This window comes from Henckelia pumila, chromosome 4, assembly GCF_033568475.1.
Source record: "Henckelia pumila isolate YLH828 chromosome 4, ASM3356847v2, whole genome shotgun sequence".
NCBI lineage: Eukaryota > Viridiplantae > Streptophyta > Magnoliopsida > Lamiales > Gesneriaceae > Henckelia > Henckelia pumila.
In genome coordinates, this window is record NC_133123.1 from 12,823,873 (window position 1) to 12,895,961 (window position 72,089).

The window sequence follows — 72,089 nt, forward strand, 5'->3', positions numbered from 1 at the left end:
AAAAATGAATACTCAGCTGGATATCTCAGTCAATACTTACATATCTCTAAAAAACTGATTTAGTATCACATAGTCTACAAAGTCCTAGCTTAAAGATAAGTGAATATCATATACCTATTTTTTAAAAATCTAAAAGTCTATATTAATTCAATAGATACTCCCAATAAATATTAAGTATATATCCAGGACTATCTTTCATCTGTAGTTAGTCCGTAGAAGTCGGACAGCCCCGCAACTGAGCACAGTTTCGTTACGACCTCAGTAGCACACTACTCCTTGCTAGCCCTCGATAATATGGCTAGAAACACTAAAATATAGACTGAATAACTCAGGAAACTCTGTCATGTACTTAAGCATGAAATCTCACGTTTATTTTAACTTATGTGTTTAAATTTAAATTTTTTGCGACCAACATTTTGTTGTGATTTTTATTTATAAATTATGTAAATAAAACACAATAAAATATCATTTTGATATGATTTTTTTAGAGTTTTAAATTTTATAATTTGTAATCATTTTTTTCAACCAATATTTTTTGTGATTTATATTTATAAATTACTTTAATAAAATATGGTAAACGATCATTACGATAAGAATATGACAAAAAAAATTAATACGATAAAAACAGATATTTGAAAGAATTTAGTAATTCAAATATTTTTTAAAAAAAATTTAAACACATATTTTTTCAAATTGGTTAATATGAGTAATTAACATGAATTATTGAAATTTAATACCATTGTTGATATTTTTTGTTGATTTAATTAATTTTAACGTAGGTTTTTTGTGATATAATACCTTTGACATAAAAATTAATAATTTTTCATGAATGACCTAATAAAAAATTAATTTCACAATTCTTGAGATTGTCTTACTGAAATTTTTGTTTTGTTTCGAATTTTAATTACTTTATCATATGTTTCTCACGTCCAATGTACGTGCACGTTTTTTGGTGTATATATATCTATTCTATATCTATTCTATATTATAATGCATGAGGGTGCTAGAATAACCATTTTTGGTCATTTTAATGGTTGTACCAAATTACCCCAACAAACATATAACTATCTCACTTTCTCACATTCTTCTCCATGTTATTTTTTTAACCACTTATTTTTTAATGGTGAGAAATAAATCACGATAATATATATATATATATATGTAAATACATAGGATTATATATTATATCACACGCGAAACGTGTGCATGGATACTAGTATATATATATATATATGTAAATACATAGAATTATATATATCACACGCAAAGCGTGTGCATGAATACTAGTATATATATTCCAAGACTAGATTAGAAAATATTTATAAAACGAACAATTTTCCATCCATCACGATCATAACTTGACAATAAAAAAAACCTAATTATTCCACGTGCGAGCATTAAAATAATGTCGCACATGTGAAAATTGGTAGGTGTGTGTCTCCCCGCTCGCCTTTGTGGATATATTTTCCAGCGTTTCCGCACAAAATTCGTTAACAAGTTTGGCATGGACTCCGAGTTGGGTATACGCATTTATTTCATAGCCTTCGAATTTCTAGTGGGCAAATTGTGCTTTTTCGAGTAAAATCTTGATTTGTGTCGAATTGGCAGTGATCGAGTTCTTGGGTGGTGTGCCGTTGCTGCAGAGGCTCCCGAGTTCTTCGCTCAAGAAGATCGCTCAAGTAGTTTCTTTCAAACGATACGGTAAATCAATTGCACCACTTTTTGTGGATATTTGGTGTTTGAATTGAGTGGAAAATACTGGTTAGGCCGTCCGTGTTCGATTTGGGAATTCTAGTGTGCTTGTTGACGTTTAGTTTGGTTTTCATTTCCTATCGACCTTCTTTGATGTTTTGATCATTGAACTTTCAATCCCGAACGATCACTGATTAACCCAATCATTTTGAGTTTCTTGATGTACTTATGAGCTTATTGATTTGGGAACGGTCAAAGTTTCAAGCTTTATTTGCTATGATATCAAATCAATGTCTTAATCTAGATCAAGGCGATTATGTAGCTCGTGAAGGTGAAGTTGCAGATGGCATATATTTCATATGGAATGGAGAGGTATTTTATTTATTTTCATCCATGTTCCAAGTAATGTTGCGCTTGTATGACTATTTTCTGTTTTTATAGCTATGGATCTTACTTTTTTTATTTTCAGGCTGAAGTATGTGGATCATTTCATGCTGATGATGTTAACAGCCCTGAGTTTCAGTTAAAGCAATACGATTACTTTGGTCGAGGTTAGATGCTACTTTTGAGAGGTTCCAATTTTTCACACTCACTTTATCTTTTTGTTCACGGGATGATGTTCATCATGACTTTTGTTCAGACAGTCTTTAATGAATTTGATGTGATTCATCGTGACTATGATATGCAGGTTAAGTGCCCATATTAGTTATGTTCTGCTTTATTTTTGCATAAGTTGTATCTGAGAGTGTAGCATTGTCTATTGTCATGCCAATATTCTCGAGGTTTTGTTAGCACAGTATTCATTGCTACTTTACGAGTACTATTACAGGAGTATGATGCTGTTGCAGGTATGACAACACCTACTCATCAGGCGGATGTGGTTGCTTTGTCAGAGGTTGGTTTTTTTGCTTTGTAGTTTCAACGCATTCTGTTGCACCTCTTCACTGTTGTTACCCAAGTATGTTTCTGAGACCACTGTCTGTGATGGCAGTTGACTTGCTTAATTCTGCCCGCTGAGCACATAAATTTACTGAAACCCAAATCAATCTGGAGTTCGGATGAGGCTATGGAGAAAGACTCACTTATGGAGCAAATATTACATCTGGATCCTGTAGATGTATGTTCAATATGTTGTGTATTGTTGTTATGTGGCATATTTGATATTTTTAGTTCTCTGCATTTTCGAGCCACATTTAATATTCTCTTCTATTTGAAATGTAAGTAGATTTTGTACTTACGAAAGAAATTACTGAATGGTAACATATGAAAAACACTGTTCATTTATTCACTCAAACTAATTTGAAAGGAGTTTATAAGCCTGGTTTATGTCAGTTGATACTGTTGATGGGATTTTAGTGTGTCCTCCACATTTTGGGAAGGACCTTAAGATTGCATTTGGATGGAGGCTGTTGACTTGGGTGGATAGATTTAATTTGAGGAGGCATTTGGAGTAAAAATTTCTTATGACACCAATGTTGGTTGCATTTCAAATTTATTGTAATTGTTACTACAATAGTGTGAACTGAGAGACGGTGAATTTGAAATTTCCCTTGGTCAAATGCCTTCATCCAAAAGCATGTTAAAGGCATGACAATCACAACTTTGGTTATTTCATTAATAAGAACTGTCGGTGGTCTGAACCCTTTTTCCCCCACAACATTGTAGGTGCACTTTGAGGACAAAACGGTGAACCCCCTTATATGGTGGATTCACTACTTTTTAATGAATTGTGATTTTATAACATAAGGCACCGAGTTTTTCTTTTGATTGTTATAGCCTGGAAGCAGATTTCTTTAAACATCAAAAGTATCTTGGTGTCTCCATTTTGGTTGGATTGGTTATAAATCACGATGAAGAAAAGTACAATATTCTGGGCTTTCTTGTTTTCCTGCGGCAAACAAAGTCACGGAACTAAAATGTCTTTCAAGTGATAGTTAATGTAGACGTGATTGTGATTTTCCCTTATTTCAAATCATCATTCTCACGGGAGATATGGTGTTTTGTGTTTGGATGAATTATGAGTTGAGACTTGAAAACTTTATTTAATAATCCACTTAATTCATGGACTCATGCTTATTGACACTCTAATTCTCTTGTGTTGTCTATATGTGCAGGATTTGTTATTCATTTGCATGTTTTCTGTCCACAGGTTAACATTTTTCAAGGAATCACTTTACCAGATGCTCCCAAATTCGGCAAAGTATTTGGAGGGCAGTTTGTTGGACAGGTATGATTGGTATTCCTTTTAGTTAATTTGTCCCGGCAAACTTTATCAAGTGCTCGGTTCAGTCTTCTTCAAATTGACATCTTGAAGGATTTGTTTTAAATTTGGGGACAGTTGTGTTTTCAATGTTCAATTGACCTTCATGTGGCTTGATCTCATTATTGCAGGCACTGGCTGCAGCATCAAAGACAGTCGATTGTCTTAAGGTTGTTCACAGTTTGCATGCATACTTCCTGCTTGTTGGGGATTTTGACAGTAAGTTTGTGAAAATTTACTTTGTTTGACTGTCCAAACTTTATTCGACTTATCGACTTTCTAAACTTTGTTGAGTCCATTTATGTGATGCTATTTGTGGATCTATATTTCACTTAATTGATTGTCATTGGAAAAACTTTCCTCAATGCAGAATGAAATCAACTAATACAAGGCATCTGCTACTTATTTGACTTTATCGATATAGAATGGCTATTATCTCAACATCCCTCATAATACCCTACGGTAGATTCAATATGTTCTGTGGTATATAGATAGGAAAATACCATCGGCCTCTGCAATATCTTTATGTCTCCTTGTTGAACAAGATACTTTTTCCTCTCTTGATGTGATCTTAAATTGATTCCCTCTTCTTATGAGCTGTGTAAGACGGACCAAGTATTTGCTATAGCCATTTTCAGTGTTGGAACAAATTTTTTCTTATTTTTTCGATATCTGTTTTAGTTAGTGGTTTAGAGCACCCAGCTATGGTTCTGTCCTGTAATTTTCTAATTTCTTAACATTTACTCCAATTTTCACGGAAGTCCCGTTTTAGTTGTACCACAATCTATCAACAACTATTATGATAATTTTTATTCGGAATGCACTTGGTAGTTGATGCCTGACTTTAAATGAGAAATTTCAATGATTTCAGTGCCGATTATCTATCAAGTGCACCGTGTGCGTGATGGAAAAAGCTTTACAACGCGAAGGGTAGAAGCAATTCAAAAAGGGAAGGTTGTATTTACATTGCTTGCTTCTTTTCAGGTATGCCCGTTGTCATTAGGAATAATTATATTGTTCATGTTCGCGAGCAACCATTATTTGGTCGACACCTCGGTGTGCTAATTTTGTATCAAAGGAGCTGTATAAATTACACCGGTTGCAGGTTTCCAGTTTGCGGAAGTATTTCTGCGAAGAATTAGATAACTAAACTCTTGTATTTTTCAATAGTATGATGTGTATTTATACACTTATTATAAGGCAGAATCTCCAAAAAATAAGAATAGAATCTAAAAGATTGGGATTCCTAACTGAACAATTCCTTGATATATGGTAATGGTAATTGAAGATACACCCCATCAATTTAAGACCATCGCTAGCAATCTAAACACATAAAATCAATCTAGTATCTATAGATGATCTTATCATAATCTCTTAATAATTTCACATTCTCACATTTTCATGTATCAGTATTTTTTGTGTAGCAAATGTTAATTCCATCATTCATATATTTAATGATGTTACCTCCCATAGTCTTTTAAAGTAAACAAATAATTCATGTTCATTAATGAATCAATCATGGGACTTGGGAGACAATTATATTAACGAAGAGTAATTGAAACAGGTAGTCAGCCCTTTCAAAATTTATTCTTGAACTTAATCCACTACCAATGCTTTGAAGAATGGAATTCTGGACCAAAAAAAGATATATAATATGTTTACAACTCTTCAGATTCTCAAATGGGATCTCCCCTGCATCGAAAACCCTATGTTGACTGAGTTAAAAAAAATTGTGGAAGCATTGCCCAACTCTTAATCTGAATCTTCATGCTTCCTCTGGTTTCCTACTCTGCAGTGGACATATGGCATTCAACTCTAGCCATGAGGTCAAAAGATCTAGCTTCAGTAATATATAAATGCTGAAATTCATTTCCTGTTTTCTGGCACATTAATCTTTAGCTCGCTTGCCAACTTAAAAAAACATTGATTCCTTCTCATATTTTCTTGTATGGGTTCTTACTGCCACCATTTTCCAAACTACTAGAATTATATACTGCTTAATGCATCTTAATATGTACCGCTTGTACTATACTTGTGGTTTGCTACAGTTTCATATTTTTGGACTGAAATGATTACCTTCATGGAGACAATTGTTCTTTAATGATATCAAAAGTTGAAGGTTACCAAGATACAGAAGCCAAGATATCTGATTAATTTTTGAATTTTCATTTGTGTTAATGCCAATTCGTTACGCAAACAAATTTGCAGAAAGAGGAAGAAGGATTCAATCACCTGTTGGCAACAATTCCTTCAGTGCCTTATCCTGACGAGGTTTTCAAACTGTTCCATCAGTGTTAATAATTTGTTTGTTTCTTGACTTTCTTCAGAAGAAGTTGAAAATTGTGTTTATTTATCAGCTCTTATCAATGGAAGATTTGCGGGATCGGCGTATTTTTGATCCCCGCCTTCCCAGGTCAGACTTCTTATCCTTTAGTTTTAATAGGTGGCACTTTGTCTAGGTTTGAAGGATATTAGATTAAGGGAGAGTCCATGGGATTTACTCTGCCACATGAACAGGGAGATATGTTTCGATACATCCTTGATGTGTATGTTAATGTAAGGACTCTCAAGAACAAGTGTTTGAAGAACTTTGTTTTTATAGAATGCGTAAAGTTTTGATTGTTCTTGGGTACTCTTGCAATAACACTTAATTGTCCCTACCTGTACCTTTGTTCGACCGTAATTGTATTGGTGAGCAAGTGCCCAGATGTAGGCAACCATACCATGGCCGTAGACTGATAATCTTAAGCAAGTGGGTGATGGAGGTGGGTAGACACTACTTAGAATTGAATAACCTTGTGAGTTTGTCAGTAGTTTGGCAAAGTAAACAAAGATGCCCTAAAAGACTCGCAGAAATTGGGTCAAAACTGTCCTACTTCGTGAGCTTCTCTTGGCTTGGAATTGAAGGCCCACAATGACATAACAGGCTGATAATATCTTCTGATTTTTTTCTTTTATAAGATGGTAAGAGATGAAAGATGTCTTGGATTGAGCTTTGGTCTTTTCAATCCTTGTCCTGCAGATTGATAGATTATTTCCCTGTCTATTCTGTGATGATGAATTCTTTAAAAGAGTTGTCATTGTTACGAGTTTTCATTTGGGTTATGTGACGTACTTGCTATGTTTATGATTGTTGATTATAATATTTTACTTTTAACAGGACATATAGGAACAAGGTTGCAACAGCTGAGTTTGTTCCCTGGCCCATAGAGATTAGGTTCTGCCATCCGAATACTTCCACTAGTTACACAAAGTCGCCTCCAAGGTTTCTTATAATTTACTTTATTATTAATTTGTTTTGACAATGAAAGACTTGAAAATATTTTCCGTTCTTATTGTTTTTATGTATTTGCAACACTCTACAGTTTAAGGTACTGGTTTAGAGCAAGAGATCCACTCTCTGATGATCAGGCTTTGCATAGGTAAAAGTGTGTTTTAGCAGTTCTTTATTATTGTATGGTTGATGTTGATTGAGTGCAGAGGTGAAACTAAAGTTGCTCATTTTTAAGATTGATCTGCTTCTGAATTGTATTTGATTGGTGCCGTCATTTTCCTTATTGCAATGTTTCCCTGAAATGTGCTATTGTATGTAGGGTGTTTTAACTTTCTATTCGCTGCCTTGACATATGTTGCCATCACTATTAAGTCCACAAGATTTCAGGCATAAGATCAATAAAGGAAGTGAATCAAATCAGCAACAATTTCGACAAAGTAATGTTTTATTATAATTAGTAAATCCTCAATGTATATAAATGAAATTCAGTAAAATAAACTGTCCCAAGACTCTTACTCAAGAACGAATTCCCCTTGCTCTAGCCAAGAATGCACTCACGTAACGAAATCTATCCTGTCTCACTATATTTTCCCCCTCCCTTTTATTCCCCTTCCCATGCATAACTAACTACCCTCTCTTTCCCACGTGGCACCTGTATCTTCTCTGATGGGCTTTAAATTGGTGGCCTTTTCCATGGGCTGTTGACACTGGCCCAATATCTTCTGGGCTGGGGCTTGGTAATATTGTTCCCATAACGACATACAACTTGTCCTCTTTGATACACTTATCATGTATTAGTTGCAAGTTTATCTGTACATCTAAACTTCTACTGTTATTTATTTTCTGTGGTAGTCTAGGATATTTTATTTTCCCATCATGTGTACTGTAAATTTTGGAATTCAACCAGCAGTGTTGAAACTTGGATCGCTGTCATGAAGTTTCAGAAAATTAGGAACAGAACTGAGTCGCTTATTTTAATTTGACGCCATTCAGAAATGTCGAATGTTATTGTTTCTCTGATTACAATTTTATATGCAGTTAAATGTTTTTGCACATTTCCAATGATTGACATCTCTGGGTAATATGTTTTTTTTTTCCAGATGTGTTGTGGCATATGCCTCTGATCTCATTTTTCTCCAAGTTAGTTTGAATCCTCATCGTGAGAAGGGTTTGAAGTCGTCTAGCGTCAGCCTAGATCACTCGTGAGTATTTTACATCTCTCACCACTCGTGAGTATTTTACATCTCTCACCTCCCGCAGATTCTCCGTAGTTTAATTAAACTAGTTCTTGATTTTTCATCATCAACAAGATGTTTCAAATGCTTGAAAAGACTAAAACTGTAGCATCTGGGCCGACGGATACAGAAATGTCCATGCCTCAGTGTGATAGCCACGAAAATCACCACCGAGGATATGATTTCTCTGTCATTCTATTAATTCTATCAATTGTGCAATGTTACTATTTTTCCGGTCAAATGTGTAGCGCCAATCCTATCGAATAACTTCTGCATAGGTTTATTGTCCTTTCTCTGAATGAAATCTTTTTTTGATTGTGTTGTGGAGCAATCATGAAATAGCAGTCTGACCCTGTTATGTGGCTGTCCTTTCTTAGTTGTGAGGTAACCATCATTTTAATCAATCTCTTAAGAGAGTTGTCGTGAAGTACAGCTTCCAACCTAGATAAATCACTTGCAAGTAATCCCATATTTTGAAATTTTTGTTATGTTTCTTCTGCTTGTGATGTTAAAAGAAGGAACTATGTTTGACTACTGTTCTTAGCGTCTGGAGATACTAGCCAAGTGAATGTACTAAACTTGGCCCAAATTACAAGAAACCAGAACCTGCCATTGATAGAAATATTGTTATTGTTTTTGCCTTGTATTTTGCGAACCCCTTATCTTTACTCCCATTGTTCAGCGTGCATTCATACACACATCAAAGTGATGAAACACATTAACTTGTGAGAAACTTCAAAAATCTCCATAGCTCTCTTTTGTATCTATTGTGAATTTGCGATTGTACATTTGTAAACCATCTTTTGGTTGATCTCTAGCCTTGATCATCTTTTAGCTTTCTACCATTAAAAGTGATTTGGTAAATCAACTTAATAGGCAGCATGACCATGGTAGTTATCCTTCAATAACAAAAATTCCCACATATACATCATATATTAGTAGACGTTTCTTTTTTAAATTTTAAAAAAATTGGGCTTCTTTATTTCTTTCGCTCAAGATACACCTAATATGTAGGAGCGAGTGATTGCCGTTTTACTAAAAAGTTATAGTTGGTGGTAACGGCGTAATTCAAACTTTTAAACCATATTAGCATCTGAAACTCTACATTTCGATTGTTATACCCAGCCGGGACAAGTAGTGTACCCCGACAATTTCTCTCTCACTTGGCACTCTATGTAGTCAACGGGAATTGAACCCGTGGACCGTGACTTTAGGATCGAGCACTTGTTACTTTACCAAAAACTATAACTGGTTTAACCATGCAACTCAAATCTTTTTAGATCGTACAACAGCTGAAATACCATGTTTCTATTATTCTAGTAAGTAGAAACAATTATTGTACCTCAACTTAAATAACATAATACTTGCACAATCTCCACTCTTTTCCCAGGATGTGGTTCCACAGGACCTTGAGGGCCGATGATTGGCTATTATTTGCGGTAAGTAGCTATATAATGGGTAATCAACCCATTTTGACTTTAAGTTCTAATGTGGAATTGTTTCATACCTCCTAGATTGACAGCCCGAATGCTCATGCTGCTCGTGGATATGTAATGGGACAAATTTTCAATAAAAAAGGAGAGGTAAGTAAATGATCTTTTTTAATTTCATATAGTACATGTCTTGAGTAAAAGGCTCTTTAACAACTTGTAAAATGCAGCTTGTTGTTACAGCGACTCAAGAAGGGTTATTAAGGAGGGCCAGAGCACCAACTCCTTCAGCAGCATCAAAATTGTAATCGGCCACTTGGTGAGTAATATTTCGAATTTTTAAAACTTAATCACGGGCCATATATCGATGGCATATTAATTAATAGCTGCAGAGGTGTAGAAATAAAGGTCTTGATGTCTTTTATGTCTTCTAGCGTGTGCCTGCTAGTGTTTCCGGTAGTTTTCTAAAATGAGTGTACCATTAGTGTTCATTTTCTTGTAACTTCAATCTCTCTACTTTCTGCTGTGAGTAACTTATATGGATATTGATTCAAATAAAGAGTGATTGTATCTTCTCGGCGATGACATTGTTATTACCATGCTAAGATTGTTATTACCATGCTAAGATTAGTCATTGTGTGCAGTACTGCTTGCACAAATTCAAGAATCATTCCTCCAAGTGTTGCTTCTGTAATTTAAGAGAACCAAACACGTGCCTTTGTCTTGATATGTATTAGTGTGTTCAATGTTTGCTATGTGATAAAAATTATATACGAGTGTAGCAGATGCAATTAAAAAGTTTGAAACTAAATATTGTCATAAACATCATATTTCGATTACTCTGTGATATTGGCATCTGCATAGTTGAGGTGATTGATACTCATGCAGGGAACATGCTTAATACAAGATTCTACTATGTTGAGGAACTAGTTCAAGAAAAAGATGTTAGAAACTTTAGTATTATGATGGTGATAATTTTGTGTATTTATAGATAGTTACTAATTTTGGGCCACAGTGAGAAGAGATTGTTATGTTTCGAGAGCTTTCTGTTAGGAAAGAAGGGAAAGAGTTCCAAAATTAGAAGATGTTGTGAAACCATGAGAACGGGTGGACTTGATCTATATATGCAATTAAATTGACCCGTGAGCGGTATCATAAGAGTTTTTTTAGTCAAATTAATGAGTAAATTTGTTTCAAATCCCCAAATTTAAACTTAACTTTGCTGGCAGTCCATATCAGAAAAATTATATGTTTGTAGTCTCTGATTAACAAAAAAAATGTTTTTCACTCTTTTGGCCAACATGTTTTTTGTCGATTGAAAATCGGTGCAAAACATTGAAAACATGATACTAATATAGTATATAGGATATTTGAATAAAATTGTTTTAAATATGATATTAATATACGATTTTTAAGTACACAATATGTATGACAAACATTAACATTAATGATACATTTGTCTTTTCTCAGATGTAAATTAGTACAAAATATTAAAAATATGGTACTAATATATCATATTTGAGTGTCAATTGTTTTGGATCTGATATAAATATATGTTTTTTGAGTATCTAAACATGTGTTGCAAATGTCGATATTAATAAAAAGTTTTAAATTTTTTACTTAAAATCTTGTATTTTATATCAGATCTATATCAATTGATAATCAAATATTATATATTAATATCATATTTTAAATTTTTTGTACTGATGTACACAGGGTGAAAAAACGCAGATCAGAGCAGAAACATTTTTTGTGAATTAGATAGTGTAAACATATTTTTCATCTGACATGAATTGAGTGCAAATTGAAGTTTGGGTTTGAGGATTTAAATCAAACAAACCCGTTAAACTTTTTTGTATTTTTCGAAAAGGTGTGACCTGTTTTGGGTTTTTTTTGCATTGGGCTGCTTCTTTCGTCTAAAGAACATGTTTCTTGGATATCAGTAATATAAATAAATTGATTATGAATGCAGAAATATAAAAAAAATGCTAATATAATATATATAAATAAATTGATTATGAATGCAGAAATATAAAAAAAATGCTAATATAATATATATCACGTAAAAATTTGATAAGATGATACAATAGTATAAAATGTTCTTATATTACTATAATAAAAAAATAATAAAATATTATTTTATTAAATTTATAATTTAATCATTACAATGTAATTATATCAAAATAACCACCTTATTGAAAGTAAAAATTGAAATTTGTTTGATCATAAAAAAGATTATTTTAAATTTTGTTTAAACGCAATTATATTTTTTTTTGTAATTAAATTAAATAGTCTATCACTTGTAATATTGTCTTTTTTGAATCTGTGCTAGCAAAACAACGCACCTATTAAAAGTCACAAAAAAAATTATTTTTACTTTTTTTAAAATTCAATCATATTTTTATCTATATTTTAAAATATTTATATAAAATAGTCTTATCACTAATAATATCATCTATTTTTTAAAATATCTGCTACGTAGATCTATATATCAAAACAACCTGTTGGGATCGGTTCAGAGGGTAGAGGGGGGGTGAATACACTCTGAAACTTTTCTTCTTCTTTCTTTAAAATGATCAAGTGAGGTTTAGTTCACTTAATCTGTTTTCTCAACTTCTAAAACGGTTTGAACAACTTAAATAGTGCGGAAATAGTTCAGAGGTTTTAGTGATGCAAAGTTTATAATGCAATGTATGAGCAGAATGTAAGATAAATAGCAGTAAAGACTAATGCACGATTTATGGAAGTTCGAAGGCTTAATCCTTCTACGTCTCCCCTTCTTCCACTTAGGAAGGAATTCACTAGAAGACTTTGGTTATTACAACGTCTTGTAATACACCCACTTCAGACTTAGGACTTATCCAATGCCTAATCCGAAACTCCTAGATTTACATAGATAAGATTCTCAGTTCTTATCAGACTGGTGGAAGCTTTCAGAGTAGCTTCAATTCTCTTCAACAATGAGTATAGTTGAGTTGAGCTTCTCAAACTGCAGAGCGGTCGAGAGGCTTGAAAACCCTAGGATGATCCTTGACGATCAGATATGTGAACTGTAGGCGAGGGTTTATTTTAGCAGCAAATGAATGATCTTGTAAGTGTGCTCAAGTATATCAGATGAGGACTTCTGATATTATTCAAGTGATTGAGTTGATTGAGATTTTTCTGAATTGCTTGTCTCTCTTTTTTGTCTTCTACCCTTTTTTTTTGAGCAATCTTCCCTTTATATAGGTCAATCATCAACGTCTTTATTTTGAACGTTCTGATGCTGCATTGAATGCACATTTAATGCTCATAAATGCATTGATGATTCTGCATGAAGATCGTACACTGCAGACAACTTCCAGGGTCCAAAACTGGAATAAACGGTCGAATGCTTTATCTGTAGTCATTCTGTGTTTTTGCCATTTTGGTGCAACCTGTTGTCTCGATTGCAGGAGTCAACATATCTTCTGACACGCCGGTTCTGCTTTTAATAAAAGATCTTGCAAAGAACATCTTGTCACAGGTACTTGTCTTGAGATATCCTGATAGGCAGTTGGCATTCTACCTGTAGAGATATTTGTCCTCTGCTGGTTTGAATAACCAGTCGATAAGCTTGTGACTTCAACCGGTCGAGAGACAAAGGCGGTTGACAAGCTTCCGGTAGATAGATTTATCCTCTGCTGGTTTTGATAGCCAGTCGATAGGCTTGTGACTTCAGCCGGTCGAGAGCAAAGGCGGTTGACAAGCTTCCGGTAGAAGTTGTAGTAGATTCCTGAAATACAATGGTTGGCAGCACATTCCTATACAATGAGTTGTTGTTTGTTATCACCAAAATATCGGATTCAACAATTTCCCCCTTTTTGGTGATGACAAAACTTAAGTGTTCCAAGAACAATATGAAAGCATTAAAATGAACTTCATTGAGAGAATGAATTTCATTAAGTACAATAAGCATTTTTATTACACCTACAGAAAAAAATAAGATGCAGCTGCGATAAGTAAAGAAGAGATAAGTTGTTCATCTTTTGAACCAACTGGCTCCTCCTGACCTATCGCCTTCTCTTCTTCTTCTGTCGGCTTCTTCTTTTCTTCTGGACTCTTCTTCACGTCTTCTTGCCTCTGCTGCTTTACGTTGCTCTTCTTCCCCCTTTTTGGCATCACCTTGGTTGAGTCGAAGGATGACCTCAGTGAGTTGAGTGCCAAGGCAGGCTTGCATAGTGTCTATTTTTGCATCGATTTGAGCAAGTAGAGTGGCTTGCATAGTGTCCATCCGATCATTCAACTGCTTATGAAGGCGGTTTTCGGATCGGATAACTTGTTCGGAGACGGTAGAGAGCGTGTTGATTTGAGTGCGATGATGATTAGTGATCTCTGTGGACAGACGAGCAAGGTCTCGAGACACGGTCTCGAAATGCCGAATCATCGTCTGGCGTGAATTATCGACCGATAAGGATGAGTTTGTTATGTCTTGAGAGAAGGACCTAACCGTTTGCATGAGCTCATGAAGCCGATTTATCAAGGTATGATCTAGAGCTGCGGCCATGGCTTCAATTAAAGAATCATCAGTCTGAAGCATTTGCCCTTCTGGGTCATTTCTTGGTGAAACCGGGCTAGACTCACGATGATGTGGTGCGGGTGAACTGGCTGGAGAGCTACCCGATGGACCTTCCAATAATGGTACAGTTGGAGATGTAATAGTTTCGACTGCAGCCAATATGGTTGGTGGAGTACCAGGATCAGCACTTGGTTCATCCATAATGAGATCTTCCATAAACTTTTCAGTAGATGGAGACGGTTGAAGTGCTGGAACAGCATCAGTCACTTGCTGTTCTGGAGATGCAGGTGATACAATAGTGCTTGATATCTCCGTTGGGGGCACTGTTGCTTCACTACTGCAAGGAGCCTCTGTCACAGAGGTGACAGGTATCTCTTGTGCAACCACTTCTAAAACATCTTGTGAATGACCGGGAGAAGTGTGAGCGGTCGTCACTGGAGAGGAGTGAGCAATCACAACTGCTTCCGGTTGAGTAACTGCTTGGACTGCGGTTGAGGAGGGGTCGACCGATGAAGATGCTGCCACATTCGATCTTAGAGCAGATGATTGAAAGAGGTCAGCAGTGATGAGATCGGTCAGAATCCCATCTGAAGAAGGGAGAGCATAGACGTCTTCTTCACCCTGATCTTGAGTGAGAAAGGTTTTCATCATCACTTGTGCTTCCAGCACATAAGCTTGTAAACAGGCTGCTGAAGCTGGTGTTTTGACATTGTTGAGAGCTTGGAAGTGCTGAAGTAGTTGAGTGATTTGACGTAGACTATCCTGTAGTCCAGTCAAAATCACAAAGTCATCGGCAGCGGTAGGACTCTTGGATTTGAAATTCTTGACACGCTCATTAATTAGCAGAGATAGCAGGCTTCCTCGAAGCTTCAAGTCTATGAGATGTCTTCTTCCCAGAGCCTCCACGATGTCTTCAGTATCAGCAAATAGAAGCATCTTCTGCTCAATGACGTTTAGAGATTTCCATTTAGGAAATATTTGAGCGAGTGTCAAGTGAGTGCGGGAGTGATGCCATCTGTCAAAACGTTGTAGATGACGCTTGACAGTACGGAGCACGTGAGAGATGATCATATTGAGTTCTATCGTAGCTGCTGGTTGAGCCTTGGGTGTGTAGATCATCACACCTTTCCCTTTGTCTTTGGGATCAGCTAGAGTGACCTCAGGAGCTGATGAGGCACCTTCCCGGATTATCACACCCTTTGTAGGACGAGGAGCAGTAGAAGCAACAACGGTAGTAGTCTCGACCGTTGGCAGGGTAGGAGCAAGTCCAGAAAGAGACTTTAGCTTCTTGTGCTGCCTCTTCTTCTCGCCTGCAGGCGTGGATGACACAGCTGCTTTGGAGACCGAAGGGGATGACTTGCTGAAAGCTTGAATCAGTGGAACATTCTCACGTGATTCATCTTCAGAGTCAGATTCGATGATCAGTTGACGCTTGGCAGACTTTTTGGTATGGACTGGTTTGGCCACGACCGGAACCGTTGAAAGCGGTTGAGGGATAGCAATAACCTTTGCGGTTGAGGGCAAGGTGTCGACCGCAGTCTCTTTCTTGTTCAGGAATTTGAGAATCGTAGACTTGTTGAGCCATTTGGTGGGATGCAGAGGCTCAGTCTTGGAAAAGTCCACTCCAAGGACGCCCAAGATGTGGCAGATTTGCAAAGCAAATCCCTCGAATTGCCCTTTGCCCCTGATCATTTCACATAGAATATTGAACAGAATGTCTGACCAGTTTATGTTGATCTTGGAGGCAATACAAGCCATGTATTGAAATTTCTCCAGCGTCACCTTGTCGTAAGATCCAGCCTTGGCCAGAAGATTCTTGGCCACGATATTAGTCAGTAGCCTGAATGGAGCTTTGAGAGATGTCTTCTGGGCCGGCAGTTTGATCGGAGCATCAGTAGTTGAGAACTCCTTCAACCAATAAGAGCAGTTACCATCTGGAAGATCCGTGCATTTTGTCAAACCCCTGGAGGGCAGATCAAATGTGCTGGCGAAGAACTTCTGATTGAAGGAGTAGACCTCTGTCTTGATCAAGCATTTGATAGTCCCATGCTCGATTTGAGCGGTTGCGAAGAACTCCTTCAAAACAGGCAAATCGCAGATGGCGCTGCATTCCAGAAATTTCTTCAGTCCAGAGGCTTCAAGCATGGTGAATACCTCAGATATTCCTGCGTTGTTTGCCTTAACAACGGAATCAAAGTTGATTGCGAGGCAAGTCTTCTGGATCGACATGATAGCTGTAGATAAGAACTCGAGCAGAGAGTAAGCAAAATCTAGAGAGTAATTCGATGATGTGTTTAATACAATATGAAAGCTTTTAGCAAAGGTGAAAGATTGATATACGAATGTAAAGAAGTATATATAGGAACCTATGGGCCATAGGGTGATGTCATGAAAAGTATTTTTGAAATTCAAAAAGTTTTGAAGAGCATAATCATGACGCCCAATTAATGTCATTTGGTTCAAAGCACCAAGCTGCTAGTACGAAGCCTGTCAGAGACTAGTTAAAGGCGGATGATATGCCAATATTTATGGCAACGTAACAGCTAATCTATTAATGTCATATTGACAATCATTCCCCCTAAACACATGCATACTAGCTTAAATCTACTAAGCCAAGAATATTTCGAAAATATGAAAACTTAGCGTCCGGTAGAGGCTTGGTGAATATGTCTGCTGCTTGCTGATCGGTAGAGATGTATTCCAGCCTGATTTCCTTCTTTAAGACATGATCTCGGATAAAGTGATGCCTGACATCAATGTGCTTTGTCCTAGAGTGCATCACTGGATTGTGAGTGATGGCTATGGCACTTGTATTGTCACAGTAGATTGGAGCTTCACTCGACCGGATTCCATAATCATTAAGCTGCTGTTGAATCCAGAGTATTTGAGCACAACAGCTGCCAGCAGCGAGGTATTCTGCTTCGGCGGTCGAGGTAGCAATTGATGTCTGCTTCTTACTTGACCACGAAATTAGTCTATCTCCAAGGAATTGACATGTGCCACTTGTACTTTTGCGATCAATTCTACAACCTGCATAATCTGCATCTGAATAGCCAATAAGATTGAGATTTGAATCTTTGGGATACCAAAGACCCACATTAGTAGTTCCTTTAATATATTTAAGTATTCGTTTGGTAGCAATGAAATGAGATTGCTTAGGTGCAGCTTGAAATCTAGCACATAAACAAACTGAATACATGATATCCGGTCGACTGGCAGTCAAATAGAGCAGTGAACCAATAAGGCCTCGATACATGGTTACCTCGACCGGAATTCCCCCTTCATCTTTATCAAGCTTAATTGATGTACTCATGGGGGTAGATACAGTTGAGCATTGTTCCATTCCAAACTTCTTTACCAATTCCTTGGCATACTTGGACTGATTGATGAATATTCCAGTTTCAAGTTGCTTCACTTGAAGTCCAAGAAAGAAGTTTAGCTCGCCCATCATGCTCATTTCAAACTTCTCCTTCATCAGTTTAGAGAACTTTGAGCACAACTTGGGGTTAGTTGACCCAAATATAATGTCATCAACATAAATTTGTACTAGTAACACATGATCACCTTTTACAAATTTAAACAGGGTCTTATCGACCGTTCCAATTTGGAAATCATGTTCCAGTAAAAATTTTAGTAATGTGTCATACCAAGCACGCGGTGCTTGTTTTAATCCATAGAGAGCTTTGTCAAGTTTATAGATATATTGAGGATGAGTAGGATTGACAAAACCTGGTGGTTGTTCAACGTACACCTCTTCTTGAAGTAGACCATTGAGGAATGCAGACTTCACATCCATTTGATAAACTTTAAAATTCTTGAAGGCTGCATAAGCAAGAAAGATGCGGATTGCTTCTAGTCTTGCAACTGGCGCGAAGGATTCCTCAAAGTCTATGCCTTCTTCTTGTCTGAATCCTTGGGCAACAAGTCGAGCTTTGTTACGCACAACAGTGCCATGTTCATCGAGCTTGTTACGAAACACCCATCTAGTTCCAATCACATTTTGATTTTCCGGTCGAGGAACTAGATGCCAAACATTGTTGCGGGTGAATTGATTCAACTCTTCTTGCATAGCTTCAATCCAGCTGGCATCTGATAGAGCTTCATCTATCTTTTTGGGCTCTACCTGAGATATGAAAGCTGCATGCAAGAATTCATTAATCATTTGACCACGTGTTTTTCGAGGAGCAGAAGGGTCACCTATGACCAACCCAGGTGGATGATCTTTGTTCCACCTAAAATAATTCCCTAAAGGGTTGTCATCAATTGGTTGACGAACGTCCTCGTTTACTGGATCATTATTGGCAGGAGGATCGTTATCAACCGGTGGATCCTCTTCTGGCCTTGTTTGATCACACATGATAGAGGGAACTGGATCATCCTTCTTTTGAGGATATGGATCACTGTCACTCTCTTCCTGTAGATTTGTGTTTTCCAGTCTATGACTCAGATCATTTATGCTCCCTTGAGTTTGTTCTGTACAAAGAGTAGATTCATCAAAAACAACATGAATGGTTTCCTCGACCGTTAGTGATCTTTGATTGAACACTCGATAAGCTCTGCTAACGGCTGAGTAACCAATAAAAGTTCCTTCGTCTGCTTTGGCATCGAAGGCTGTCAAATGGTTTTTGCCATTGTTGTGGATAAAGCATTTGCACCCAAAAATTTTGAAGTATGAAATATCAGGTTTTGTGTCATTCCAGATCTCATATGGAGTTTTGTTAAATCGTTTATTAATCATAGATCTGTTTTGAGTATAGCAAGCTGTGTTAACTGCTTCTGCCCAAAGCCTTTGAGAAACATTTGAATCAGCAATCATAGTTCTGGCTGCTTCTTTTAAAGTACGGTTCCTTCTTTCAGCCACCCCATTTTGCTGTGGGGATCTAGCAGCTGACAACTCATGCTTGATTCCCTGATCATTTAGATAAGTCATAAGAGTGGTGTTTAAAAATTCAGTCCCTCTATCACTCCTGATTCTATCTATCACAGTAGATTGTTCATTTTGCAAGCGTTTAAAAAGCTTAATCAGGTGAGGTGCAGTTTGATCTTTTGAAGAGAGAAAGATGACCCAAGTAAATCGAGAGAAGTCATCAATAACAACAAGAGCATATCTCATTCCCCCTATGCTTCTTACTGGTATAGGACCAAATAGGTCCATGTGAAGTAAGTCTAAACATTTGGAAGAAGACATATACCCTTTATTTTTAAAGGTTGCTCTCACCTGCTTTCCTAGTTGACAAGCAGGACAAACTTTGTCTTTTATAAAATCTCCTTCGGGCAGACCAGAAACCAAATCATGCTTCCTCAAGTTAAAAATGGACTTAAAATTTAGATGATTTAACCGCTTATGCCACAATCAATGTTTATCATGATGAACAGTAAGACAAGTAGGTGAAGAAATATGTGAGCAAGACCAGTTTACCTTGTAGGTGTTTAGGTCTCGTACACCGGTCATAAGAGTCTCACCTTTGTCATTTTTTATGAGGCAAGAGTGTTTGTGAAACTCGACCGAATGATCATTGTCACATAGTTGACTAATACTTATCAAATTATAGCATAGTTTGTCAACAAGTAACACATCTTTAATAATGATGTTACCATGGATAATCTTACCCTTACCCACGGTTTTACCTTTGGAGTTGTCTCCAAAGCTGATCTTTGGTCCTTTGCACAACACCACTTCTGTTAGAAGTTCTGGATTCCCTGTCATGTGTCGTGAGCAACCGCTATCTAAATACCAGGTAGTGTCCTTGATAGAAGTGGTTTTCTCGCCCGTTTGGACTTTTAGTACCTCCTCAGCTTCTTCTTCGATGTCGGCCATAAGGCATTCCACTTTTTCATCATCGCTGTCATCTGAAGAGCTTCCGGTATTGGAGTTGTCAGAGTCAGACTCAGCCCACTTGCTTTTGCTTTCGTCTGCTACTAGAACCCTTTGGTCTCTTCCTTTTCTAAACGTCCTTTTATCCTCCTTACCCCCTTCTTCTTTCGGAGAATTGCTTCTGATCATTGTTCTTAGGCTTGGTGCAGTCTGCAATGAAGTGGCCTGACTTGCCACAGTTAAAACAAGTAGGACCATCCTTTGTATGGTCCGATTTATGATAATTTTTAAATTTAGAATTGTTTTTACGCATAAATCTACCAAATTTCTTGACAAAGAGTGTCATGGCTTCATTGCTGATTTGCTCAGCTGATCTCTTTGGAGCTTCCTCGACCGGTGGACATATCACGGTTGAGGTTAAGGCCTTGGTTGGTTGAGAAGTAGATGGTTCATCTTCTGTTCTCATGTTGAGCTCGAACTCGTAGGCTTTAAGATCTGCAAAGAGATCATGCAGTTCAACCTTGCTTAAGTCTTTTGACTCTCTCATGGCCACTGTCTTGATCTCCCATTCTTTGGGTAAAGCTCTCATAACCTTCACAGCAATTTCACGGTTAGTATAAGTTTTACCTAAAGCAATAAGATCACAGATGATACTACTGAACCGTTCATCGAATTCAGCCATGGTTTCCCCTGGCTTCATTTTGGCGTTGTCATATTTTTGAATGGCCAAAGTGAGCTTGTTTTCCTTTGTCTGGTCATTCCCTTCACATAGCTGAGTGAGCTTCTCCCAAATCTCCTTTGCTGTGGAACATGACTTGATTTTGCTGAACATATTCTTATCCAGTGTTTTGTATAGGATGTCCCGGGCCACATTGTCAAGATTGGCCTTCTTTTTGTCCTCAGTGGTCCACTCAGCTCTTGGTTTCTCAATCATTTGTCCTGCACCATCGGCTAGAGCTGGGTTGACCTTCATAATTTTGATAGGACCGTCTGTTATGACATATAGCATGTCATCATCCTGTGCTGCAAGATGTGCCTGCATGCGAATTTTCCAATCATCATACTCTTCTTTAGAAAACATAGGAATTCTGTTGAAAGAAGTCATGATTTTAAAACTTCAGATCAGCAGTTGAGAAAGGAACCCGCTCTGATACCACTTGTTGGGATCGGTTCAGAGGGTAGAGGGGGGGTGAATACACTCTGAAACTTTTTTTCTTCTTTCTTTAAAATGATCAAGTGAGGTTTAGTTCACTTAATCTGTTTTCTCAACTTCTAAAACGGTTTGAACAACTTAAATAGTGCGGAAATAGTTCAGAGGTTTTAGTGATGCAAAGTTTATAATGCAATGTATGAGCAGAATGTAAGATAAATAGCAGTAAAGACTAATGCACGATTTATGGAAGTTCGAAGGCTTAATCCTTCTACGTCTCCCCTTCTTCCACTTAGGAAGGAATTCACTAGAAGACTTTGGTTATTACAACGTCTTGTAATACACCCACTTCAGACTTAGGACTTATCCAATGCCTAATCCGAAACTCCTAGATTTACACAGATAAGATTCTCAGTTCTTATCAGACTGGTGGAAGCTTTCAGAGTAGCTTCAATTCTCTTCAACAATGAGTATAGTTGAGTTGAGCTTCTCAAACTGCAGAGCGGTCGAGAGGCTTGAAAACCCTAGGATGATCCTTGACGATCAGATATGTGAACTGTAGGCGAGGGTTTATTTTAGCAGCAAATGAATGATCTTGTAAGTGTGCTCAAGTATATCAGATGAGGACTTCTGATATTATTCAAGTGATTGAGTTGATTGAGATTTTTCTGAATTGCTTGTCTCTCTTTTTTGTCTTCTACCCTTTTTTTTTGAGCAATCTTCCCTTTATATAGGTCAATCATCAACGTCTTTATTTTGAACGTTCTGATGCTGCATTGAATGCACATTTAATGCTCATAAATGCATTGATGATTCTGCATGAAGATCGTACACTGCAGACAACTTCCAGGGTCCAAAACTGGAATAAACGGTCGAATGCTTTATCTGTAGTCATTCTATGTTTTTGCCATTTTGGTGCAACCTGTTGTCTCGATTGCAGGAGTCAACATATCTTCTGACACGCCGGTTCTGCTTTTAATAAAAGATCTTGCAAAGAACATCTTGTCACAGGTACTTGTCTTGAGATATCATGATAGGCAGTTGGCATTCTACCTGTAGAGATATTTGTCCTATGCTGGTTTGAATAACCAGTCGATAAGCTTGTGACTTCAACCGGTCGAGAGACAAAGGCGGTTAACAAGCTTCCGGTAGATAGATTTATCCTCTGCTGGTTTTGATAGCCAGTCGATAGGCTTGTGACTTCAGCCGGTCGAGAGCAAAGGCGGTTGACAAGCTTCCGGTAGAAGTTGTAGTAGATTCCTGAAATACAATGGTTGGCAGCACATTCCTATACAATGAGTTGTTGTTTGTTATCACCAAAATATCGGATTCAACACAACCACTTTATTGAAAAAAAAATTAAAATTTTTTTGATAAATAAAAATACTATTTTAAATTTTGTTTAAAATTTTAAATTTTATCGTATTTATATATATTTTTTAAATTTTTTAGATTAAATAGTCTATCACTAATAATATCATCTTATTTTTTAAAAAAATAAGTATTATCATAATATGTAATTTTAAATTCAACCTTATCTTTATTTGTATTTTTAAATGAAATAATAATGTCTCTACTATCTTTAGAAAGAAATTTTGAGCAGACTTTAGTTTCTATTTTTAACAGATTTGTATGCTTTTGTATAGATAGATTATAAAAAAATTTCATAAATTGTTTATCCCACATAATATCATTTTTTTTATATTTGTTGCGTATATATATATATATACATGGTCAAAACAACCACCCTATTAAAAATAAAAATAAAATTTGTTTGATTACGAAAAATACTATTTAAGTTTTTTTTAAATACAATCGAATTTTTATATAAACTATTTAATCTAAAAATTTTATAATATCACTCATAATATCATCTTTGTTTTTGAATATGTGCTGCCCATATGTATATCTACATATAAGAAAAACAACCATCATATTAAAAACAAAAATTAAATTTTGTTTGATCACGAAAAATACTATTTTAAATTTTTTTAAAATTTAATTGTATTTTTATCTATCATTTAAAAATTTTAAATTCAATAGTCTATGATTCATAATATCATTTTTTATATGTATATATGCTAAACAACCGTTTTATTAACCAAAAACTAAATTTTGTTTGATAATGAAAAATACTATTTTAATTTTTGTTTAAATTCAACCGTGTTTTAATATATATTTTAAATAAAAAATTTAATTTTTTTCATTATGAAAAAACTATTTTAAATTTTGTTTAAATTTAATCGTAATGTTATCTGTATTTTAAAATCTTTAGATAAAAATGTCTGTCACTTGTAATATCATTTTTTTTTCAATATTATCTTTATCTATAATTTTAAATTTAATATTATCTTTATTTGTATTTATGCATTTACTATTTTTTGAATGAAATTTTATGCGGAAAAATTATACTTTTCTTTTTTTTAAGTATATTTTTCTGTTTATATATATATATATATATATGGGAGTTGATATTTACACTTCATTTTGTGTTATCTACACTCCACTTCATGTGTAAAAAATGTGTTCAATTTACTCACAAGTAGAGTGCAAATAACACAAAATGGAGTGTAAATATCAACTCCATATATATATATATATATATATATATATATATATGTCAATACATGAAAAAATAAAAAATTTCTTTTAGCATTGAAAAGATAATAAGGAAATAATTGTATTATTGAATTGACAAGATTATCTTGGAAACGTATATAAGCCTTATTTTGGCATATATCTTTTAATATTAAATCAATTATTTTTAATTTTAAAAAAATTATTACAGCTTGTATTTCCTTTTTTGACCAAACATTTTGGCGGAAACTTTCTAATTTTGGCAACAACTCTGCTTTTATATATACTAGTATTTCACCCGTGCGATGCACGGGTTATATCTTGTGTATAATATAATTAAATTGGATTAAATTAAAATTTTGACTATAAAAGTAAAATGTAAACAAATTTAATTTTACAGTGAGTAATTTTCAAAAAAAGTCATGCATGGCAATTTGTTCTTGCACGACACATCTGAAGAACCACCCACTGGTTCATCACCAATTGTATTAAAAAATGTCATCATTTCGTCCACAAAATTTTTCCACAAAGTGCATGGCAATTTGTTGTGCCTAAAAATTTATTGATAGACATGAAAGATATCGTAATTAAACTTTATAATCACCACATAAATTAAATATTAATTTAAAATTTTTTTTACTCTAAATCTTTAATGACAAAATTAATTAGCTTTATAGGACGGCCATTGATTTGTTAGGGTTGTCTTTTGAAATCATTGTCCCAATCACATCTAGAAAAAAAAAAATTAACACATTAAAATATAATAAGAAATTTTAAGATCATTAAAATACACTTCAAGAATAAACGTACCAAAAATTTCAGATTCATCGATGACTTTTGCTGTCGTCAAATCTGTGAAGTTCTTGAATTCAAACATCTTTGATGAAAATTTGTGATCTTCTATTTCGCTAACATTGGTCTTATAGATTAGATTAATTTTGTAAATGTTAGATGTGATTTTGATTTTCATTTTATTTTACACAACTATCATATTTTTGATAGCATAAAGACGACCTTCTTTGAGTATTGGCCTCAATTTATCAATGACATTATTTTTTATAGTTGCATGTATGCGTAATCCATGAAGTTGAGAGGGAAAAAAAAAGCTAAGTGAGGTTGAAGATAAAAATAAATATCAAAAGGTTAGTAAAATTAAAGCACAACAACTGAAATTTTAATAGAAAATAAATATAAATCTCATAAAGTTCATGTACCTCAATATCTTGGAATATACATTCTATTGTTTGTTTTTCCTTGCTTTGGTATGGAGGTAGATTGTAATAGCGTATTAATCTTAACTTCAGCGCCCAATGCCAGTCTGAAAGATTAATATCACAAATAACTTGAAACAATGGTGTCATTTTGTATGTATTGAACAATGATTATGTATACTGATTCGAGATTCTGCGTGACAATTTGAAGAAGTTAAATTTTTCACAATTTAGGTGTTAAATATATGTTTATTTTTAAAATAATAATTGGGATCTAATCAAAATTGAAAATGTATCTATTTTTGTTATTATTTTTGATTTTATTGTTTTAGTTACAGGTTGAAATATTATTAGTTATTTTGTTCCATTTTTTTTATTATGGAGATTACGTAAATAAATTTATTTCTATTGTAGATAAATATATGTAAATATTTATACGGTTTATACATGTTTATAAATCTATAAATTTTGGTATATTTAGAATAAAATAGTTTGTTATAAATATGGTTAATAATAATTCAAAATGAATATTTGAAGCTTTGTATATGTATGTTTTCTGTAAATAATATTTTATTTATTTTTTTTAGAAATCTTTAATATTATTTATGCTTATTTATACAATAATAATTGGGATCTAATCAAAATTGGAAATGCATCTATTTTTGTTATTATTTTTTATTTTATTGTTTTAATTACTGGTTTAAATATTATTAGTTATTTTGTTCTTTTTTTATTATGGAGATTACATAAATAAATCTATTTTTATTGTAGATAAATATAGGTAAATATTTATACGGTTTATACATGTTTATAAATCTATAAATTTTCGTATATCTAGAATAAAATAGCTTGTTATAAATATGGTTAATAATAATTCAAACTGAATATTTGAAGTTTTGTATATGTCTGTTTTCTGTAAATAATATTCAATTTATCTTTGTTCAAAATTTTTATTATTATTATTATATATATATATATATATATATATATATCATGTATTATATTATAGCAAATTGAATATTTACAATTTTAATGATCATGGAAAATCATTTTAATATACTCTTTTAAAATTTGAACTTTCATAAATATGATAAATATTGCAAACTAAAAATGTATTGACCGGTGATTATGTATATTGATTGATAATTTTACTTAAAATTTGAAGAAGTTAAACTCTTCAAAATTTAGCATTTAAATATATGCTTATGTTGGGATCGGTTCAGAGGGTAGAGGGGGGGTGAATACACTCTGAAACTTTTCTTCTTCTTCTTTCAAATGATCAAGTGAGGTTTAGTTCACTTAATCTGTTTTCTCAACTTCTAAAACGGTTTGAACAACTTAAATAGTGCGAAAATAGTTCAGAGGTTTTAGTGATGCAAAGTTTATAATGCAATGTATGAGCAGAATGTAAGATAAATAGCAGTAAAGACTAAGGCACGATTTATGGAAGTTCGAAGGCTTAATCCTTCTACGTCTCCCCTTCTCCCACTTAGGAAGGAATTCACTAGAAGACTTTGGTTATTACAACGTCTTGTAATACACCCACTTCAGACTTAGGACTTATCCAATGCCTAATCCGAAACTCCTAGATTTACACAGATAAAATTCTCAGTTCTTATCAGACTGGTGGAAGCTTTCAGAGTAGCTTCAATTCTCTTCAACAATGAGTATAGTTGAGTTGAGCTTCTCAAACTGCAGAGCGGTCGAGAGGCTTGAAAACCCTAGGATGATCCTTGACGATCAGATATGTGAACTGTAGGCGAGGGTTTATTTGAGCAGCAAATGAATGATCTTGTAAGTGTGCTCAAGTATATCAGATGAGGACTTCTGATATTATTCAAGTGATTGAGTTGATTGAGATTTTTCTGAATTGTTTGTCTCTCTTTTTTTTTTCTACTACCCTTTTTTGAGCAATCTTCCCTTTATATAGGTCAATCATCAACGTCTTTATTTTGAACGTTCTGATGCTGCATTGAATGCACATTTAATGCTCATAAATGCATTGATGATTCTGCATGAAGATCGTACACTGCAGACAACTTCCAGGGTCCAAAACTGGAATAAACGGTCGAATGCTTTATCTGTAGTCATTCTGTGTTTTTGCCATTTTGGTGCAACCTGTTGTCTCGATTGCAGGAGTCAACATATCTTCTGACACGCCGGTTCTGCTTTTAATAAAAGATCTTGCAAAGAACATCTTGTCACAGGTACTTGTCTTGAGATATCCTGATAGGCAGTTGGCATTCTACCTGTAGAGATATTTGTCCTCTGCTGGTTTGAATAACCAGTCGATAAGCTTGTGACTTCAACCGGTCGAGAGACAAAGGCGGTTGACAAGCCTCCGGTAGATAGATTTATCCTCTGCTGGTTTTGATAGCCAGTCGATAGGCTTGTGACTTCAGCCGGTCGAGAGCAAAGGCTGTTGACAAGCTTCCGGTAGAAGTTGTAGTAGATTCCTGAAATACAATGGTTGGCAGCACATTCCTATACAATGAGTTGTTGTTTGTTATCACCAAAATATCGGATTCAACAATTTCCCCCTTTTTGGTGATGACAAAACTTAAGTGCTCCAAGAACAATATGAAAGCATTAAAATGAACTTCATTGAGAGAATGAATTTCATTAAGTACAATAAGCATTTTTATTACACCTACAGAAAAAATAAGATGCAGCTGCGATAAGTAAAGAAGAGATAAGTTGTTCATCTTTTGAACCAAATAAGTTGTTCATCTTTTGAACCAACTGGCTCCTCCTGACCTATCGCCTTCTCTTCTTCTTCTGTCGGCTTCTTCTTTTCTTTTGGACTCTTCTTCACGTCTTCTTGCCTCTGCTGCTTTACGTTGCTCTTCTTCCCCCTTTTTGGCATCACCTTGGTTGAGTCGAAGGATGACCTCAGTGAGTTGAGTGCCAAGGCAGGCTTGCATAGTGTCTATTTTTGCATCGATTTGAGCAAGTAGAGTGGCTTGCATAGTGTCCATCCGATCATTCAACTGCTTATGAAGGCGGTTTTCGGATCGGATAACTTGTTCGGAGACGGTAGAGAGCGTGTTGATTTGAGTCCGATGATGATTAGTGATCTCTGTGGACAGACGAGCAAGGTCTCGAGACACGGTCTCGAAATGCCGAATCATCGTCTGGCGTGAATTATCGACCGATAAGGATGAGTTTGTTATGTCTTGAGAGAAGGACCTAACCGTTTGCATGAGCTCATGAAGCCGATTTATCAAGGTATGATCTAGAGCTGCGGCCATGGCTTCAATTAAAGAATCATCAGTCTGAAGCATTTGCCCTTCTGGGTCATTTCTTGGTGAAACCGGGCTAGACTCACGATGATGTGGTGCGGGTGAACTGGCTGGAGAGCTACCCGATGGACCTTCCAATAATGGTACAGTTGGAGATGTAATAGTTTCGACTGCAGCCAATATGGTTGGTGGAGTACCAGGATCAGCACTTGGTTCATCCATAATGAGATCTTCCATAAACTTTTCAGTAGATGGAGACGGTTGAAGTGCTGGAACAGCATCAGTCACTTGCTGTTCTGGAGATGCAGGTGATACAATAGTGCTTGATATCTCCGTTGGGGGCACTGTTGCTTCACTACTGCAAGGAGCCTCTGTCACAGAGGTGACAGGTATCTCTTGTGCAACCACTTCTAAAACATCTTGTGAATGACCGGGAGAAGTGTGAGCGGTCGTCACTGGAGAGGAGTGAGCAATCACAACTGCTTCCGGTTGAGTAACTGCTTGGACTGCGGTTGAGGAGGGGTCGACCGATGAAGATGCTGCCACATTCGATCTTAGAGCAGATGATTGAAAGAGGTCAGCAGTGATGAGATCGGTCAGAATCCCATCTGAAGAAGGGAGAGCATAGACGTCTTCTTCACCCTGATCTTGAGTGAGAAAGGTTTTCATCATCACTTGTGCTTCCAGCACATAAGCTTGTAAACAGGCTGCTGAAGCTGGTGTTTTGACATTGTTGAGAGCTTGGAAGTGCTGAAGTAGTTGAGTGATTTGACGTAGACTATCCTGTAGTCCAGTCAAAATCACAAAGTCATCGGCAGCGGTAGGACTCTTGGATTTGAAATTCTTGACACGCTCATTAATTAGCAGAGATAGCAGGCTTCCTCGAAGCTTCAAGTCTATGAGATGTCTTCTTCCCAGAGCCTCCACGATGTCTTCAGTATCAGCAAATAGAAGCATCTTCTGCTCAATGACGTTTAGAGATTTCCATTTAGGAAATATTTGAGCGAGTGTCAAGTGAGTGCGGGAGTGATGCCATCTGTCAAAACGTTGTAGATGACGCTTGACAGTACGGAGCACGTGAGAGATGATCATATTGAGTTCTATCGTAGCTGCTGGTTGAGCCTTGGGTGTGTAGATCATCACACCTTTCCCTTTGTCTTTGGGATCAGCTAGAGTGACCTCAGGAGCTGATGAGGCACCTTCCCGGATTATCACACCCTTTGTAGGACGAGGAGCAGTAGAAGCAACAACGGTAGTAGTCTCGACCGTTGGCAGGGTAGGAGCAAGTCCAGAAAGAGACTTTAGCTTCTTGTGCTGCCTCTTCTTCTCGCCTGCAGGCGTGGATGACACAGCTGCTTTGGAGACCGAAGTGGATGACTTGCTGAAAGCTTGAATCAGTGGAACATTCTCACGTGATTCATCTTCAGAGTCAGATTCGATGATCAGTTGACGCTTGGCAGACTTTTTGGTATGGACTGGTTTGGCCACGACCGGAACCGTTGAAAGCGGTTGAGGGATAGCAATAACCTTTGCGGTTGAGGGCAAGGTGTCGACCGCAGTCTCTTTCTTGTTCAGGAATTTGAGAATCGTAGACTTGTTGAGCCATTTGGTGGGATGCAGAGGCTCAGTCTTGGAAAAGTCCACTCCAAGGACGCCCAAGATGTGGCAGATTTGCAAAGCAAATCCCTCGAATTGCCCTTTGCCCCTGATCATTTCACATAGAATATTGAACAGAATGTCTGACCAGTTTATGTTGATCTTGGAGGCAATACAAGCCATGTATTGAAATTTCTCCAGCGTCACCTTGTCGTAAGATCCAGCCTTGGCCAGAAGATTCTTGGCCACGATATTAGTCAGTAGCCTGAATGGAGCTTTGAGAGATGTCTTCTGGGCCGGCAGTTTGATCGGAGCATCAGTAGTTGAGAACTCCTTCAACCAATAAGAGCAGTTACCATCTGGAAGATCCGTGCATTTTGTCAAACCCCTGGAGGGCAGATCAAATGTGCTGGCGAAGAACTTCTGATTGAAGGAGTAGACCTCTGTCTTGATCAAGCATTTGATAGTCCCATGCTCGATTTGAGCGGTTGCGAAGAACTCCTTCAAAACAGGCAAATCGCAGATGGCGCTGCATTCCAGAAATTTCTTCAGTCCAGAGGCTTCAAGCATGGTGAATACCTCAGATATTCCTGCGTTGTTTGCCTTAACAACGGAATCAAAGTTGATTGCGAGGCAAGTCTTCTGGATCGACATGATAGCTGTAGATAAGAACTCGAGCAGAGAGTAAGCAAAATCTAGAGAGTAATTCGATGATGTGTTTAATACAATATGAAAGCTTTTAGCAAAGGTGAAAGATTGATATACGAATGTAAAGAAGTATATATAGGAACCTATGGGCCATAGGGTGATGTCATGAAAAGTATTTTTGAAATTCAAAAAGTTTTGAAGAGCATAATCACGGCGCCCAATTAATGTCATTTGGTTCAAAGCACCAAGCTGCTAGTACGAAGCCTGTCAGAGACTAGTTAAAGGCGGATGATATGCCAATATTTATGGCAACGTAACAGCTAATCTATTAATGTCATATTGACAATCATTCCCCCTAAACACATGCATACTAACTTAAATCTACTAAGCCAAGAATATTTCGAAAATATGAAAACTTAGCGTCCGGTAGAGGCTTGGTGAATATGTCTGCTGCTTGCTGATCGGTAGAGATGTATTCCAGCCTGATTTCCTTCTTTAAGACATGATCTCGGATAAAGTGATGCCTGACATCAATGTGCTTTGTCCTAGAGTGCATCACTGGATTGTGAGTGATGGCTATGGCACTTGTATTGTCACAGTAGATTGGAGCTTCACTCGACCGGATTCCATAATCATTAAGCTGCTGTTGAATCCAGAGTATTTGAGCACAACAGCTGCCAGCAGCGAGGTATTCTGCTTCGGCGGTCGAGGTAGCAATTGATGTCTGCTTCTTACTTGACCACGAAATTAGTCTATCTCCAAGGAATTGACATGTGCCACTTGTACTTTTGCGATCAATTCTACAACCTGCATAATCTGCATCTGAATAGCCAATAAGATTGAGATTTGAATCTTTGGGATACCAAAGACCCACATTAGTAGTTCCTTTAATATATTTAAGTATTCGTTTGGTAGCAATGAAATGAGATTGCTTAGGTGCAGCTTGAAATCTAGCACATAAACAAACTGAATACATGATATCCGGTCGACTGGCAGTCAAATAGAGCAGTGAACCAATAAGGCCTCGATACATGGTTACCTCGACCGGAATTCCCCCTTCATCTTTATCAAGCTTAATTGATGTACTCATGGGGGTAGATACAGTTGAGCATTGTTCCATTCCAAACTTCTTTACCAATTCCTTGGCATACTTGGACTGATTGATGAATATTCCAGTTTCAAGTTGCTTCACTTGAAGTCCAAGAAAGAAGTTTAGCTCGCCCATCATGCTCATTTCAAACTTCTCCTTCATCAGTTTAGAGAACTTTGAGCACAACTTGGGGTTAGTTGACCCAAATATAATGTCATCAACATAAATTTGTACTAGTAACACATGATCACCTTTTACAAATTTAAACAGGGTCTTATCGACCGTTCCAATTTGGAAATCATGTTCCAGTAAAAATTTTAGTAATGTGTCATACCAAGCACGCGGTGCTTGTTTTAATCCATAGAGAGCTTTGTCAAGTTTATAGATATATTGAGGATGAGTAGGATTGACAAAACCTGGTGGTTGTTCAACGTACACCTCTTCTTGAAGTAGACCATTGAGGAATGCAGACTTCACATCCATTTGATAAACTTTAAAATTCTTGAAGGCTGCATAAGCAAGAAAGATGCGGATTGCTTCTAGTCTTGCAACTGGCGCGAAGGATTTCTCAAAGTCTATGCCTTCTTCTTGTCTGAATCCTTGGGCAACAAGTCGAGCTTTGTTACGCACAACAGTGCCATGTTCATCGAGCTTGTTACGAAACACCCATCTAGTTCCAATCACATTTTGATTTTCCGGTCGAGGAACTAGATGCCAAACATTGTTGCGGGTGAATTGATTCAACTCTTCTTGCATAGCTTCAATCCAGCTGGCATCTGATAGAGCTTCATCTATCTTTTTGGGCTCTACCTGAGATATGAAAGCTGCATGCAAGAATTCATTAATCATTTGACCACGTGTTTTTCGAGGAGCAGAAGGGTCACCTATGACCAACCCAGGTGGATGATCTTTGTTCCACCTAAAATAATTCCCTAAAGGGTTGTCATCAATTGGTTGACGAACGTCCTCGTTTACTGGATCATTATTGGCAGGAGGATCGTTATCAACCGGTGGATCCTCTTCTGGCCTTGTTTGATCACACATGATAGAGGGAACTGGATCATCCTTCTTTTGAGGATATGGATCACTGTCACTCTCTTCCTGTAGATTTGTGTTTTCCAGTCTATGACTCAGATCATTTATGCTCCCTTGAGTTTGTTCTGTACAAAGAGTAGATTCATCAAAAACAACATGAATGGTTTCCTCGACCGTTAGTGATCTTTGATTGAACACTCGATAAGCTCTGCTAACGGCTGAGTAACCAATAAAAGTTCCTTCGTCTGCTTTGGCATCGAAGGCTGTCAAATGGTTTTTGCCATTGTTGTGGATAAAGCATTTGCACCCAAAAATTTTGAAGTATGAAATATCAGGTTTTGTGCCATTCCAGATCTCATATGGAGTTTTGTTAAATCGTTTATTAATCATAGATCTGTTTTGAGTATAGCAAGCTGTGTTAACTGCTTCTGCCCAAAGCCTTTGAGAAACATTTGAATCAGCAATCATAGTTCTGGCTGCTTCTTTTAAAGTACGGTTCCTTCTTTCAGCCACCCCATTTTGCTGTGGGGATCTAGCAGCTGACAACTCATGCTTGATTCCCTGATCATTTAGATAAGTCATAAGAGTGGTGTTTAAAAATTCAGTCCCTCTATCACTCCTGATTCTATCTATCACAGTAGATTGTTCATTTTGCAAGCGTTTAAAAAACTTAATCAGGTGAGGTGCAGTTTGATCTTTTGAAAAGAGAAAGATGACCCAAGTAAATCGAGAGAAGTCATCAATAACAACAAGAGCATATCTCATTCCCCCTATGCTTCTTACTGGTATAGGACCAAATAGGTCCATGTGAAGTAAGTCTAAACATTTGGAAGAAGACATACACCCTTTATTTTTAAAGGTTGCTCTCACCTGCTTTCCTAGTTGACAAGCAGGACAAACTTTGTCTTTTATAAAATCTCCTTCGGGCAGACCAGAAACCAAATCATGCTTCCTCAAGTTAAAAATGGACTTAAAATTTAGATGATTTAACCGCTTATGCCACAACCAATGTTTATCATGATGAGCAGTAAGACAAGTAGGTGAAGAAATATGTGAGCAAGACCAGTTTACCTTGTAGGTGTTTAGGTCTCGTACACCGGTCATAAGAGTCTCACCTTTGTCATTTTTTATGAGGCAAGAGTGTTTGTGAAACTCGACCGAATGATCATTGTCACATAGTTGACTAATACTTATCAAATTATAGCATAGTTTGTCAACAAGTAACACATCTTTAATAATGATGTTACCATGGATAATCTTACCCTTACCCACGGTTTTACCTTTGGAGTTGTCTCCAAAGCTGATCTTTGGTCCTTTGCACAACACCACTTCTGTTAGAAGTTCTGGATTCCCTGTCATGTGTCGTGAGCAACCGCTATCTAAATACCAGGTAGTGTCCTTGATAGAAGTGGTTTTCTCGCCCGTTTGGACTTTTAGTACCTGCAAAGAGTGAAGAACTTTTGGTACCCATATCTAGTAGGGTCCAGGTCGGATTAGCCCTTTCGGGATCCACACCTGGAACACCCTTACAGGTTTGCCCGTGTGTGTGTCCAGAAATCTGTGCGGTCGATAGGCCGTAAATGTGTGTGCTTGTGAGGTTGCTGTGTGCTGCTTGCCTTTTTGATTTTCATCAGTTAGCCTGTACCTCTTTTGAACTGGCCTGCAATTAAAGTACTGGTAAGGCTTCTCCTTTGACCATCTTTTCTTAGAGTAGTTAGACTCATTCCATGGCCTTTTGAAATTAGATTGGTTTCCCTTTCTTCTTTCATTAGGTTTTGGTTTGATCCAAGTTCCTCTTTGATTAGAGGTCTGGGGATCCACATATCCCAGCCCTCTATGCTTAGAGCTTCGATCGTTAGATACTTTCTGATTTTTGTCAAAGCTGCACTTATCGTGTTCATATATCGTGCTGGACCTGACAAATCTTATTTTGTTAAGATTGCCTTTGTCCAGGCTTGACTGAATACAGGATTCCATAGACTGTTCATTTGTTCCAAACCCTAGACCGGTTTTATCATGTACCGGTCTTTGGATTTCTTGAATCTTGTCAATGGTTACAGAAGATTTATTCCAAGCCTTAATGGTTTCAAGTAGTTTTTTATTCTCAATCAAGGTAGCTTGGAATACTCTTTTCAAGGTGTCGTTCTCAGTAGCCAGCAGACTTAGCTTGACCTTAAGACCATCAAGCTCTTTTTGCTGCATGCAGCTTGATTTGCTCGACTTATCTTTTAGGTCAGCTCTTTCTGCCTTTACTTCCTCGAACTCCTTGGATAATGCTTTGTATTCATTAGCCATTTCGTGTAAAGCAGTAACTAAATCACTGTGAGTAAATTCAGGTGAGCCAAAGTCAAATACCTCCTCAGCTTCTTCTTCGATGTCGGCCATAAGGCATTCCACTTTTTCATCATCGCTGTCATCTGAAGAGCTTCCGGTATTGGAGTTGTCAGAGTCAGACTCAGCCCACTTGCCTTTGCTTTCGTCTGCTACTAGAACCCTTTGGTCTCTTCCTTTTCTAAACGTCCTTTTATCCTCCTTACCCCTTCTTCTTTCGGAGAATTGCTTCTGATCATTGTTCTTAGGCTTGGTGCAGTCTGCAATGAAGTGGCCTGACTTGCCACAGTTAAAACAAGTAGGACCATCCTTTGTATGGTCCGATTTATGATAATTTTTAAATTTAGAATTGTTTTTACGCATAAATCTACCAAATTTCTTGACAAAGAGTGTCATGGCTTCATTGCTGATTTGCTCAGCTGATCTCTTTGGAGCTTCCTCGACCGGTGGACATATCACGGTTGAGGTTAAGGCCTTGGTTGGTTGAGAAGTAGATGATTCATCTTCTGTTCTCATGTTGAGCTCGAACTCGTAGGCTTTGAGATCTGCAAAGAGATCATGCAGTTCAACCTTGCTTAAGTCTTTTGACTCTCTCATGGCCACTGTCTTGATCTCCCATTCTTTGGGTAAAGCTCTCATAACCTTCACAGCAATTTCACGGTTAGTATAAGTTTTACCTAAAGCAATAAGATCACAGATGATACTACTGAACCGTTCATCAAATTCAGCCATGGTTTCCCCTGGCTTCATTTTGGCGTTGTCATATTTTTGAATGGCCAAAGTGAGCTTGTTTTCCTTTGTCTGGTCATTCCCTTCACATAGCTGAGTGAGCTTCTCCCAAATCTCCTTTGCTGTGGAACATGACTTGATTTTGCTGAACATATTCTTATCCAGTGTTTTGTATAGGATGTCCCGGGCCACATTGTCAAGATTGGCCTTCTTTTTGTCCTCAGTGGTCCACTCAGCTCTTGGTTTCTCAATCATTTGTCCTGCACCATCGGCTAGAGCTGGGTTGACCTTCATAATTTTGATAGGACCGTCTGTTATGACATATAGCATGTCATCATCCTGTGCTGCAAGATGTGCCTGCATGCGAATTTTCCAATCATCATACTCTTCTTTAGAAAACATAGGAATTCTGTTGAAAGAAGTCATGATTTTAAAACTTCAGATCAGCAGTTGAGAAAGGAACCCGCTCTGATACCACTTGTTGGGATCGGTTCAGAGGGTAGAGGGGGGGTGAATACACTCTGAAACTTTTCTTCTTCTTCTTTCAAATGATCAAGTGAGGTTTAGTTCACTTAATCTGTTTTCTCAACTTCTAAAACGGTTTGAACAACTTAAATAGTGCGGAAATAGTTCAGAGGTTTTAGTGATGCAAAGTTTATAATGCAATGTATGAGCAGAATGTAAGATAAATAGCAGTAAAGACTAAGGCACGATTTATGGAAGTTCGAAGGCTTAATCCTTCTACGTCTCCCCTTCTCCCACTTAGGAAGGAATTCACTAGAAGACTTTGGTTATTACAACGTCTTGTAATACACCCACTTCAGACTTAGGACTTATCCAATGCCTAATCCGAAACTCCTAGATTTACACAGATAAAATTCTCAGTTCTTATCAGACTGGTGGAAGCTTTCAGAGTAGCTTCAATTTTCTTCAACAATGAGTATAGTTGAGTTGAGCTTCTCAAACTGCAGAGCGGTCGAGAGGCTTGAAAACCCTAGGATGATCCTTGACGATCAGATATGTGAACTGTAGGCGAGGGTTTATTTTAGCAGCAAATGAATGATCTTGTAAGTGTGCTCAAGTATATCAGATGAGGACTTCTGATATTATTCAAGTGATTGAGTTGATTGAGATTTTTCTGAATTGCTTGTCTCTCTTTTTTGTCTTCTACCCTTTTTTTTTGAGCAATCTTCCCTTTATATATGTCAATCATCAACGTCTTTATTTTGAACGTTCTGATGCTGCATTGAATGCACATTTAATGCTCATAAATGCATTGATGATTCTGCATGAAGATCGTACACTGCAGACAACTTCCAGGGTCCAAAACTGGAATAAACGGTCGAATGCTTTATCTGTAGTCATTCTGTGTTTTTGCCATTTTGGTGCAACCTGTTGTCTCGATTGCAGGAGTCAACATATCTTCTGACACGCCGGTTCTGCTTTTAATAAAAGATCTTGCAAAGAACATCTTGTCACAGGTACTTGTCTTGAGATATCCTGATAGGCAGTTGGCATTCTACCTGTAGAGATATTTGTCCTCTGCTGGTTTGAATAACCAGTCGATAAGCTTGTGACTTCAACCGGTCGAGAGACAAAGGCGGTTGACAAGCTTCCGGTAGATAGATTTATCCTCTGCTGGTTTTGATAGCCAGTCGATAGGCTTGTGACTTCAGCCGGTCGAGAGCAAAGGCGGTTGACAAGCTTCCGGTAGAAGTTGTAGTAGATTCCTGAAATACAATGGTTGGCAGCACATTCCTATACAATGAGTTGTTGTTTGTTATCACCAAAATATCGGATTCAACAGCTTATTTATACAATAATAATTGGTATCTAATCAAAATTGAAAATGTATTCTATTTTTGTTATTATTTTGTATTTTATTGTTTAATTACCGATTGGAATATCATTAGTTATTTTGTTTCTTTTTTATTATGGAGATTACATAAATAAATCTATTGTTATTTTAGATAAATATCTGTAAATATTTATACGGTTTTTATAAATCTATAAATTTTCGTATATCTAGAATAAAATTGTTTGTTATAAATATGGTTAATAATAATTCAAAATGAATCTTTGGAGCTCTCTATACGTCTTTTTTTAAATAATTTTTTTAATCTTTTTTCGAAATATTTAATATTATATATAGATTATTTTGTATTCTATTATGGCAAATTGAATATTTGCAGCTCTATATATACAATGATTATGGAAAATCGTTTTAATATATTCTTTAAAAATTTGAACCTTCATAAATATGATAATTATTGCAAACTAAAAAATTTTCTGTTAATAATATTTCCATTCATTGTCCATCTTTCATATTATTAAATATAATCTTTGTATTTTATTAAAAAAAAAAATCAACTTCCGAAATTAAAGACATTTTAAATATTAAAAAAAAATTAAGTGATTCTTTCCTTTACGGTACATTTTATATGTAATAATTATTAAATCTTCTAATTTAGTTGTATTATAAAATAAATATATTAATTATTAAAAATTTATATATTAAAGCATTATTTAATATGTAAGAATTCCTAAAATTATTGAATTTGTGTAGAGTAATTAAGCAAATTTTAAAATTATAATTTATTTATTATTATATTTGTATTATTTATTTATCTACATTTTAAAGTGAAATTTTTTAGCAAAACGCTAAAAAATATGTAATTTTCGTAAATTATATGAGTTATCTTTATAAATTATATATATATATATATAATATATATATAATGTATGGAAAGAATGGAAAATTTCGTTGCATTTAAAACACAAATAGAAATAAGTTGTGTCTGTTTTCCTTTTTTAGCTAATTAGTTTTGGCGGGATTTTACTATATTTGGCAAAAACTCAGTTATTATATATATATAGATATAGATATAGATAATAAATATTTCTCCTATTTCTGCTTTTATAAACACCATAAAGAAAATATACACGGAGAGGACGGGGCCATGAATTTTACACTAACAAATTATATGCATTGCTCATACATAGATATGTACGTATAAGCCTGGCTGTCTGTACTCCTAGAGCAAAGTTTTGCTATTTCTTTGACATTCACTTCTTGGATCCTATTTTTGTAGGTGAAGATCCATATGCAAAAGATGTTGTATTGGATATTTACACACAATCATTAACTGCTGGAAAGTCAAAGAGGGCAATATATATCTACACTGTATTATATATTTTAACTAATTTTGGCATGTGAATGTGACACCAGAGTTTGTTCGCAATTTTATTCTTCATAATATTTGTTATCTAATGGTGTGAGTTTATTAGTAATTTTCGTACTTTTTTCTAGTTTTTTCCGATTTTTTCTCCAACTTTATCTCTATTGAATATCAAATTTCAAACTATCTCAATAAAAATATGTCTAATATATAAGTATCATATCTTAACAACATAATATAGAGTTTTTACACAATAATAATCAAACACAAAATGAAAATTTTAACATATACACACCCATGGCCATCGTGCTTGCATATTCATTAGTATATATTATTGGTGATAATAATTCCACACCCACACCCATATATATATAACCTCTCAAGAAGGTTGGTATAGAGTTCAAAACATGCATCACCTAGTGAAATATATATCTCACACTATTTTATACAATCAAAATCTGCTAATAATATATATATTCTACCCGTTCCTCATGCATGTGCATGATACGGACATTTTTATAAACATGAGATAGCATGCATGGTATATATTCGTAGGTTTATGTAATAACTTTTATATTCACCAAGTGAAGCTAATGGATTCGAAGTGGAGATTATCTGCCAGCCCAGATGAGCAAATGGCTGCTACATCCCGCTTCATTTTCTTGGGGCCGCTAACAAGTACTCCAACACTTGCTTCTTTGAGATCCAACAAAAACCCTACAAAAAAAAAAAAAAAAAAACACACCATATCATTATCTCATGTGACATTCAATCCAAACTTCCGTGCTGCAAAAACCTTTCAAGACAAGGATAAGTGGGGTGTCTGAGGGGTTCTCTCGATGCTAGCATATGCTAGATCTGACGGCTCTCTTTTTTTGCACGCGAAATGTTCATGGGAACATATCGGATGCAAAAAAACTGGGCCTTGGATCCTCATTCGAGCGGTGCCCCGAATGAGTTAGCTAGCATCGACAAATTCCTATGAGAGAGAGAATGTGGAACTCGGAATTTTCGTACTCTCGAGATCTGGCCTTCGACCATAGTGAACATTGGTAGATTTGATGATTGATTGTAGGGGAAGGCTTTCCAACTCAATATCATCTTGTTCGAATAATGAAGTAGACGTTTTGCCTGCCATATGTTCCTCCATGTCTTGAATTTGCTGAGCTTCCATCGCGTTACGCTTCTTGTTCCACAGAAAGGCGAAACTTGCTGTTATAACTATTGAAAAACATATGAACAACATGTTCATCAAGCCTTTCTTGGTGTATGAGTAGATCACATTTGTGTTTTGGTCAATAGGGTAAATGGCATATTGTGTGAAAACTCCTAATAGCACTAGAAAGATGATGAAAGAGGACGAGATGATTGCGGCGAGCCAAAGCCAACTATGGGGGCCTAAGGTAGGAGATATGGGTGCGTCGGATGGATTCGGCTTGAAAGATATGGTTCTTGGTGGTTTTAATTTGTCCTTTGGATGCCCTTTTTCTCTGGTCACGTAAGCCTCGATTTGTAGCTCTAAGTTGCAAGAATATTTTGCTGATTTCGTAGAAACTGGAATTATAAGTTCCAAAACAGAGAGATTTGAGGAATTCTTGAATACACTAATGAGTGTAACCTTTGGAATCTTGCACTTTTGTGTCGAGCTAATGAATATGAGCTCTCTGATTATAGAAAAAAATGGTGTGATCCCACTTCCTCCACTGATCAACACTAGCATGTCATGCCTGCAACATATATACCATGTTCAAATTCTGTCACCAAGTATATATATAAATCAAGAAAATTAAACAATATTTCACAATATATTTTTTAGATTAGCAAATTTCATACTTCAATATTCCAACATATTATTTCACTCCCATATATATAAATCATATGCAAAACATCTATACGTGCACAAATTGCTGTGTACCTGAGAAAATCGGTTGTGGCAGGTCCATACGGTCCTTCAACTGATACGCGAATACGTTCGATTGGGGAAGTTGATGAGATCAAATCATAGAGGTTTTTGGTCCAGTTCCCCTCGCATTTCATAAGAACACTTAGCCTATCTGGTTCTAAGTTACTATTTGAAGTAACGGTAAAAGGATGCCATTGTAGTTTTGAAATGATGGGCATATTGATGAATATAGTACTTGTTGGAGTGTAGTTCAAAGCTGCAAGAGATGAAAACATAAATATTTTTGTCAAAAAAAGACACTTCTAAGGCCAAAGCATGCTAGCTTTGGTAAAATTGTGACTTGAGTAACAAAGATGCATGAATCACCTCGACTTTTGGAGAAGTTGAGCTCAAGAGTATCACATGGTAGAAGCCGAGCCGAAACGAGTTGAACGTTTTCTTTGGACTGCAAGAACCTCAAGTATCGATCGATGATGAAGAGATAGAGACCTGGGAGCATGATTGTGGAGAAACCAATGCCAATGTGTAGGATGAAGAAAAAGATGAAGAAGATGTAGAGATAGTGAGTGTATAAGAATAGCTCGAACATTTTCCTTCTTATGCTCGGATAAGTTGTCATCCACATGCCCAATCCACACAACAAAGAGATCTCCCCAGCTATGTTTGATACATAATGATCTCCCCATTTCAGCATCTACATTAATTATTTACCACCGAAATTAATTATCATATTGAAAATATAACATTAGCTTTTTTTTGTCTTTATAAAAAAAAAAAAAAAAAGGAGACATTTCTATTATATTGAAATCGTTGTTGTGGGCTGATAAAATATTGTTAAAAGCCCATCTGAAGAAGGGGTTGAGTAGATTTTGGCAATTGTTGAGTCAAGGTTCTATTATGGGTTTGGGCCGGAATAATCTGCTTAAGTTGGCCCGGGTCAATGTGATAAGTTTGGTTAAATGGAAAATACAAAAAGGCCAGCCTCACAATATTGTCCAGCCCGAAAAGCCCAATGGAGTTGGGTCCACTTGAGTTGATTAGACTCAATCAAATTTGTAGCTCCGAGTTGCTATGGATCAACTCATATCAGGCCCCACCAAGATCAAAACTGTAGTAGTTCACTTCAAATCTTTTTAAAATTGAATCTCAACATAATTTTGGGGTCAATTTCAATCTTTAGACATATTTATGAATTCGATTTCAAATATTTAATCCGACGAGAGAAAAATGTAAAATGCATTTTACGTTTAAAACACTCCGATACAACACCTCTCGAACCCCTCTTCATCCATTTCCATCCCTTTGCGATCAAATTTGATGAATGAGCAAGGGTGAGACCTTTAGAACTTGCTCCTATATATATAGATGAACTTCTGTTAATTCAAGTTATAAGAAATGGAAGCGACTATGGGTTCCAACATGATAAAAAAAAAAAATTAAAAGAAAGAGTGGGGAAAAATGGGAAAAAAATGCAATTACAATCGAGCATGTCATCGTGATGTAATCATTGCATCATGTTCTTTCGTCTCACTAGTTTTTATAAGAGGATTTGGTAGTCCTTTGTGTCAGTCGATTCGTTACCACAATTTTTTGTATGATAGAACAAAAGACTACATGCAATAAGTGTCCGATCACTTTTTTGATAATGCCATGCCAACCACATTTTCCATTATATATGTGTGAATATATATATATATATATATATATATATATATATATTTATTTATCATCTGCTGCATCATAATTGACATCTTTTTTTTTTTTTTTTGACGTGAAAACCCGCAGTCGCTATCTTCGGTACGCATTGGGTAAACCTCTGGACTAACGTATTAGCCTGTAAACTACGTTAGTCAGGTAAACCACATTAGGCAAACTCTGTGTGACAAATTAGTCCAAGAAAGTGTTGGTAGGGAAAATCGAACTCCTAACCTCTGACCAAAAGTTCATTTACTCCACCAATTTGAACACCCACTTAGAAGCATAATGAATATCTATTTGAGTGTCGTGAATGTGGTGTTTAACTGTCGAATGTAATAAAACCTATCAAATTTGTAAATTCAACATATAACACTTGGTGGCTAATATTTTCGAGGTGGCGGCTTAAAATTTTTTAAATATTATATTTATCTGAAAATTTTGCATTAAATATTTTTTTATAAAGAGACCACAATACTCGATATATATAAACCATCTACCTAAATAAGTGGAGTTCTGCCATGCTTTTCTTGTTTCTTCTTTCAACACGATCTTGTCATAATGTGACCAAAATAAAAGTGCCCCAACTATGAAAAATTAAATTCTTAGTTTTCTTAAAATTTTTAAAAATAAGATCGTTTTTAAGGTATTTGATCATATTCTATTTCAAGAATCGAATGTTAACTAGTGATCAAATCACCAGCTGGACGTTATTTGACAAATGAAAATTTTAAACTTTCACAGTACTCAAATTAATAATTGTTATCTAAGTAAATTGTAATAAAAGCTAAAAAAGCATTAACAGATAAGCAAGGGGTCATTATGTCCGAGCAAGGAACTTTTCCATATTTATAAATGATTTAACGATGAAGGAATAGTCAATATAGGTAGCAACTAATTAATGGGATTTCTTATGAATAAAATATTCAATTTTATTATTATTTTTTTACCCAAGAAATTATATGTAGGACAGCTAATTATAATGGCTTTTTCATCAAATTCATTAAAAAAATCATTTTTTTTAGAAACACATAAAAAAATCATTTTAAGTATAATTAGTATTTTAATATGCATAATAAGCTTTGCTTGCAAAATATGATTACTCATTTTTGCATCAAATACTTCGACTCTACCTCTAAATAAACAGCAAATATTTTACACACTTCCATTTTTTTGAATGTTATTTGACGAACAAAATAATTAAAGCTTTGCATGTTTCATAAAATATTCACAATTACCTCACTTCCAATTACAAGTCCATAAAATGGAACTCTAAAAATTAAAACCCATTGTAATTGTTTCGTATCAGCAAATGCATTGTATGGGACCGCGAATTATTCTCTTTTTACTCATTGAAAAATTTGAATTGTCTCTATCAAGAAAATAACCCCTCCACCAACCCCATACACTCCGATCAAATTACGTGAGAGTGTTAAACACAACATGTTCAAGATATTAATGATCAACATGCTGTAATAAAATAGAGGGAGGGTGTTACTCCAGATGTAGCATAAACTAACCGGTGAGAACCGAAGTCGATGACAGCTAGTAGAAGGCTAGTAATCGCTTGAACTTTCAGAAATTTAATTAAAATCTTTAATTTGAAAGAATTAGGAAAGAGAAAAGGTGATTAATTTACCTCAGATAATCTACCAGTGATGATCCAATAGACAATGTAAAGAAATCCATGGAGAGTGAAGAGTGACATGGCCATGTGTCCAAGCCAATTGTGGTACTTAATGCTGGATTCTGATGTTAGGCCAAGCATAGGCAAAATGGATGAGCCTCTTGTCACAGGATAGAACAGAAATGTCAAGCACAAGTTCCCTGTAACCCCTGTCACTATACCTACTCTATCCAACTTGGTTTGCCACCTGCATATATAAAACCACCGAAAACAGTGTCAAAAGGTAACGACCGCAGGTTCTCTACGTTTATTTATTTTCTTGACGAAAATAGGAGCTCCTTGCAAGCGAAAAGAACCGGGATATAGTTTCTTACACTTTTTCGCCTCTTGTCATCGAGCGCATTAGAACTTGCTTAAACCAGTGGCGCACATAGTCTGAGAAGTACCAAACACACAGAGCTATGAACAAAGTGAACAACACTAGTTCCGTAAGAGTGACAATCCCGAGTCCCTTCACGATCATCGGTCGCTTCAAGAACCTCAGTTCTTGACCCCCCTTGCAGCTTCTGCATCCCGGTTCAAGCAACGAAAAGATAGAATAAAAGAAACCCGTTTTAATATATACAAACTTATATCTATTATCATATTTTACGTTACCTTGTTGTATGACTAGTTACTCTCTTTCCCAAATGAAGATAAACACATCCCAGAACCGCAATAAACAGTATTGGGAATGTGAAATCCAGCATTATTGGACCTATGAAGAAGAGAGATACATATATATTATTGAACTCAAGAAAAGATGATCGATGAAAAATGTGTTCTTGATTAATTAATTACCTTGTATTCCAAAGTAAGTTGAGTTTGTATCAGCAAGAATGTGGAGTAACCAGTTATTGTAATATGTATCGGTAGGCATAATAATCCACATCATAATATTTCCCAGAAACACTAAAAGGGCTAGCATTAAAATTGCTCCTCTGAGAGCTGAGATTACTCTGCAGGAAGCCATTGATCTAGTTTTTCTTGATGTGATCTCTTTTCTTTCTTTACCTATATATATATAATCTTTAAATAAATGGGTAGTGAAGCTTCTTTAATTTGGTGGAAAGATGGGGAAATAATGTATGCCAATCGTGTAGCATATGTACAAGATGTTAGCCTCATGCACATGAAAAAAGTTGGTGAGTGGTAAATAAATTGACAAGGTTATTGTAACCGTTAATGGACTTGTCACCATATCCCATCTATTTTCATTTTTTCTACTTACTACCGTGGTTGAATTAGTCTGTGAAATATTTGCACTTGTAGATTTTGTGTGCAAAAGAAATGTAACCTTTGGTTGTTGTAGGTTGTTGTAAGGTTCAAATTATCTAATATATTGTTTGTCGGGATCTTTCGATGTTCACTAGGTGAACCTCGGACTAACAAAATAACCTGCAAACCATGATAGTCAAATAAATCATACGGAACTTTTTAATGTTTTTTTCCGTGTTTTGATACAATGATAGTGTCTATAACATGTAAAATAGCTAGCTAGACCAAATTCGCAATTGGAAAAACTTCAAACTTGCAAGACTTTCACCTATAAGGAATTTTCTAGCATCTTACTTATCAATCAACATCAAGTTAGGTATAATCTTGACTCTTGAAATATGCCCAATTTCTTAAAATGAAATTAAAAATGGAGATTTGGCCCCAAGTTTGTTTTCACATATTGGCAATAAAACAAGATTATTATTAATATTATTTTACACAAAATTAGGAAGGACACTTCACACAAATACACAAGTCTTTCCATTTACACTTGAACTTGAAAGTGATCACTCATCCAAGAGAACAAAACAAGGAAAAGTTCCCCACAAAATTAAAGAAAACAAAAGAAAACAAGCGTACATTTACACCTTTTTTTTAAAAATCAAAACCAACATCAAAAGCAAGAGAACCATTTCACCAACTGAAGCTGATGGATTCAAAATGCAGATTATCTGCCAAACCAGATGAGCAAATATTCGCAACCTCATGTCGCATTTTCTTCGGTCCACAAACGAGAACTCCCACGCTTGATTCCTTGCGCTCAAACAAAAAGCCTACAAAAAAGGAACAGAACTTATCAATAATGCAAAATGTTTATAAGATTAGGCCATGTTTTTCGTCCAAGAATTCGGTGACATACGTTTAATATCTGGTCTTTCGCCATAATGCACATTGATACATTGAGAAATTGACTGCTGAGGCAAGCTCTCAAGTTCCCTGTCTGCATTATAGTACAAAGCATTCGGCGAAGCCACTGGTGTCGCCCCTTCCATGTTCTGAATCTGCATAGTTTCCTTCGAGTTTCTACTCTTATTCCAAAGAAATGCCGCCGTTGATGCTATAACTATGCCGATACATATAAATAGTATGTGCAGCACAGCTCTTGAGGAAGAAGAGTATATCTTATTACTATTATGATCAATGGGGAATATGTAGTATCGAGTCAAAATACCGATGAAAATAAGGTAGATTATGAAGGATGACGAGATTATGGCACCGAGCCAGAGCCAACTGTTTTGGCCTAAGATTGGAGTTATTGGTGCATCGGATGGATTAGGCTTGAACCACACGGTTCTAATGCCCTTGTTTTCTTGCGCAGCTGGCTCGTTTTCTCGTGTAACATAGGCTTCGATTTGCAAACTCAAGTTGGAGAACTTTGATGGGACGCCGGAAACCGGGAGGATTAGGTCGAGCATGGCCAAGTCATTTGAGTTCTTGAATGCACTGATGAGTAGAATCTCAGGTGTCCTGCATTTCAAAGTCTCGCTCGCGTAAACGAGCTCCCGGATGATGGATATGAATGGGGTTATGCCACTTCCTCCGCTTACCATCACCAACAAGTCGTGGCTGCAGAAAAGAAACACGTTTTTTCATCAACATCAGCCAAGATTTTGATTCAAAAACAACAAAACAGAGATTGATCATTGATATTCCCCAAACTTATTAATCATTCCACAATGGCTCATTGGATGAACGTGAGATCAAAACTATATACTTATCTTATATACCTAAGAAAATCAGTGGAAGCAGGGCCGTAAGGTCCTTCGATAGAGACGTCAAGACGATCAACGGAAGAAGGCGAAGAAAGCATCTGGTAGAGCTTATCAGACCATTTTCCCTCAACTTTGATGATGACACCAAGCTTATCCGACTCCAAATTGCTGCTGGAACTTATGGTAAATGGATGCCATTGCAACTTTGAAATGTTAGGCACATTCATAAACATGATACTGGTTGGACTGTAACTTAAACCTGTCAAAAAAAAACTATTAAATCTAATTGGAGGCATGATTTTATTTGAACTTTAGACGGATATGTGATATATACACACCTTTGCTTTTGGAGAAGTTGAGTTCAACAGTTTGACAAGGCAGGATCCTGGCAGACACGAGACGAACGCCTCGTCTCGATTGCAAGAATCGAAGATATCGATCGATCATGAAAAGGAAGAATCCAGGGAGCATAATACAGGCATAACTAATGCCAACATGGAGTACGAAGAAGAGCATGAATAGAATGTATAGGTGATGAGTGTAGAAGAAGAGCTCAAACATTTTTCGCCTAATCCCGGGGAATGTCGTAGCCCACAAGGCCAATCCTGCTAGCAAAGACAACTCTCCTGCTACGTTGGATATCCCAGTTTTCTCCCATTTCAGCATCTAAATTTTGATTTGGAGCAACACATGCATGCATTAGTACTTAAGTGATTATATATTATATTAATTGGTGTGAGAAAATAGAAAATGAAATTTTGAGTTACGTACCTCAGATAATTCATGTGTGGCAGCCCAATAGATAACATAGCAAAGGCCGTGAGCAGTGAAAAGGGTCATGGTAATATGCCCCAGCCATATGTGATACTTCACACTGGCCTCCGATGTGAGGCCGAAAAGGGAAAGCACCGACGACCCGCGCGTCACCGGAAAAAATAGGAAGGCTAGGGCTATATTCCCCACCAGTCCAAGCCGGAGCGCCGCCGAGTCTAGCTTCGCTTCCCACCTGCAGTCACGCATGCACCATAGTATATATTAGCTCAATTACATTAATGCTTCATATGAATAAAAATTAAAAAAATTATTCAAAACTAAAAATTATAAAATGGTATTATAAGTTTAAAATTAACTACAAAATTGTTGTTGTAAATTCAATTAACAACATATGAAGACAGTCGAGATTGAAATTTATTGCATTCAGAATTTTTTTTACAAAATAAGGTTATTTAGATTGATTTAAAATGAGTAGGTTTTTCGTGAAATTGATCTATATTCGTGAGAGATCTCATTCATATGTGTAATGAAAAATAATACTTTTAATATGAAAGTAATATATGTCTCACAAAATTAAATTGTGAGACGATTTGATAGCTCATAAGAATTCTTATGCTTTGAAATGATCAGAGTAAAAAAAAAATTATAATCAAAACGTTAGATATTACATCATTTTGGTAAATTCAAACATGACAAACCAAAAGGAGATATAGATTTTCAGGTAATTTTTCGCCTAGCTTAATTAATGTAAATTATCATGAATGAAATACATACATTATGAATTAATTGGATTAATATTTATAGTTTTTCTACATTTACACAACCATTCAAAATTAATTAATAAATATTATGAGTGCATATATACGTTATATAAATATATATATATAGGTGTTGTGCATGCGACGTGTGTGTATATTATATATATAATAATTACTTACACTTTTTCTCCACTTTTTGCTGCGGACATAGGTGTAATTTTTGCAAAACTGATGCTCAAATAATTGGCAAAATTCCAGACAAGAAGAGCCATAAACATAAGAAAAAATGCAAGCTCGATTCGAGACACAATTCCCAATCCTTTTATTACTAGTGGCCTTTTCCATGCTGCCATTTTACGCTCTCCTTTTGATCTGCAAGTTTATCATACCAAAAAAAAATTTAATAAAAATACACAACAAATTATATCATGCAGGTAAAACTTTATTATGGTTGATAAATATTTAAACTTGGTGTTATCAAATAGTTTTGTATATATTAAATTATCATAAAATAATATTTGAGAAAATATTAAGGTATTCAAAAAAATTGAATACCTTACTAACTCGTATTGAAAAAAATGTGTAACTATTTTTTTAATAAATTATAAATAGAGATAAAACTAAAGGTGTCAAAATAGGTTAGGCTCGTCGGATTAACCCGTCCCGTCATACAAAATTGGTGGGTTGAGTTAGCATTTTTTCAACCTGCCTAAAAGGTGGGCCGGCCCGCACCGCCCCGCCCCGCCTAATGACGAGTTGTGATGGGTTGCGGGTTGGCCTGCAAAAATCCGTTAATTTACATGTGAACCCGCCGCGGATTGGCCGAACTCGCCACCTAAAATAACTGGGTTGGGTTGGTGTTTTTCCAATCCGCCTAAAAATTGAGTCGGCCCACCCCGCCTCGCCTAATGGTAGGTTACAATAGGTTGTGGGCCGACCGGCCTGCCTTACTAGCCCGTTTTGACACCACTATATAAAACATAAAGTTTGTAAACAATTTATTTTTTCAATAATTTTATTAATGTATGTGGAAAAAAAAAAACCAACCTATATAATAAAAGAAGTATGCCTCCGTCCCGATTATATAATATTATTTTTTTCACATGGATTAAAAAGAATCATTAGGAAAATGAATTGTGTATAAACTTTTATTTTATCCATACTAATATTTCATCTGTGCGATGCACGAACTATATCTTGTGTATAATATAATTAATTTGGATTAAATTAAAATTTTGACTATTTTAATTTTACAATGAGTAATTAGAATAATGTTAAAAAAAATTTAAAAAAAACAAAAACTCTTTAAACAAAAAATATGTTATGTGATGCACGTGATATTATTTGATACAGTTAATGATGAAAAATAATATTAAAAATAAATATTTGAACAAACAATCGAAACATGCATTATATAATTAGAAAACAAACAAATTATCTTATAAATTTTGAAAAACTTTTTTAAATACAACGTTTGTTGTTGAATTTTTCTGATTGGTCTTGCCATCACATTTCAAGATTTTGAGACTCTTAGGATTGGTAACTCTAGATACGGCGACATACAGCTGGCCATGACTAAACACGAAATTCCTCAAAAAAAAAGTCATACATGAGATAATGATTGACCCTAACTTTTGTTGATTGTCATTGCATATGATACAATCAAAGGATACTGTCTTCTTTGAAACTTAAAAGGAAGTCTTGGATCAGAAGGGTCAAAAACATTCTTGGAATAAGTCGAAAGATTAATATCACGAATAATTCAAAACAATGGTGTCATTTTGTATATATTGAACGATGACTGAGGTGATTTTACGTGATAATTTGAGGAAGAAATTAAACTCTTCACAATTTTGATGTTAAATATATGTTTATTTATACAATAATAATTGGGATCTAAACATAATTGGAATTGTATTCTTTTTTATTATTATTATTTTTGATTTTATTGTTTTAATTTGTCGGTTGAAATATAATTAATTATTTTGTTCCTTTTTTTTATTATGGAGATTACATAAATAAATTTATTTCTATTATAGATAAATATTTGTAAATATTTATAAGGTTTATACATGTTTATAAATTTATAAATTTTTGAATATCTAGAATAAAATAGTTTGTTATAAATTTGGTTAATAATAATTCAAACTGAATATTTGAAATTTTGTATATATCTGTTGTCAGTAAATAATAATTTATTTATCTTTGTTCGAAATCTTTAATATTAGATTATATATATATATATATATATATATATATATATATATATATATATATATATATATTATCGCAAATTGAATATTTGATGCTTTATATATGCAATGATTATGGAAAATCGTCTTGATATATTTTTTTAAAATTTTAATCTTCATAAATATGATAAATATTACAAACTAAAAATGTATTGAACGTGATTATGTATACTGATTGATAATTCTACATGAAAATTTGAAGAAGAAATTAAACTCTTTACAATTTAAATGTTGAATTTATGTTTATTTATACAATAATAATTGGGATCTAATCAAAATTGGAAATGTATTCTATTTTTGTTATTATTTTTTATTTTATTCTTTTAATTACCGGTTAAAATGTCATTAGTTATTTTGTTTTTTTTTTATTATGGAGATTACATAAATAAATCTATTTCTATTATATATAAATATATATAAATATTTATACGGTTTATATTGTATATATATATATATAGATGATCTTTTATTGTATTATAGTAAATTGAATATTTACAACTTTATATATGCAATGATTATGGAAAGTCATTTTAATATATTATTTTAAAATTTGCACCTTCAAATATAATTATTGCAAGCTAAAATTTTTTTTGTTAATAATGTTCAATTTTCATTCATGGTCAAACTTTCATATTTTTAAATATAATCTTTTTATTTTATTAAAAAAAATCAACCTCCAAAATTAAAGACTTTTTAAATGTTAAAAAGAAATTAAATGATTCTTTCATTTACGATACATTTTATATGTAATAATTATTTAATATTCTAATTTTATTGTATTGTTAATGAAATATATTAATTATTACAAATTTTATATATTAAAGCATTTATGTAATATGTAAGGATTCCTAAAATTATTAAATTTGTGTAGAGTAATTAAGCAAATTTTAAAATTATAATTTATTTATTATTATATTTTTAGAATTTATTTATCTACATTTCAAAGTGAAAATTTTTAGCAAAACATAACGTTATAAAGTATGTAATTTTCGTAAATTATATGAGTTATCGTTATAAATTATATATATATATATAATGTATGAAAAGAATTGAAAATTTTCATTGCATATAGAACACAAATAAAAATAAATTTTGTTTGTTTTTCTTTTTTAGCTAATTTTTTTGGCGAAATTTTACTATTTTTGATAAAAACTCAGTTATTATATATATAGATTTAATGTATTCAAAAAATAGTTCAAAATTTCGGTGTGTAGTTAACAGATCTATAATAGTAAAGATTTTTAAAAAAACATTACTAAATATGCATTATATGTCTATATATTTGAGCAAAAAAAAAACCATGATTAATAAAGTAAGAAATTTTGCGACCAATAATTACCCTTTAGTGTGAATCTCCCTTGATTTCTTTCCTAAGTGAAGATACACACAGCCCAAAGCAGCAATGAATAACATGGGGAACGTAAAGACCAAATATGTCGCACCTGCAAATAAACTTACAATTAAAGATACATTTTTAAAAATGACGATATATTATATATATGATAATGATAATAAATGATAGAATTTTTTTTTTTTGACAGCAATAAATGGGATAATTTCAATAACGCTTTCTTATTTAAAGATATATATTCAAAGAATTATTATAATCTCTGTAAAATGAATTTTCTTCTTCTTCTTCGGTCGGTGGCACCAATATCAAGGAAATGAAGGCTTTGATCCTCTTTACACATGTACATGCACTGCGACACGTGTAATCTTTTGCAGGTTTAATTTAGACTTAAAAAAAAAACTTTGTTTAGCACTATTTTTTTTTTTTTTTTGAATCAATGTTTAGCACTATGATTTATGAATACACATAAAAATTAAGAAAAATAAATTTATTTTTATCAAACCTTGGGTGGTTCCGAAGTAAGTGGAGGCAGTCTCCTTTCGTAGCTCCGGCTGCCAAGTCAATTTATAAGGATTTGTGGGCATCATGATCCACATGAAAAGATAGCCCGTAAACACCGCCACCAGCACAGCCATTATCGCCGCCCTGACGGTGTTTCTGCCGCCGTGAGATGGTGGTGCCGCCGCAGAGTCCATTTCAAATAATATTATATATGATATCTCTTGCTTTGAATTGTAGTACTTTATTGTATTTTGTGTGAAATGATATTGTATTCTGTTCTGTGAGGGAATGTTTAAGGGAATGTGACGTTATTTATAGGGAGAATTGATATAACATATATGTTAAACTTAGTGACGCTAGTGGACTTAGAAATCCGGCAAGAAGCATGGCTCCAATATCCACACGTACTCCCAATCATATAAAAAAATTAATTAATGTTATTTCGAGTAATGAGCAAATCTAGTGCAAAAATGCAATGATAGCTACCAATTATTGGTATTAGTGTGAAAAGATTGAATTTTTGTAGATAAATTTATTTAGAAGGTTATAATTTTTTGTCTGAGATCGATCAGAGCGTGTTAAAAGTTGTTTCTTATACTCAAAATTTCGTCTTAAATTTTAGATTTTGATGTTAGATGTACTATAATTTATTGCCGTAAACTACATTATCTGTTTTTTTGTTTTGACTACATTATCATAAACTTTAAATGGTTGGAATCGATGCTAAAGGTTGTACTTTCTGATTTCGTTTGAGCTAGAAATAGTGCAAGTTGACATTTTTGCATCAAGTCAAAAGCTTGTATACTCCCATAGTCCCATTTGTTTGATTTACTAGCATGGTTCATGCAACAAATTGGTACGTCATAGGGGAAACTTTATCGGCACTACTTGCTTTTAGTTCTTTCTTATTCTTTAGTATTTCAAAAAAATAAATAAATAAAGGCTTTTCTAGAACAACATGCAAATTTTTATTCTTTTATTAATTTTTTTATAACTTTGTTGCGTGGAGATGTTGAAAAGATCAAAAGAAAAGCTAAGGCTTGAATTAAGGAGCTGATTTCTCCAAATTTTGTTTTTGTTTTTGTTTTTTCAATAATTCATCCATGTCACATGATTTTGGAAATATTAACGCGCCGAGTGTATTACTACATGCACGTTCCGCGTGTTTATACTACTTGAACGTACGCACGATTTGCCTTCAAAAAAAATATGAGTTTTGATGATAACATGAAATAAATTAAAATTCATGCAAACGTTGTATATGTAAAATGTCAACTTCATTTATTAATTAGGAATTTGATGATATTCATAATTTCGACTTGTTATTGTGTAGTTTGTAAAATACCACATGGTAGCAATTAGCAAAAGGGACTTAATTTAACTTTGTATATATGTTTCTGTTGTCTTTCTGGTACGGACCAAAAATCATAATTAATCCATGGATTTTTGTTTTTGTTTTTTTAGTTGGAGGAGGTAATTGTCTTTAACTCTTTATTAGGTTTTGAACTCGATATCTCATCTTATATTTGGTGTCAGATAAGGTACATGTCATCGACAATAAAATTGTGTATGTGGTAAACTAAACAAATTTTAAAATTTTGAATAGATGAAATTTATAGTTCAACTCAAATGGACTCAGAAATCTAAAGTTTGAGAAGTTTTTTTTCTTTTGTTTTTTTAAAAAGGAAAATATTATATATTTTGAAGATTTTTTAAAAAAAATTATAGATGATCATTATGTAAGGTTCTGTTTGGACATGCATGTACTTTAATTTTATAAGTGCAAAAACTTAAAGTATGTGTTTGGATAAAAATTTTATAAAATATTTTTGAAAAATATTTTTTAAAAAGTGTTCTCCAAGTATAGCTTTAAAGAGCACTTGAGATGTGATTTTAGATGTTTATGGAACTATGGAGCGAAAATATGAACAATATACTTTTGAAATGTTAAAATATTTTTATAGAATAATTGTTCAAACAAGTATTTATTCTTAAAACAAATTTTAAAATATTTTATAAAAAAAATTATAAATAATTTATAAAAATATTTTTTTCAAGTAAATGTCAAACGAGAACCTAATATTTTGTTTGAAAAATATTTTTTAAAAAGTGTTCTCCAAGTATAACTTTAAAGAGCACTTGAGATGTGATTTTAGATGTTTATGGAACTATGGAGCGAAAATATGAACAATATACTTTTGAAATGTTAAAATATTTTTATAGAATAATTGTTCAAACAAGTATTTATTCTTAAAACAAATTTTAAAATATTTTATAAAAAAATTATAAATAATTTATAAAAATATTTTTTTCAAGTAAATGTCAAACGAGAACCTAATATTTTGTTTGTATTTTTAATCAATTGCACGGAATATTTAAAAAAAAAAAACGAAGGGCTTTTTTCATTTTGTACTTGTGGAATAAAAATAATTCAAAAGTCAAAACCTAAATTGAGGCCCAATCTGCGTGAAATGAATTGTTTGTGCGGGGCTTGTGGCTATGCGAATCCAAGATTCATTGCACGCGTGCTTCACGTGTGCTTCCACCACTTTAGCTTCCTACTTGGCCAAATGACATGCTTATTTCTTTATTTTCTTTTTTAACTATGGGAGACGTCCATCTTCAAAAATTTTAAAAAAAAAACAAACTATGGGAGAAGTCAACTAACTATAATCATTCTTTTCAATTCTTTTTTAAAAAAATAGTATATTAATTGTTAGACTACAAATTTTTGTTTTAAAAACACATTTAAAAAATATATCTTTTAGAAATTAAAATATTTGCTTTCTAATTTCACTTTTAGTTAAAAATAAAAACAAATCCATTTTTCAATATTCATTTAACATCAAAATTGTTTCTGATTTTTTTTTAATATAGATATATAGCTCATTAACTCATAGCTCTTAGCAAAACACTTCAACAATCTGAGTTTATTAAGTGTTTTTTTAAATTATAATTTTTGTATTCAAACTCGAATCATTGCTCAATTTTAATTAATTTTTTTTCAAAATGATTGAATAATGAAATCTTTTATCATGATGATTTGGACAACATCCTAAGAGTAAGATCTCATTAACTCATCTTTATTTCGACTCCGTGATTAATGTAATTAAAAAAGTCAGAAATTAAGGTTTATATATATATATATATATATATATATATATATATATATATATATATATATATATATCGACGAAATTAATTTTCGACATATTGAAAATCATATCTCTCTCAAATTGTTGGTGTGCAATAATTGTCCTGCTGGTAGAGCGATTGAACTATGACGCTTAGGTTGTTGTGCAGTTTAAAATATTTAAGTTGCACAATTACCACCAACTATAACTTTTAGTATAAAGCGACAAGCGTTCGATCCTACAATTGGTATTAGAGCCAAGGTCGATCGAACCATGACGCTTGGGCTGCTGTGAAGTTTAAAAGATTTGAGTTGCACAATTACCAACAGTTATAAATTTTGGTAAAGTGGAAAGTGTTCGGTCTCACACAACTAGCTAGGATTATATGCATGTATTCTAACATTAAAATCATGCTAATATTTGCTGGAACATACGATTACATTTACATCGTTAAAAAAAAATCGATTATGTAAGGTAGACTTCACCAATTGGCCTTCCAAAATGTAATTAATCAGGAATAGCTTAGGGGTGTTCAAACTTTGGATACAACCGAAAAAATCGTAAATTCAAATCGAACATCAAAATTAACCGATCGAAGAAACGAAATTTCGTTAAATTAATATTTATATGTAAATTTATATTATATACTTTATGATATTATATTTTGTAAATGAAGAATCATTTTGAATTATTATCAGTTGATTCTTGTTTATTTAATTCATTTACACTTTATATTTCAATGTTTACTAATAAATCATGTAAGACGATAACATACTATATTTTATAAATTATAATATTAATTTAAATAATTGTATCAAAACAAAATTAATCAACCGAAATAAATTAATCATCTTGGTAGGAAATCAAATCGAACTAAACCCGAATCGAAGGAAAACGATTCGAATAACGAATTATATATTTCTAAAATAGGTACTAAAAACCAAATCGAATCGACCGATTAACACTCTTAAAAATAGCCGACCCTTATGTTGGGCCATTTAACCACCTCTTTGTTTTTTCAGAAAAATATTTACAAAAATATATATTTTAATAAAAAGAATATTTATATTATATATAAAGCAAAAACACATTTGTGATATTTTGGTATCTCTTCCTTAATTTAAAAAACAAAAACAAAAAAATTATTAAATTGCCAAAAAAAACACACACATTAAAATCAAATAATTTTAAATAAATATTATGTATTTTTTAAAAATAACCAATATATTAATAACTAAACATGTACGTAAAACATCACTATCAAGCATATGTGCTACAATATTTGATGAACGATGAGCCCAAGTAATGGATCCCAATTAGTATGCACAAGTTGAAGCCCACGAATCTGTTCAGTGGATCCATACGCATTAAACATAATTTTTGTATATATATTACGCATGCAATACATGTGTGTTACAGTTAGAGCTGTCTTGTCGGGTCTACTCAACAAAAACCTGTTATTTGGCGGGACGGGGGAGGGTCGATTCACTACCCCGACGGGCCGGAAATTCACAACCCAAAAGTGGGTTGCGGGTTAGGCATGTTGACTCATAACAAATATAAATAAATAAATAAAACCAAAATATAATTATAATTATTTATAAATTTCATCTCATAAATAAATATTAATTAAAACATATTAATAAAATTTTTAATTTTTTAGAGTAATTTGCACCAACCACCCCTGTGAAATATTGAAAATGCACATTTCTTTCCTGTGAAATTTTAATAGACATCTGCAACCTTGAATTTTTAAAAAATTAGCACACTCGCCCCTTCAGATGCATGATTGTTGCGCACGCGCTCTTCATGAGACTGGGCAAAGATTTTGATATGTTTTTGCACCAAATACCCCTGTGAAATATTAAAAATCCATATTTGACTCCTGTGAAAATAAATTTTAAATCTATTTAACCCATAATATACAATTTTTAATAAAATCCAATTATAAATTTTTAGCAATTTTTTGTTTTATTAATTTTTATTTTTTATTTTTAATGTATTATCATTAATTAATTATTTTCTAAAAAATATTATTACTTTATCATGTTATCATTATTTTATTAAACTCATTTCGTATTTTCAATTTTTTCATTAAACATGCATTCATAAACAAGTATTTAAATAATTTCAAGTACCAAAATATTGAATTAAACTGATAAGTTCAAAAATATTGCTTTTTCGAAATAACATGCTTATATAATTCTAAATTGAAAAATTAGCATTCATGAACTTATCATTTGGTTCAATATTTTGGTATTTTTAGATATTTAAATCATTATTTATGAATCATGTTTAATGGAGAAGTTGAAAACACGAAGTGATTTAATAAAATATTGATAACAAGATAAAGTAATAATTTTTTTAGAAATAAATTAATTAAAAATTATAAATTTAAAATAAAAAAAAATTATAATTAAAAAATTTTGGTACTTATCATGCACTTATCATTTTGAATTAATATTTTGGTACTTTTAGGTATTTAAATCTCGTTTATGAATGCATTTTTAATGGAGAAGTTGGAAACAAGATGAAAGTTTAATAAAATAATTATAATAAGATAAAATAATAATATTTTTTAGAAAACAATTATATAATCATAATAAATTTAAAATTAAAAATAAAATTAATAAAACAAAAAATGTTTGCTAAATTTTTTATAATTGGATTTTAATAAAAATTGTGTATTATGGGTTGAATAGATTTAAAAATTATTTTCACAGGGGTCAAATATGCATTTTTAATATTTAACAGGGGTATTTGGTGCAAAAAAAAATGTCAAAATCTTTGTCCAGTCGCATGAGGGGCGCGTGCGCAACAATCCCACAGGCCAACCCAAGCTCGCCTCGGGTTGGGTCGCCTGGGTCCGTGACCCACGCGGGCAAGGGCGGAGGTATGTAGGGGCAAAGGTGGGTTCTTGCCCAGCAGAATTTTTTGGCTCAAATTTTTTATTACTTAAGCTCTAATTATATTAAAATATTTTGTCTAATAAATCAACTTAATCCCTTGATTTATTTTTATATACATAAATGAAAGTTTTTTTTTAAAAAAAAAATACATAAATGAAAGTTGCTCGGCTCTCTAACCCAACACCTCTTTCTTCCTAATTTTATTGTATTTATTTCGATTTAACAACTATTTGTTGCTTTTGTTTTAATATACACAAATAAAAATTGTCACGTTGCATTTTGTGATATAAATTTTAAGTTAATTTGTCAAACGAAGAGCCAATTTTTGAGTTGTGATTGTTTTGAATAAATTAAATTGGTATCTTATTTCATATCCGAAATAAGTTAATCATATTTTATTTTTAAATATTATTTATTTAAATTATAAATTTTAAAATTTATAAGTGTTAAAATGGTTTTGGAGTTATTTACTTGGCAAAAATATATTTAATATAAGATGTAATAAGCTCAAATTTCACATGCATAAAAAATCTTTATATTTTACTGAGATTGTGCTATTTAGTATATTTAATATTTATTAACCATAATCAAATATAATGTGCTGCATTTTGAAAAAAAATTTGCCTACCATATTAAAATTTTTTGACTACGCCCCTGCACGCAAGTTGACTTGTTTTTTATTGGGTTGTAAAAATTTCAACTCAACCCACTTAAATTATACGATTTAATACGGCGGACATGCCAATTTGAGGGAATCAACTCAAATTAACGGCTCTGTCTACAGTTAGCTAATATAAATCGCATGTAGCCAGCTCGGTCCAACCATGGACCATACAGCACTGTGATGGCAAATTCAGTTTCTTTTTTTTTTAGTACTGGCAAGTTCAGTTTCGATATTTCTTGATGTATGTTAGCCGATGAGGTGTGATTATTTTAGCACTTTGCCGGGCGAAGATTAATCAGAATCTAATTATTCACCACTTATAATTATGCAGTCAACTCAAGGTTGCATCGTATATATATATATATATATATATATATATATATATATAGTATTCTTTTATGGTGCCCAACACTTGTACATGGTGGGCATGAAGTGGGCATATAGTGTTGGGCACCATAAAAATATATATATAGAAATTTTCAGTTGTCCAACCAATAATATACAACTCGTCCCCAACCACTAAAACCCGGTACCGTGTTTTAGTTATGCAAAAAATAAAAAAAAAACAACTAAAACCCGATACCGGGTTTTAGTTGTCGGAAACGAGGTGGGAAAATATTGTTGGACAGCTGAAAAGTCCTATATATGTCTGTGTGTGTGTGTGGCTTTGGAGTGGGGGATGCATGGATGAAATATTTCATGATATCTATGAGGGCACTACCTCATGATAGATCTAAGGGTGATCATTTATTAATGCATGTGGGGTCTACTAAAAAATGGTGGATCTCTCGTATATTGATAAATGTCAAACGTTAGATGTATGTCAAAATAGTGTCTTACAAATACATCTAACAAGTCGGGATCGAGAGGATATTAAAAAGGAAATTCGGGATTTTTTTTCATTTTTAACTCCAATATTACTTGATCAATAGAGAGATGCTTGACATGCGCAGCATATATATTTAACAAGCTTTATTGAAAGTCAACTTTGTATATGTTCAATGAATAACGCACGTCAAATTATATATCTATCATTCTCGTGCTTTTTCAAGATCACGATCAGGAATTGAGCTTTCACCTCCATAAGCACTCGGAGCATGCTCATTTTTTTTTTTTCGAAGGCAAAAGATCCATTCAATCAAAGAGGAACAAATACATCAGAAGACAAGTTAAGAACCTGTCTTACACTGTCAGACAAAGATCTGGCCGACCTTGCTAGCCTATGAGCCGCCTGATTCGCTGACCTATAAACAAAAGATAACGAACAAGAGAGTAGTTCTGACGCAAGGAACCTACAATCTTCCATTAATAAACCCACGCCAGAAACATCTATCGCCGAAGAATGGAAAGCATTAACGACTAAGAGCGCATCCGATTCGACGATTACATTGGAAATATTTAGCTCTTTCAACCAACTGAGAGCCTCACGAATACTCATTGCTTCAGCCATGATCGATGTGAAAATTCCAGGAAAACAACCACAAATAGCTTTGATGACAACTCCAGAAGAATCACGAATGATACACCCATAACCCATACGAGGAGGGTCCTTGAAGACAGCAGCATCTACGTTGCATTTTACAAAATTGATAGGAGGCTTAGTCCAAGAAGAATTGGGTTGCCGAAGAGAAGCAGATGGTGAGGAACCAATACTTTGATTAGCTAGCAACCATTGATGATGGACTTCAACAGCAGATTGATAGACTAGTGTTGGAGATTTTGAAAACCCGTTCCAGACCACATCATTCCTTGCATTCCAAATGTTCCACAAAATCATGGCTGCACTTTCAATGTCAGAAGAAGAATGATTTGTAGATAAAAAGGTCCACCAGTCTCTGAAAGAAGTTGCTGCATTAACCAAGCTCCCAATAGACGTGAGGCACCAAACATTGCGGGCAAAAGAACATCGGACAAGCACATGGATATCAGATTCGGGATCATGATTACAGAAGGGACACCATTCTTGAACATCAATCCTTCTACCTCTCAGAGCTGTCTTTGTTGGTAAGCATCGAGATAATGTTCTCCAAATAAAGTTGCGGACTTTGGGTGGAATCTTGAGTCTCCAAACAAGAAGCCAATTTATTTCATTGCTATCAGGATCTGTTCTTTGAAAGGAAGACAACAATTTATATCCACTTTTCACAGTATAACAACCTTTGCTATCGAGCCCCCAATTCCACCTGTCTTCAATATGATTTTTGCTCAAAGGAGTTGACTGGATTAGTAACTTATCGCGCTCCTCGAATAGATCATTCAAAATGTCCATATCCCAGCCGCCTACTTGTGAAGTCCTCAAAGAGCGAATTTTTTGTTGCTGCAACTCTGGAGGACAAGCAGAAACAATGAAAGGGTTGCTCGAGTCAGGAAGCCAAGGGGTGCCCCAAATAAGAGTCTGCTCACCAGAACCGATACGACGTCTAGCACCATGACGAATAAGATCTTGAGTGGCTAATAAGCTCCGCCACACATAGCTGGGATTGGACCCAATCTTAGCTTCCAAGAAATTCGATGAAGGATAGTAACGAGCGAAAGATTTGAGCCACTAAAGAGTTTTGATCAGTGACGAGCTTCCAGCTTTGTTTCGATAAAAGAGCCAAATTATAATCATGGATATTGCGAAAGCCCAATCCACCTTCAGCCTTATGCTTCGAAAGTTTTTCCCATCTTAGCCATTTCATCCCTCCTCTGCTTTGCCCAGTTTTGCCCCACCAGAAGGAGTTCATCATGCGTTCTAGCTCAGAACAGAGCATTTGGGGAAGAAGGAACACACTCATAACATAAGTGGGCAGAGCTTGAACTACTGACTTGAGAAGGATCTCCTTACCTGCTCGGGACAACCATTTATTTTTCCACCCAGTCATACGCTTCCAAGCTTTCTCCTTCAAAAATGCAAAGATTTCCGTTTTGTTACGGCCTATCACTGACGGAAGTCCCAGATAATGTCCATGATCTGTAGTATACCTCACCCCAAGAATTTCGCACATTAAGTGCTTCTGTTCATTAGGCAGATTTGGACTGAAAGTAATAGAGGATTTATCAAAGTTGACCGTTTGTCCAGAAGCCTTCTCATATATCCTGAGACAGCGTTTGACATTGGCACATTCATCTGAAGTAGCATTGAAGAATAAGTAGCTGTCATCAGCAAAGAAAAGATGAGAAATTTTAGGGGCATTACGAGCCACTTGAATACCATGAATGCTACCTCTCCTCGATTCTGCCTGTAATAGAGATGAAAGCCCTTCCATACAGATCAGGAAAAGATAAGGAGAGAGTGGATCCCCTTGAAAAAGACCACGCTGCGGGATGATTGGCCCAACCTCGTGGCCATTGTGAACCACTGTATAACGCACAGATGAGACACACTTCATGACTAACTCCACCCATTGACTGTGAAAGCCCAAACGAAGAAGCATATGTTTTAGGAAAGGCCATTCAACACGATCAAAAGCCTTCGACATATCTAGTTTAAGAGCTGCCACACCTCTCTTGCCTTGAGATTTTCGCTTTAGATAATGGCCTATTTCAAAGGCAATGAGAACATTATCAGTAATATGTCTTCCTGGAATAAAAGCACTTTGGGAGTGAGAGATGATCGAGTTGAGCACTCCCTTTAGTCGGTTAGCTATCACCTTAGCCACCAACTTATAAATAACATTGCACAAAGAAATGGGGCGAAGATCAGAAGGATATTCCGGACGGTTCTTCTTTGGAATAAGAACAATAGAAGTATCGTTGATACCGTCAGGCAGATAGCCCTGGTTTAAAAAGTCTAAGCATGCTGCTGTAACATGAGACCCCGTGATGTCCCAAAAATTTTGATAAAACCCGGGGTTCATGCCATCTGGACCAGGAGATTTATCCTTGTGCATTGAGCTTAAAGCCGATAACACTTCATGCTCTTCATAAGGTCGAGTAAGCATGTGGTTTTGTTGATCATCTATCCGACTCAGAACTTGGGATATAATATGTTCATCAAAGCAACCATTGGAGGAATATAAGTTCTGAAAATAATGAAATATAAGCTTTTCCATACCTTGGCCCCAGTAACAAGAGTTCCCGAGATGATCTTTGAGTTCCATAATCATATTTTTCCTTTTGCGAGAGGATGCGTAATTATGGAAAAGCTTTGAATTATTATCACCAGCTTGAAGCCAAAAGATTTTAGCTCTCTGTTTCCAGAATATCTCTTCTTGGGCCAACAACGAAGAGAGTTTTCGTTTGATTTCATCGATACGATCATCATTCAAAACACATCGGCTACGCTTAAAAAAACGAAGTTGATCTCTACAATGAGAGATGGCCTTTTTGAAACGAAATTTCACTTTATCACCCCAAATTTGCAAATGATTACCACATGAAGCTATTCGATGTTGAATATCTCCTCCTTCACAAATCTTCCAACTATGATGAACCACCGCCTTACATTCTGATTCAAGAAGCCAAGCGTTTTCAAAGCGAAAACGTCTTTTCCTCGCAATTATTTTGGAATCAATGTTCAAGAAAATAGCACTATGGTCTGAAGAGATAACCTCCAGGTTGCTAACCTCAGCCGTTTTAAAAGCGTTCATCCACGAAGAATTGGCCATAGCCCTGTCAAGCCTTTCTTCAACAAACATATCAGAGCCCCTACTCCTTTCCCAGGTGAACCAGTGGCCTTTCATTCCCAAGTCGATCAAACCACTATCATTCACTGCTTCCCGAAAACCGTTGATAAGGTTAATAGGGTGGGGAATTCTACCTCTTTTCTCTGAATGACACAAGAGGTCATTAAAATCTCCAATACAACACCAAGGCAAAGCAGACCTTTGAGAAAGCACACGCAGCATATTCCAAGATTGAGACCGTCTACTACGTTCAGGAAACCCATAAAACCCCGTCAAACGCCAAGCCACCATTCCCGGGATGGTGACTTCTACATCAATAAAATTAGAAGAGAAGGCTAATAATTTAGCCATATGCTTATGCTTCCAAAGTAAAGCCAGTCCCCCGCCATTGTTGAGACCAGGGACATAAAAAAGACCTTCAAAATCCATCTTACGCTTAAGATTTTCTACTTTGCTACGAGAGGTTTTAATTTCCATAAGAAAAACCAAAATTGGCTTGAACTTGGACGTAATGCCCAAGATTTCGGAGCATGCTCATTTAGTTTCCCTCTCTTTGACCACTAATTTAAAATATAATCTTCTAAATTTTTATTATTTGTTTGATCTTTGTTTTTTTTGTATATTTGAAGGCCATTTTTTAAATTTAAAAAAGAAAAACTGAAGAGATGTTATAATTCAAAAAGAATGTTTGACAAATGTACCAGTGAAGGTAAAAATTAGATTTAGATAACGGATTTGATTTTAAAGAGCTAAATTTAAAATTCAATCAAATTTAATTCGACCGAAATAAATCAAAGAATTTTGAACACATCATTTCAAATTCGCCAATCAATCGGAATGCTACTTTTTAAGTGCTTGGACAACAATTGAAATCTGATGACGAAAATATTTATGGAATTTCTCAGCAATATCAACATATTTTTTTGACAGTAAACTGGTAATATTATTGAATAAATTCGTGTAATATTTTAAGAATCAATAATTAATCAGGTTGTAAAGAACACACAAAGAGGCTGGGAGCTAGTATATTTAGAAGACCTAAAACCAAATTCTATTAGGGGCCCAATAATGAAATTTTAATGCTTTATAATGATAAGGCCCATGGACAATGTGATGGGTCGTTTATATATACCGTACAATTTGGTTAAGCTTCAAATCCCCATACATATATTATTCGCTTCAAACATGATAGCGGGATGAATTCGAGAGGTTTTTCGTGAGACCGGTTTCACCGAAAGATAGGGTTTTTTTTATGAAATATATGGGAGACCAGTCAATTAAATCCATATTTATAATAAAAATTTATATTTTTAGCTTAAAAGGTAATAATTTTTTAAGATTGATCCAAATAAAAAACTCGTCTTATAAAATTGATTCATGAAACTGTCTCACATAAGTTTTTGTGATTCAATACAGGTAACGTATTGATCTAATTATATTTTATTTTTTAAAATTTAGCTATGTTTTGTACATTCCGTTTTATATATTATATATATATATATATGCATAAAATTTTGTCGTTAAAATGGAATGCATTCAACATGATGGATTATAAAATAACACGACTCTTAAAATTTTTAGCGTCAATTCGAATCTATTGCTACCGAGTAACTGCAACTTTCACTAAGGTGAACATATATATTTAGGCAGGGGCGGAGTTATAATTTGAGTTTATTGTAAGCAATAATATATTATAATTAATAAAATAAAAAAGGATATTGATTAATCAACAGCTAGAAATAATGTGTTATAAGTTTCGAACATAAGCTACGCATAGCTAGCAACAGGTGTTAATTAGTGGAAAACATTGGAACAATGACGAAAAATATCGCCTACGGAATCCGAAATAAAAAAAATCTGATAGAAGATATAAAATCTACATTCGAAAAATAAGAATGATATCATCCCCGATTGCAAAAAAAAGGCACAAATTTCTTAAACAATTGAATAATCCATAAACATTGAAAGAAAAATGAACTTAAAATTTGGTAAAATTTTGGATTTGTAGATAATGTGGAAGATGAAACAAATCAAAATGATTGTTAATCAAATTGTTTGACGTTTATGACTCGTAAGAAAAAAAATATCATACAAAAGGTTATAAAATGTATACATATATAGTAATTACACGTAAATAATTGAGCCTAAAATTTCGGGGTAATAATTATAAGAGGAAAAAATTATTTTTTTGGATCCAATATAGACAACTAAACATATAATAATACCATATAAAAAATTAAAATTTTGGATATAAAAACAAAACTACATGTATATTTATGCAATATATATACATATATATACTCTCATTTTTTGGGCCCGGTGTGGGCAACTAGCTGGCCACCCCGGGCTTATGTAGGGTCCGCCGATGTATTTAATTAAGATCTCGAAATAGTGAAATTACTACCTGAAATTAGAACCTAACCGATGGTTTGTATATCATTTCACATCAAGATCTACACTTTATTTTTTAACAGGATATTCAAGCAATGTATGAATTACCAATTATGAATTATGATACACAAACAATAATATATATATATATATATATATATATATATATATATATATATTTGTGTGGTTCTGAGCGTGCCACGTTGACAGACGCCCACAGATATGCAGAGTAAGGGTGTGCAGAGTATCATTTTTGTATCATAATATACAAAAAAATGGTTGACCAATCATGAACCGCCACGTAGGCGGTGCCCATGTTACCCTGCAAAGGGTGCAGGGTATCAAAATTTTATATATATATATCCTTGATGAAAATTAGGATTGATCAGGTATATATTTTTTTGAATAATGTCGAAACTTTTTTTAAGCTACATTTATATTTACCCCGAAACCAATACAAGGACGAAATTGTTTGACATCCAGCGAATAATAATATATAGAAATAATAATAATTTTTTCTACGTATGTCAAAAATCTGTGTTACTGAATAAAATCGTTAAACGAACTCATAATAATGTACGTGTATATATATATATATATATATATATATATATATATATATATATATAAACATCTCTTGTCATGGCCCATAAAAAATTGATATAGAATGAAACTAAATAAATAAACGAATTGCCCAATGATGATATTGATTTTGCATTATTTAATTGAAGTGGGACGGTAGCAATTAGAAACTGAATAAAGTTTTGTCTTATTTAGAACTTTATTATTATTATTATTATTAATATATGGACCATTTTTAAATGGCACGCTATTATTATTATTATTATTATTAATATATGGACCATTTTTAAATGGCAAAAGCGTGCTTATCTTCCTTAAGGAACCCACTACAAAAAAAAAAAAAAAAAAATTAATTTTATGCGCACCAAGTTGTTCAAAAAAGAAAGACACTTCTAATCCACTACCATCGCTAAGGTTAAAAGTCATTGTTGACAACGTTGCTTCATGTGACATTGTACCAAACAACATTCTACTTCTTTAAAACAATTCTTCGACTTATTTTTCAATACGTTCAATTATAACAAGGGCATGTGAAATTATTATACATTTATTGTCAAAATATTTAAAAAACGATAACGCAAACACAAATATTTTTTACAAACAAATTGTGTAATTGTTTTTTGGGAGCAATAATATCTCACCCTTACAAGGAAAGTAATTGAAATATGATGTTCGATTGTTGCATGATTTAAAATATTTAAGTTATTTATGGTTTAGTGTTAAATTGGGGAAGACTTGGTCCTAATTCCTACAACGTTGCTTGGGCAAATATCTTGACAAATAAATAAATAACGAGAAAATAAAATGAATCTATTTTTAAGAGACAATTCCTCCTTCAAAAAAAAAAATTAGAATAGAATAACCCAACGAAGAATTAGCCTCTACATTTTATTTATTTGCCTAAAATGCCAATTATTATCTTGTTCTTTCCTTTAGCCAATTTTTTTCTTTCTTTTACATAGTTAAAAGTAATAGATATACAAAAGTAGTACCAAACTGGATTCAAACGCTTGATAAATTAATAAGTTGGAGTGAGATGGTTTTACGAATCTTTATCCGTAAAATGAGTCAACTTGCTCATATTTACAACGAAATTAATACTTTTGAGATAAAAAAATAATATTTTATAGATGATCGAAATAGGAGATCCTTATCAAAAAATTGACCTTCATCTCATAAGAGTTTTTGTGATAATTTAATGTCTCACACACACACACACACACATATATATATATATATAGTTTTATTATGCTGCCCACCAACCGTGTCAATTTTTGTGCCCACCATGTATAATAGTTGAGTGTTTTATACATGGTGGGCACAAAAATTGACACAGTTGGTAGACAACATAGCAAAACTTTATATATATATATATATCATAGATATTTATATAACATAGATGTGTGTATACACTACCTCTTTACAACCATTTCACATGCCTGCAGGTAACCATTTCCAAAAATACAATCAAAAGATATTAATTATAAACTACGCAGATCAATCATTTCCAAAATAAACAATGGCTGGTTGGTACCAAAGCCAAATATTTTATCACTTTAAGTAATTTTATTTATTTTAAGTTAGTTTGTAAAAACAAAATCTTATATACCGTGCCAAATTCTAAACTCACGCATATATGTAAACAAGGATGAATCCATAAATTTTGTCGAGAGGGGAAAAGAACCAAAGTTTTTTTTTAAAAAAAGAAAAGAAGTCTTTCATTTCAATTATATACTTGTTTTTTTATATAGATTAAAAAAAATTATTGAGAAGACAAATTTACATACAAACTTCGTAATCTATCGCTATTTAATTCATTCAAAAAAATGATATGACATTTTTCAAAACTTAGTTAATAGGAATATATTAATAAGAATATAAACAATATTGCTAAATATAATATAATCTTATATATTTAAGACCCAAGAGAAAAAAAAAAAAAAAAAAAAAGAAGAAGAGAAACATTACATATAAAATCGACACAGACAAGCTACAATATAAGTAATTGATTATCATTTGGATATTTGTCTCTCATTCGATTACGAAGACACTTTTTAATTGACACATGAAACACTAAATTTTGACTTCTAGATCATTGGCTTCATTTTATGTGTATAATTTTAATTTTAAAAACTTGAGGGTATAGTAGTACTTTTACATCACACACACAAAAAAAATATACAGCTAAACATCTCTAAATTAGAGTTTGCTTACCTAGAACTTGCACTAAGCTAATCTCTCACTCAAATGACATGATAAAAGTGCTTTCCCTCATACTCGATAAATTAATAATTTATCTAAAATAATACTTTTTTCCAGGCGCGGATTTTTTGGTTAATTAAATCAATCATTTAGATAAATTAATAAGATAATAAATTTATGGAAGACCTTTATATAAATATATGGTGCCGTCAATAACACCAATATCATAAATTAATAATCCTATAAAATTACAAAATATAGATATTAGAAGTTACTAATATGTGATTTTATTGTTATTTGTTTTTCTTGAAATTCAAATCTAATTGAGATACGATTATACTTGAATTTCATCTTTAATTTTTTTACTTAAAGAGTTGTTTTATTTATGAATGCTTCTTTTCGCTTAATTGATTTCAAATATACTGTATAGTCAAAATCAACTTCATAATAAATGGTATTTTCAATTGCACTAAATCATGTAATTTTTCTAAACTTTACATTTATAGTGGTACATAAAATCCACCTGCCTAATATGTAAACATTTTTTTAGTAAATATTGCAACTTATAGTGGTACATAAAATTTTAATTACTTAATTACTATACATTAGTTAGATCAAAAATTTACTTTTTAAAATAATAAATTATTAATTTAACGATGAATTGCCTTTATAAATTAATAATCAATAGTCCCAACATTATTAATTTACAGTGTTCACTAGTATGAGGTATGTCTATGTTAGCACATGAGCAGTGTCTATGTGCTTCATCCAAAAGCCAAAATTTTTTACATTTAAGATGTTCACATAAACATCTCAATTGCAAAAAAAATTGGGTCCTTGATCCCCATTCGGGCACTGCCCGAATGGGGTATCATAGACAAGACTACTAGTATGATTTCTTCGAATTGGCCTCATGTCCGATTTGTTCGATTCTACCACAAGAGCAATGCCCCAAGTCATTTATATTTGGATATGTGTCCTACTTTTAGTTTATTTTATATTTTTTTATTCTTTTTTCTTCTTTGACTCACTTGCAAATTTACTTCTAATTTGAACCATCATTTCAATTTTGACAACAATTTAAACTTTTTTTTTTATTGAGCTACAAACTATGTATCTTAAATATTAAATTGGTTAAATTAGTTCATATTTTTTTTTGATAAGTTTTTTTAACATGATAATAGTTTAATGAATGTATAAATGAATGATTAATTCGTTTAACATAAATAATTAAATTATGAATTTATCTTAGGAAAAATTAAATATTAGTTTATAGTTCAATTAGTATATCAATTTTTTATTAATATATTTATAATATTATTATTCTTAATTAAGTGAAGTGAAATTTTTTACAATAAATACTAAAAATATAATAGGAATTGGACATATGATGTTTTCTGTAAAACAAGAAATTAGTAACAAAGTGAAAATTTTTCAACTAGTCACGAAAATTATTAAAAAAAATTAATTTATAGATACAATTTTACTATTTAATTTTATAATTTCACACGCAAGATTTAAATATAAAATTATTTTAAACTAAAAATATATTTTAGATTTGTATATCTTAATTGTTTTATTTGAAACTAAATTATCATTTAGACTATTTTAAATTAAAATTATCCTTTAGATTTTTATATCTTTATGTTTTTTTTAAATACGAATATTTGAGTATTTTCCAATTTAAAAGTTAAGATGCATACTTCATGGTTTGTAACTTACGAAAGTAGCTTATGAAATATCACTAAATTGTTGTCAAAATTGAAAATGATGGTTCAAAATTGAGAAATGGATTTGCAATTGGTTCATGGGATCAAAAATAAACAAAAAATAAGATATTATAAAATAAACAAAAAGATGGGACACATGTCCAAATATAAATAATTTATGGCATTGCCCTTGTGGTAGGATCGAACGAACCCTCATGCCCCCACTAGCTAATTGCCACTACGCTAATATCAGAAAATATTCACTTAATATTAATTGTTTTGGATTCTGTTTATTTCTCTTTAAATAATTAAACTCCCTAAACTCATGAATCATGATAGGGATCGAGAGATATTATGGTAGTTTTTGCAAATTGCAATCTCTAAATATAAATGATTATGAATTTTTTTCAACAAATTTATGATAAAAAAAATTCATAATCACTTATTTTTAAAGGTTACAAACACTACCTATATATGTGAGACGATAATAGGTACAAGGATAATCGCCCTTATTGAAAAATAAGAGTAGTTTTTTTTTTCTCTCCCTTATTTTTTTTTTCGTAGCGAGAGTAAGTTAGATCCTATCTATATAGGCACTGTCTTGATATAGATCTAACAGTGTACATTTACCAATAAATGTGGGATTAATTATTTTTAAGTGGACCCCGCATATATTGATAAATGAGGACCCTTAGATCTATCATGGGGGTAATGCCTGTAAATGTAGGTTGAAATAAACCCGTAGCGAGTTAGGAGAACTTTTGAGTCTCCAAATTAAAATTTCTGATATCGGGTCAAATTTAGTATGGAATTAATTTACTCCAGCATAAATTAACTTTTTTTTTATAATTTAATATTTGGCAAATTAAAACATCTCTAAAATAATTAATTTCGTCCTTGGTCTCTACGACTGTTCTGTTCACCATATTACTAATATATGTATAACTCATCTCATCACATCTCACGTTCT

The 72,089-nt window shown here is 33.8% G+C and overlaps 4 protein-coding genes across 8 annotated transcripts; 1 reads left to right on the top strand and 3 right to left on the bottom strand.

Annotated features, from left to right (window-relative positions):
- Positions 1–1,390: 1,390 nt before the first annotated feature.
- On the top strand, positions 1,391–39,134 carry LOC140865194 (acyl-CoA hydrolase 2-like). 4 transcript variants are annotated; one of them, XM_073269751.1, is made up of 18 exons: positions 1,391–1,520; positions 1,609–1,701; positions 1,997–2,064; positions 2,162–2,243; positions 2,541–2,587; positions 2,684–2,809; positions 3,842–3,919; positions 4,084–4,171; positions 4,824–4,936; positions 6,161–6,223; positions 6,310–6,365; positions 7,113–7,217; positions 7,318–7,374; positions 8,327–8,428; positions 9,852–9,900; positions 9,976–10,044; positions 10,122–10,210; positions 38,945–39,134. In XM_073269751.1, exons 1-17 carry the CDS (start codon positions 1,505–1,507, stop codon positions 10,197–10,199), a joined length of 1,290 nt encoding a protein of 429 aa, XP_073125852.1. In that variant the 5' UTR covers positions 1,391–1,504; the 3' UTR covers positions 10,200–10,210; positions 38,945–39,134. The 4 variants fall into 4 exon arrangements, with proteins under 4 accessions (XP_073125852.1, XP_073125851.1, XP_073125850.1 ...); XM_073269750.1 differs by lacking the exon at positions 38,945–39,134 and adding an exon at positions 10,780–11,114; XM_073269749.1 differs by lacking the exon at positions 38,945–39,134 and having other exon boundaries at positions 10,122–10,515.
- A 235-nt stretch (positions 39,135–39,369) lies between these two features.
- LOC140863567 (ferric reduction oxidase 2-like) lies at positions 39,370–45,371 on the bottom strand. The gene is made up of 8 exons (XM_073267091.1): positions 45,097–45,371; positions 44,914–45,013; positions 44,631–44,822; positions 44,269–44,503; positions 41,301–41,628; positions 40,947–41,190; positions 40,049–40,758; positions 39,370–39,748 (listed from the first exon to the last, which is right to left on the bottom strand). Exons 1-8 carry the CDS (start codon positions 45,266–45,268, stop codon positions 39,609–39,611), a joined length of 2,121 nt encoding a protein of 706 aa, XP_073123192.1. The 5' UTR covers positions 45,269–45,371; the 3' UTR covers positions 39,370–39,608.
- An 835-nt stretch (positions 45,372–46,206) lies between these two features.
- LOC140866648 (ferric reduction oxidase 2-like) lies at positions 46,207–53,168 on the bottom strand. Of its 2 annotated transcripts, none has more exons than XM_073271675.1 (8): positions 52,923–53,168; positions 52,409–52,511; positions 48,998–49,189; positions 48,057–48,291; positions 47,624–47,951; positions 47,301–47,544; positions 46,433–47,139; positions 46,207–46,346 (listed from the first exon to the last, which is right to left on the bottom strand). In XM_073271675.1, exons 1-8 carry the CDS (start codon positions 53,113–53,115, stop codon positions 46,207–46,209), a joined length of 2,142 nt encoding a protein of 713 aa, XP_073127776.1. In that variant the 5' UTR covers positions 53,116–53,168. The 2 variants fall into 2 exon arrangements, with proteins under 2 accessions (XP_073127776.1, XP_073127777.1); XM_073271676.1 differs by having other exon boundaries at positions 48,998–49,195; positions 52,406–52,511.
- A 7,598-nt stretch (positions 53,169–60,766) lies between these two features.
- On the bottom strand, positions 60,767–64,664 carry LOC140860496 (uncharacterized). The gene is made up of 2 exons (XM_073263506.1): positions 62,264–64,664; positions 60,767–62,124 (listed from the first exon to the last, which is right to left on the bottom strand). The coding sequence occupies exons 1-2, from the start codon at positions 64,662–64,664 to the stop codon at positions 60,767–60,769; spliced, it is 3,759 nt and encodes a 1,252-aa protein (XP_073119607.1).
- Positions 64,665–72,089: the final 7,425 nt, after the last annotated feature.

Excerpts from the sequence above, each read along its gene's own strand:
- LOC140863567 (XM_073267091.1), bottom strand. The coding sequence starts at position 45,268 with ATGGCTTCCTGCAGAGTAATCTCAGCTCTCAGAGGAGCAATTTTAATG. Across the intron at positions 44,823-44,913 it reads GTAACTAGTCATACAACAAG|AAGCTGCAAGGGGGGTCAAG; the intron begins GTAACGTAAAAT and ends ACCGGGATGCAG. Across the intron at positions 40,759-40,946 it reads GCCACAACCGATTTTCTCAG|GCATGACATGCTAGTGTTGA; the intron begins GTACACAGCAAT and ends TATATGTTGCAG.
- LOC140866648 (XM_073271676.1), bottom strand. The coding sequence starts at position 53,115 with ATGGACTCTGCGGCGGCACCACCATCTCACGGCGGCAGAAACACCGTC. Across the intron at positions 52,512-52,922 it reads TTACTTCGGAACCACCCAAG|GTGCGACATATTTGGTCTTT; the intron begins GTTTGATAAAAA and ends GTTTATTTGCAG. Across the intron at positions 48,292-48,997 it reads GCAAAAAGTGGAGAAAAAGT|GTGGGAAGCGAAGCTAGACT; the intron begins GTAAGTAATTAT and ends GCGTGACTGCAG.
- LOC140860496 (XM_073263506.1), bottom strand. The coding sequence starts at position 64,664 with ATGGATTTTGAAGGTCTTTTTTATGTCCCTGGTCTCAACAATGGCGGG. Across the intron at positions 62,125-62,263 it reads TTCGAAGCATAAGGCTGAAG|CTAAGATTGGGTCCAATCCC; the intron begins GTGGATTGGGCT and ends ATTTCTTGGAAG.
- LOC140865194 (XM_073269751.1), top strand. Across the intron at positions 2,810-3,841 it reads TACATCTGGATCCTGTAGAT|GTTAACATTTTTCAAGGAAT; the intron begins GTATGTTCAATA and ends TTCTGTCCACAG. Across the intron at positions 4,172-4,823 it reads GCTTGTTGGGGATTTTGACA|TGCCGATTATCTATCAAGTG; the intron begins GTAAGTTTGTGA and ends CAATGATTTCAG.